We start from the raw sequence: 72089 nt of genomic DNA, 5'->3' as shown, positions 1-72089 counted from the left end.
CTGTTGCATCACAAATAGCCTGGATCCCGGTTTTTTTAAAAAGGTTTCCCCCTGTTAAAATTTCTTTGGAAATCTCATCGTCCTGCACTACGTATACTTTAATGTTAAATGATATATTGTCTATGCTGACTTTGGTCTTTGCGTACCCTATTGGTACTACAATTGTGTGATTAAAAGCTGACAAGAATTTTTTGTGTCTGTTATTTCAAGTTCTAATTCTTGTGCTAGGCTTTATCGTATAACGGAACACTTGCTACCAAAATCTATAGTGCATTGTTTCAATATCTCTCCAAAGAATCCTTCCTTTACGTGTTTATTTACTTTGGTTTGATTTACAACCACTTCTAACACCGAGATGCTCTGTTCTGGGAGTCGTATAGATTTTCCTTCTCGAGTAATTCACGCTTTCTTTTTCCCGTCTTCCTCCCTCTTTTTCTCACAACACTGGCTTTCCTAATGGCTAGCCAGATAACAATAGCTGCATTTATTTCTTGATTTATCATAATTTTGAAAAGTTTGTGCTAGTTGCGAGTTAGTTTTGTTACTGTTAGGTTCGTTATAATTTTCATTATTTTTTGGGCAATTATTTTTACGATGCCCCCTTTGGCCACAATTGAAACAAATAACTTTTTCAGTGCGTTTAACTCTATTTCTCGGTCCATTTTCACTGAAAGATCTTTTATCTGTCGTAATCATTGCTTCTTTCAAGCTTTGTGAATCCAAGTTTCCCAAACAACTACTCAATTCCGCAATTGTTGTTCTAGTTGACCCTAATAAACTGTTCCGGATGTTCTGATCATCGATACTGAATATGACAAATTGGACTAATTTCTCTTCGGGGATATCGAACCCCAGACGATTGATCCGACTCATTTTTTCGTAACAATACTCTTGTAATGAGGCGGCCATCGAACTTGTAAATCTATCAGCCGCTCTAAAATATTTACCGAAATTTTCATCCTGCGCAAAACTGAGGGGACACCGTACATTTAAATTCTACCCACGTAATCGGTGGAGTTCTCAATCCGTCATACCACTGTCTAGCTAGGCCGCTTAATTTTAACTGCGCAAAATCCATTTTTTGTATGTCGTCCCACCCGTATATCATTGCACACATTTCGACCTTTTTCAACCAGTCGCTTGCTGATAGTTGCTTATTTCGCGGATCAAATAGTGGCAGTACCTTTTCGTTAACAAAATTAGTCGACCTACTTTTACCCGTTGACAATAAATTTTCTATGGTTCTCAACTATCTAGCATAGTGGGACTCACCAGACACGGAAGTACCATCACTGTACATGGCATTGGAATGCCCACTTCGTCTACCAGGTGGATCACCTTCTGGAGTATACGATCTGCCTTGCTGGTCATCAGGTTGCGTTTGGCTCCCTTCGTTGTGTGAAACTTCATTGTAGTGTCATTTCCGTGAAGTTGAGGTGTTAGCCATCGTTTTTAAATCACTAACGAACCAGTTCGCTATCAATTTCACACTTAAATAGTCGTGATTTCACAATAAAAAGTTGTATCACTGATATTAGCCACTGATCTGTTCGTTCAGTTACTGATAATCTCACTGCAGTTATTCTCAGGATGATTTGAGAAGCACGTATTTTTGGATAGTATCCCATTTCTAATATACAGGGTGTCCCAAAACTCAACGTCCAAACTTTAAACTTAAGTTGGGGGTGAAATTCTGGATCGAAAAGTCCTGAGCGACTTTTTGATCAGACGCACCCTCTTCAACTTATTCAAGGTTGAAGTTGGACGAATCAGGGGCGTGGGATAACCGGTCGCACGACGGTGAGGAAAACGTGCGGGTGTGGGGGTGTCCCCCCCATACGGTACTACTCCCCTGCGGCGGCAGAAAGAGATGACTGGCGGCGGCGGGCAAGAGGAAGGGGAGGGAAATGAAAAAAATGAACACCCGCCTGCAACATAAGAATTATTTACTCCTCCCCTAGTTAATGCGAAGAGATGAAACCAAGGGCATTCGATGGAGGAATAAATTCCCCATCGATTGAGGCCCATTCCATCCCTTAATCTAATCGAAAAGGAGAAAAAAACAGCGTTGAAAATTACAGCGCTGGAAAAAAAACCCGGCAATTTAATTTTCTAAAGCCCCATTTTCTCTTTCAGGGGAGGAGAAAAAGAATGATCAATCTTAATCACTTAAGTTTAAATGATTAATCTTGATCACTTAAGTTTAAAGTTTGGACGTTGAGTTTTGGGATACTCTGTATAGGAAATTAATAGAGCTTCACTTTTATCAAATGTCACAATATTTATTTGGATTGGGTCACAAACAATTTTTAGATGTAAGTTGCGTTAAAAGATTACTGCGCCGGAAAACTCGGGTGCTTTCCTCGAGAGCTCGATCTTGAGTGCCTCCGCCCTCGACTCGTCCAGGGTGATAAGTCTGACCCAAAGACAAGGCCCTATTGTTTCTGGGGTTGGCCACGTGTTGGGCTGTTTCGGTCATAAACAGTTCAAGTGTGTCCGCACTTCCCGGAGACGTTTACAATAGGTTGACCAATTGGATTCCAATGTAAAAATATTTCCGACATTAACATAATTGGAATTACATTTATTCCACAAACTAAAAAAGAATGCGCCAACGGCACGTGGTGTTCCCAAGCGGTCACCCATCCAAGTACTAACCACGCTCAATGCTGCTTAGCTTTAGTGATCGGACGAGAACTAGCGGTTTCAGCATGATATGGCTGTTGGCTGTAAAAACTTGAGAGAATAAATGATGCCGTTCTAATGAAGCACTGTGTGCCCATCTACCGAATCAAGATAGCGAATCTTGGTCAGTGCAGAAAATGATCTCCCGTAGGGCGTGAAATGGCAGGTAAAACCGCCCTTGCACACGGGGTGTGACGACCCCGCGGACCCTGCGTCGAACTTGGTATAGGGATTGAGATCCCCCCTTGGGGGGTTTCAATAATAGGGGACTTGCATGATTTTTAAAATTTTTTTTTACATATAGTACATGGTCCTAATTATAAATTTTTCATGAAAAAACATTTGAAAAAACATTCAATAATTAATTGTCGATTTTTCAAAAAAAAATATAAGCCGTCATGGGACGCCTGGCAGATGTGAAACATCGTGTGTGTACAAGTAATATGCATAGAAGATGATATTATTACAGGAATTAAATATAGCCTAATGGAAAAATGAAGTATTACGAATTTCTTACAGAAAATGGTAACTTTATTTAATAAACATTTATTTACATGTGATATAAAAGTTCGATATCAATATCAAGTGGCCACCATTTAAATATTTTCATCCGTGATTTCAGTAATAGTTATATTTGATGTTTCCTCTGCCGGTATTACTGTGACGATTGGTCGATGATAACTAAAGGACGTTACAAAAGTATTGGATGAAACATCATCAAGATATCTCCCAAATACAGCATCTATTGTTGTTCCATATTAAAAAATATAACCACACACTTATATTAAAAAAAATATGTATATGTTAATAAAATCTAAGATAAAAATTAAAATAGTCTGGTACCCCTCGATTAATAAAGTCTTACACAACATTGATAGTATGCCTTGTGTTTGAATGATCAGGGTGGCGTCCACTTTCAATAAGAATATGTTGTGATCCCTGCGATGATTGTTGGGAACTGAAATATTTTAAAAAATATGATATTAAAATATATAAAAAAAAAAAAATTAAGTGTGGCTTCAATATACTCATGAACTCAAATCTTAGTTAATTATTGCAATATATGACTAAAGATTTGCAAATATAAATTTTATTAATAAATTTTTCCATATTAATTCCTTCATGAATAATAAAAGAATAATTAATTGAAGATAATATTAATATAATTTATGTGACGTTTGGAGTTTGGCTATCCACTGTGATGATCCTTTGGATAGCCAAATGATACTTAATATTCCCAGTCTTTACTCACTAAGGGGTTATATATATATATTTCTGGATGCTACTAGCGGTTGCTAGTAGCTGGTGTATATATATATCCCCTCTTGGGACTAATGGTGATGGGACACTCCTGTGTCTTGTCCCGTTCTGCTGGGCCGTCGTGCCCCGTCCGGCTAGATGTCGGTGAGCCCTTCGGGTTCACTCTCCTAGGAGGGGTGTCTTGGTGACGGATTGGGAACAACACAAAATCACCTCACTCGCGGAATGTATTAAATATATATATATATATATATTTGCTCTTAATTGTATACACTCCTTGCCCGACTGGGTCGGTATCGCGTTATTAGATGTTCATGAGTTGAACTTGGAGCGCGGTTACGAGCAGTGGAAGACCCTGTCTGGTCTGCTGCTGGAAGGTATCTGTGCTCTCTGCGAGTCTCTAAATCTCCTCCAAGTCCAAATCGCTGTTCTAAGCAGTTCCACGGCTTTTTGCACCAATATTGTCTTATGTCATCATTGACGCAAGACTCATAGAGTCACACAGTATACTGGACGTGCCAAAAGCCCTGAAACTTCTTTATTCGATCCCTGCTGTGACGTCACTTGGGTGCTGACAATGGTCTAAACATCCGTTGGATTGTTCAGTCCTTTGTCCAAATGGCGTTGCAGGGAGTAAACCGATCCTCCAAACACTGGGGCAGCTGACCACAGCGTCTCCAAGACACCGAGGGACTGCTGACCAATGTCTGGGCATCGATTTTCAAAAACGACGCATTGGCGGAGGCCAATACGTCACATTTATATAAATTATTAATATGATTAATATGAGTATAATTAATTAAATATAAAAATATAATAATTACATTTATGGAGACTTGAAAAATACGATCTACTTACTGATGACTTGGTAGTATGCCATAGTGTAGTTTCACTTTCTTTGCACAAGGTTGATCACTTTGATCTTCTGAGTTATCACTATCACACATATTTTATTGTCAAAAATTAAAATGAAAAATTAAATAAAACGCAGGTTATGTGTACCGTAGTAAACAACAACGTCGAACTGAGTGAGAAGCCACACCATACACTCTACTACACATAATATATATAGGCATACCTTAGTATAGCATGGCGATCCGTCGCCACGGCAAGTATCGCCACGCCAACGATTCGGTTTACAAGTGAGCCTACAGATGTTTCACATCAAAAGTGAAATTCTCAAATGCTCCAAAAGCTCTCATGACGTCATCAGGCGGGTTCTATACTTTCTCATCTGGCGCCATTCACCGGATCATAGACTGCTACCGTCAGTATATCACATTTAACCCTAACAGATTAAACCACTCAGAGATACTCCAAAATGTCAAATCGCAGTAAAAAAGGTAAAAAGCAACCATATAAATATTGTTTTGTACCATCGTGTACGAATTCAACTGTATCAACACCGAATAAAGTGTTTATAAGAGTTCCTGCGTGCCAAAATTGTGGTGTAAAGCCGCAGGTTATTCTCGCCCATTACTGGACAGAAGTGGCATTTGTGAAGATCATTTCAAAGTAAATAGTGGTTTTACATATGATTCATGTTGCATTCTTTGAAATTATACATAGTTTATTTTCGGAATAACCACTGGGAACAATCGATTGAACGGTTTCTTGAATTGTTGAGACAGACGAAACTTGGAGATCTATGTCATCCATCGTCCATAATTCTTTTTAATTAATATATAGCCTTTTTTTTTTCTACTGGTACAGTTAGAAGAACATTCGCAAAATTATATGCGGTGGAAGATGACAAATTGTCCAAAGAAATTAACCCTTTGCACTCGAGAGGTGACTCTCACGCACCATCGGGTGTGCTACCGCAACTCGAGAGGTGACCTTCGCTCACCACTTGGTTTGCTGTGGTAACTCGATACGCGGGACTAACTGTTTTCGTTTACTTTGTTCGACGCAGGTTCTTACGCTCTTTCTATACAATGTTAAGAAGTGTAAACGGAAATGGAGACAACATTTTCTTATCTGGGATTAGTCCGCAACCACGAACCGGACTGCATTTTCGGCATCAGTTCGAACCTGACAGTCGTAGCAGAGAGACTGCTGAATGTAAAGTTTTTGATCCCTAAAAACATGGAACGTAATGCTGAATTAAGTTCAAGTGAAGATGAGTTCGATTTCACGATGCTCAAGGAGGAAATTACGGGTCTACACAGAGAGCTTCAAGGTACAGAGAATAACAGCAGTAGTGAAGATAGTGACGAAGTGAGAGGTGTCATAAGGCGAAAGATCCGAGTAATAGACAGTGAATGTGACAGTGATACTTATACTACAGAAGACTCACAGTCGGACAGTTCCGAATGGATTACTTGCACTGAATCTGAAGAAACACCGGCAATAATACCATTCATAGCCGGCGACACTACTGCAGGACCGCACGCACCATCAGATAAGGAAGAACCATTGGATTTTTTAAAACTCTTTGTTACTAATGAACTGGTGAATGAAATTGTTATCGAAACCAATAATTATGCCGCAAAAAAATTAGATGGAAAAACATTATTTCCTTACTCGATATGGCGAAATTGGCGGAATGTAACCATCGAAGAAATGTGGGCGTTTATTGGTGTTATAATAAATATGGGGACAATGCCGTTGGCAAATTTGTAAGAATATTGGTCACGGAGTGATGTCAGCTACATTCCTTTTTATTCGAACAAGTTTACAAGAGACAGATTCAATCAGATTTTTTGGATGCTTCATCTAAAGACAATCCAAAGACAAGATGCAGGACCACGAACACGCTTACAGCTAGTTAGCTGTTTCCTGGATTACATAAATTCAAAATTTCTAAACTATTTTACACCGGGAAGAGAAATTTGTGTGGATGAATCTACGATCAAGTTCAAAGGTCGGGTCTCCTTCATTACTTACAATCCGAAGAAACCGACCAAATGGGGGATTCGAGTTTATACGATGGCAGACTCAACTACCGGTTACATCTGTGGCATTCTTCCTTATTATGGAAGTTTGACAACAGACAGCTTGATAAGGCGCGACCTTCCGGTGTCAACGAGAATACCATTGCATCTGTACTCAATGCTGCTGGAAAAACTACCTGGTGCTCAAGGACATCATATGTTCACCGATCGTTATTACACGAGCTATATCTTGGCCGAAGAATTATTGAAATTAAAATGCCACCTTACAGGAACTATCTTAACAAACAGGAAGCATCTACCAGAACAAATAAAAAGAATAAAATTCGGAAAAAAATCAATAGTAGCATATCGGAAAAAAAATACATTAATTTTAGCGTGGAAGGACAAAAGGGTTGTCACATGCTTGACCAACTGGAACAATGCAGGTATGACGCGTGTAAAACGAATTTTACGAGGTGGAGTAGAAGTGACCGTCAAAAAACCTAACGTAATAATAGATTACACCAAACATATGGGCGGTGTCGATCGTGCCGATCAGTATGCTTCAACGTACTGTTTCCTAAGAAAATCACTCAAATGGTGGCGTAAACTGTTTTTTTGGGGTTTGGAGATTTGTTTAATAAATTCATATATTTTATATAAAACCACTAAAGAACAGAGAAGCGAACGGCCGCTTAATCACTTACAATATTTGAAGACATTAGTCAAGCAATTGACTGGAGATTTCCACCAGCCGCGCGACCAAGCCCCGACTTCAACAGCCGAATCCGACAACATCCGCTTAAATGGAAAGCTGCATAGCATTCTAACAGGAGTTAGAAAAGATTGCAAAGTCTGCTCTCGAAGAAACAAGCCCGGCAAACGACACCAAACAACCTATTATTGTGACACTTGTCCCGACAAGCCGGGCATGCATCTAGGCAGTTGTTATCTCAAATATCATACAATGCAAAATTACAAAGAGTAACGTTTGAGAAATTATCATCTTAAATATGTAAAGATACATTTAATATTAAAATATAAAAGTTTTATGTGTTACTTTATGTGTGTAATCATTTCAAGCTAGAGGTAAGAAATTTACCAAATACGCTACAAAACGCTTCGAGTTGCTGGTGCGCCGCGCGAAAAAGGTTCCGACTGCAAAGGGTTAAAAGGAGGCGCCTATCCTAGATTCTTTCCATGCCAAACGGTTTCTGAGCGTCAATTAACATCCCAATCACACTCAACTACATCAACACAATGTTCATCAGAGCAGTCCATCGCCTCTGAAATAAAATGTGCTGAGAAAAGAAACGTCAAGTGTTCAGATTCAAAGCAGAAGAACTACCCTGATGATTTCATCAATTCTCCAGCAATACAAGAAATTTCTGCTGACAACACCCATGAAAAAGTCCATGAAACTACCATTGCAAACCCGAGTCACCATATACTCAACATAGATCGCAGCATACAAACATCAATAGTTACTTAGAATAAAAACATCCAGGTCAAGACAACTTGTAAATATAAAGGTAGAACTTGCCGATTGCTAGACATTCGAAAACTCACCATTGACGAAACTGAGAATTCAGAAGACGTTCTATGAAGCGTTCCTACTACTTCATTCGTTGAAAACCCACTGCCACCCAGTGTATCCGAAGCCTTACTGGATGGATTTCTTGCAAGTTGTAGTGGAAACAATTCGAGCCCCCAAAAGTCAATTTTAAATTCCTCGAAAAGTAAAATTGAGAGCAGCGATACTATAAATTCAACACTCGATGTAATTGGCAGGGATATTCTGAATACTAGTAGCGCATGCTCTACTAGTAATCGCAGCATAAAACTCCAGCATTTAAAAATGAATATTTACGAGATTATCACGCAATTGATTATTGAGGATGATCCCCTGTTAATGATCGGAATACCCGAAAGTTCCATGTATGTAATAGATGAATTGATGTTAGTAATGAATATTCCTCGTAAATATATATATGTATGTTTGTTTTATGAGGTTCCGTGGGATGATTGAGGCGGATGGGACGGTGGGTGTGGAAGTTCGGTACCACGTAAGGCGCGGGGAATCTCAGCCCCACACTTTGTGGAATACTCCCTCATAAGGTCACAGGCCCTATGATAACGTAAACGATCCTTATCTCTTGATGGCAAGCGAAACACGTAGTCATTCTTTGGTGGGACACCTGCCTGTTCTCGATGGGAAACGATGAGTTCCAAACATTCCAGTACCTCATTGTCCACTAATACCGGTACGCCTCGACCAACCTGTCCTCTGATTTCAAACCTGACATAACTGTGTGCTAGTCGTTTTCCCTCTTCACTCAAAGCATTATATGCTTCTTTGTTTGCTGAATGATTCAGACCTTTGCAGCTGCGGAAATCTTCTAGGAGCATTCGTTCAGTTTCCCCTGGTAGACGAGGATTGAATATCTGTAGAGATAGTAAGGACATTTTACCTAGCTGATGCCAAATTTCAAATGAAAATCCTTCTTGGAGCTCGGAAAGACATTTACATCGTTCAGTTGTGATCAAATTGAATAATTTTTTGATGTCCTCAGTTGTGGGTAGGATCACTTCTTTTCGACGATTGTTTCGTATCTGTGTCTCCGTAACCACTCGATTGATGCTGGTTCCGAAATCCTCCGACAATAACTTTAGAAAATCTTCGACTCGTCTCTGCTGTTCAACATGCTCCATCTTAATGCACTCAGATCTCAAGCAATCGCCTACATGCTTCAATAATGTACCCAAATTAGAGGCAACTGCTGGGGTTTTAAATGTTCTGCTCCCTTCATCAAATCCTGCGGCTACTCGAATAGCTTCTATGGAACTGTCGTAGAACCGAGGATTGAAAATATCAGAAAATACTGAAATTCGATTGTCTATTGGCCTTATTGTCAATAGAGATCGACCAAGAAGACATAGTCGGGCTCTAATCATTTGCTACAAATAATGACTAATGAATAATAAATAGTGCCATATTTTTGGCACTATTTATTGGCAAAAATTGTGATTAACAGATCATAGCGAATGCAACGAACCACCTCATCTTCACGCATGTAAGGAAAAATGTATGCTCTCACATCACGACTTGCCCTCTCGTTTACGCGAGCAGCGATTTTCCTCCCTGTAACCATGGCAACCCGTTCGCGTCTCCGCTTAGTGCACCGACGGAAATGATAACGTAAATCACTCCTAGCGTATTGCCCTTTACAATTACTACACGTGATATAATCTTAAGCAGTTTTTTTCATTCGGACATTAGGTCGCCGGGTAAGAAGCAATTTTCCAGTGTTATATCTCTTCTCTGTATTGTGCAAATAGTCTCCATTCTTCCGGATTGTAGCAATGATTTGCTGCCTCTCCTTGCTCTTTGGGGGAAGATGGATAAATTTTTTGACATCCTCCTCATCATGATGCTTGTGTTCTATGTGTCTAGCTAGTTTTGATTGCATTTTGTGACAATACAAAAAAAAATGTTTTTTCGTGACCGATGCAGCTGGATCCACCCTCAGTTCTCTGTCATCTGGCGCAGAAAGTGCTGGATTATCCCCCAAAGTGATATTCAGTGATCCACGAGATCCATTTCGTCTTGTCACCCCTTTATTTTGAACAACATCTTCCTCATCCGAAACTAGATCCATGTCCCCGTCTTCGTCCGATGATCGTTCTGTTCTTGGCACGTAATCATCATCACCATCATCCCTCGATTCGTCAGATTCGCTCGATTGAGTTTCCCTATCGCTCTGAAATACTTCCCTGTTGCTCCTAATATTGCCCTTGAAGCTTGGTGATATTTCAGGTTCATTCATGGTAGAATGGAGCACGGGGTCTCCTAATGCATCAGTGTGAGATTTCCTTTTCTCAGGAAATATCTTGACTTGGGGAAAGTTGATAATTTCAACTTTTTCTATCAAATTCTTGCGTGACTTTGGGTCCTTCTTCGCTGTGACTGGAGCATTCACCATCGACTCCATTGTGGAAGGTGCTCGCTGATCAGGATGCATTTCCCCAGGAGGAGGGGCAGGATACGAATCGATTTCTTGGAATACATTAAAATTGAAAGGATTGATTTCACGTTCTGCTTGCTCAGATATTCCGGTATTGAAATTATCCACCAGTTTCCAAGGTGCTTAGAGGAGTTTCAGTCAGGGAAAAATTCACGTTGGGCAACAATTGAATTCCGTCAAGAGCTGGACTAAAATATTGTAGTAGTCCATCGACGTTGTTAGAAAGTTGACGGTCTCCATCTTTCTGATACTTCGGTGTGGTTGAAGGAGTTAATATTATTGTTCTCTCCGTTTTCCCAAATTTTTCTGGTGGAACTGGAGAATTTGACAATCCACTTTTCTTCAAATCCAGCTCTTCAACCGACTGCTGTGTTGCCTTGACTCCTGAATATTCGTCCTGAGATGTTTCCATTTTCGATGTATTATCGCTTTGATCTTTATTCATTTGAAGGGTGGGCAATAACCCTTCGCAACTATTTCGACTAGAGTTGGCGGGATGGTTCTTCCAGAGCCATTTCGAACATTTTTCCGAATCATGGTACTGTCGGCTATATCACTAGTATGAGGTGGAGGTAAGGACATAGGCTTCATAATCTCAACGGCTGGCGCCTGAAGATCTGGTATCGAAGGCTGAAGAGCCTCGAAACCTGTGACGGCAGCTGGTGGGGGAGGCTTCGTCACCTGCTCCAATGGGTTACCAGTTTCGTTGTAGTCGACCTTTTTCATATCATTATGAATGTCTGACATAGGAAGGGTAGTTTCTTGAACCTTCAGATGTGAGTCATTTACCTTGGTGATGGCATCGGTATCTTTATGATTTACGTGGAATGAGGATACTTGCTTAGAAGCAGAAGTTTCAGAGGACGAAATATTGCGATGAACCTTCAAAGCTTCAAGGACGTCGCAATTCTGATTCTCAAGAGAGTGTTTTGGGCGAGTGATCACCTCGAATGTTGAAGTGACTTTGTGAGCTGATGATCGTTCTTTCTGCCTAGTTCGGCAGTCGACTTCAGATTGATTGTTGTTGAGATCATCACCATCAGCGTTCGTCTCGATTGATGTCCTCGGGATTATCTCCCCAGGTACCGGAAGAATTTTCTTTATGGTGTTTGTGGTCAATGCCTTGGATGGGATCTCAGGATTATGTTCATTCATGGTATCAGAACTCACTGCCTTTTTGAGATCATATACAGGGTGTCCCAGAATTGAACGTCCAGACTTTAAACTTAAGTTGGGGGTGGAATTCTGGATCGAAAAGTCCTGAGCGACTTTTTGATCAGACACACCCTCTTCAACTTATTCAGGGTTGAAGTTGGACGAGTCAGGGGCGTGGAATACCCGGTCGCACGACGGCGAGGAAAACGTTCGAGTGTGGTGGTGTCCCCACCATACGGTACTACTCCCCTGCGGCGGCAGAAAGAGATGACTCGTGGCGGGGGGTAAGAGGAAGGGGAGGGAAACAAGGTCCGGAAATTCTTTCGATCATCACCTTGTAAGTGAAGTAGGGCATTGTGTGATTTTTTGCAGATGTCACACTTATCTGCTTTACAAAAACGAGTTCTGTGATTCCCGCGGAAACAATTGAGATACAGTTTTGCTTCTAATGAGTGTTGTTCGTTGCATTTTTGGCAATTTTGTAGCTCTGTCCCGGTGAGCAGTGTTTGTGCTCTATTTCCGTTGTTTCTGCTTTTTTGTTTATTCTGTGGGCTACTGAGGCTGTTGCGTCGCAACATAATTAAAGAGAAATGATTTATTTGAGCATTTTTTTTTAATCTAAAAATATTTTACAACTACTTTAGACCTCTGGCTAGGCAAAACTCAAATCTTCAAAAATCCAGAAAAATCGCGTTTAGGGAAAATGTGAACAAAGACCTTTTTTTTTTATATATTGCAGGTAATCTTCTCAACCTGGGGAATTCCCATTTTTTCCACTACTTTCTCCGGACACAGCCTTGCAACCCGAGCGAGTAGTCAACACGTGTTGACCACTCCCATTTTTGGAAGGGAAAGGGCAAAATGAGTATTACAAAGAATTTGTCTAGTTGCTGGTCAGCTCCTCGGTCTACCACCGATTCGCACGGCGGTAATGTTTGCAGCGCGGCATCGAATCTTGGCAGGCTTTGGTGAGTACGTCACCCAGTACCTCTGCCATTCTCTCAACATCCGCTGAGGAAACCAGCGGATGGTCCGCGAGTTGCTCACGGGCCACCTCATCGAGGGTCGCCTCGAACTTTTCCCAGTCGGCCCGACGAACGTTGAGCCGCATGGTAGAGCCCTCGCCGACTCCCGAGTTATTAACGCGCTGTGAGGAACTCCGGATCGCTAAACGAAAGAAAACCGACGTGTGGTCACCGGTGGACCACTCGTCCTCCAACCTCCATGCACGTATGAATTTATACATGCCAGGGGTGGCCAGTGTGACGTCGATGAACGACGTCACCCCCTGAAGGTTGGGCCCTGCTTAGCATCATTCGCGACGCGGAGACCGAAAGACTCGATGAGCTCACCCGGGAGGACATCACGGTCAGTGGTCCTGGGGCTCCAAAGGGAGTGTTGGGCGATGGCATTTGCCGCCACCAGAACGCGGCGACCCCTGAGACAGCTGAGAACCTTTTCAAGCTGCCTCAGGTGGATTTCTATGTCGTCCGAGTACTGAAGATAACTGGAGACGACGAAGAAGGATCCACCGGGGACGCGGGCTTCAGCACAGATGCAATGTACTGTACTAAGTTGGGACACGTAAACAATCTCCACGATGGAGTTGCACGCAACGACGGCCACCCACGGTCGCTCCATTGAGCACGCGGCAAAACGCATTCCGAGTCCTAAGCCGCGGGTGACCCAGATGTCCGCCTCACGAATGGCATACGGCTCTTGGAGCAACAGTATGTCCAGACGTTCTTTGCGAACGGGCTGAAACACCTCCCCAGTTACTGCAATTGAGAGCGACATGTTCAATTGCACTATTCTAACGTCGAGTTGCGCGCCCGGTCCCTCGATCGCGGGGGTCCGGACAGGATGACCTATTGGAACGGGGGGTACCGGTGAGCCTCCGGTCGCGACGCGATGGCTATCGATCCTACTTAAGCTAACGTGGCACTCGCGAATCCTACCTAATAGATGAGTGGACTCACCGGTTGATGTTCTTGATGATCCGGGCGTTGGCTGGCTCGGCTGCGCAGTCAATCCCTCGTCCTCTGCGACGTCATCGTGGACAGCACGAAGGCTGGAACCTTTCCCTCGTCAGGAGGGCAGTACCCCGGCGCACGGCTGGCGACTACGAACCCTTGAGGGCACCACCCTCTTTGGGTCCCTCATTGTAGTCGCTGAAGATGTTGCTCTGGCACGCTGGGAGGCGATGCGCAGACTTCGCCGCACGACGGACGCATTATTGTGCCCCCCCGAAGATCCGATTGGGGGCAGCTTAGACTCCGGAATAGATTTGCAAAAATGCCCTGCCATAGTTGAAGTAGACGATACGGTCGCCGGCCGTGCCAAAAGGCAAGAGCTGAAAAGCTGAACAGTAAAAGCAAAAAGTTAACAAAATAAGAGGATTAAGAATTAGATGGGGCGGTTCCCCGCGGCACCGAGCTGGGTAGCTCGGGACGCTGGGCACCGTCCCTGCGAGAGGCGTTCCGGTTCTCGCCGAGCTGGGTAGCTCGGATCGGGGCCCGGCGGAGGCGCTGGGGGAGTGCTCCCCCTCGACTCCGCTTGAAAGAAGAGCAGAGAGGAAGCAGACCCACAGAAAGGGGGAACCCACCCATTTCATCCGACGACCCACCCCGCGAACCGTCCCTTTCCTGAGGGAAACCCACCCACTCTCCCTGAGACCCAGCCCCACGTGTGGCGTCGCGTTTTCGCCGGCCTCCACCGTTGCGGGAGGTTCCGACTACTAACGCGTGGCTGGAACTACCTGCGAGAACCGCAGCGTACATGCTCTTCGCACTGCGAAGCAGCCTGTCCCCCCCAACCCCCACCCCTGCCTGAAACCACCTCGCGTCTCCCGAATGACCGCGACCCCTATCCAACACTCCCCGAACCCCCCTGGAGGATTCGTGAACGACTCCGCGGGCAGCCCCTCCGAACGCTTCCCAAACGGCGCGACCCCTTTCCTAAAACTTCCCAAATATTTGGAAGTCCGGACCACCCCATCTCCACCTCCACCCAATCCGCGACCCTCCCCCTCCGAAGCCCCCCTTGGGCACAGGGGTTTACCCTGCACCCGTAACCCCCTTGGCATAATTATTGAGACCCCCCAAAATGGAGATCCCAATCCTTTTAATTACCGCATAACAACCCTAGAACGTTGCACTGGGGTACAACCGTACCCCACGCATTAGATCGCAATTTTCGCAGGTAAAAATTAAAATTGCAAAATGTTGTTATACATCATTTTGTTGGTTTTTTAATAACGAATACGGTTGTGTAAGTGAAGTTGCGGAATCTATTTTAAAAATCATACAGAATTTAACTTGAACGAAAAAAAAAGTGAAAAAAATTCGATTTTGACTTTTTTCACTAAAGTTACTGTAACTTTGCAAATTTTCAACCGATTTCGAAAAAAAATAATGTTTCTTAAAGTTAAATAAATTATCTAGAAACGGTATAAAATGGAATTTTGATTTGTTGAAAAAAATGCAATTATTTGCAAGAAAGAAAATTTAAAAAATCGGGTTTGGAGAAAATCAGAACAAGCGGCGGGAATGGCAATTCAAAATTTATTTATTGTCGGTTATATATCAGAATTGAGTAATTATTGGTATATAATGTAAATCTATGCAAAAGTTCGAAAAAAAGTGTATCAATCGTGCATCATACATTCATTACACTTACTTTGTCGGTGATCCTCACAAACTGGAACCTTGCACGAGACGCAACGAATACGCGTTTTCCTGTCCATCGATCTTGGACAGAAATTACAGCGAACAAGTTTCCCGGGAATTTTTTCCATCTTGACATTATCCGGCGCACCAAGAATTTGGTTGATGGACAGAACAATACTGCGACGCAGCGTGGGGATCTGCCTGCGTTTTTCGAGATGTGGGTGGACAAGTTCGAGAATGAGCGATTAGAGTACATCTCGCCTGGTCAAACTTTCGTAGATAGCGTTGGAATTGTACAGAATAGCAGCATTTATCCCGCATTGATCGAGCATGCCGAAGAATACCCGGGCTGGCCACCTTCGCGTTTTTCGCGTCGTCGTGTACTCGTAGCACATTTAATCAAATGTGTCAGTGCCACCTTTTGTGGAATTATAAAATGAAATGATTTTGGGCTTCTGGGTGTTGTTATCAAAAACCCTCGCTTTGGTGGAAAGTGGAGAGCATAAGTACCATCTTATTTTTTTTGGTGTGTACGTTAGCAACGTTTTCGTGGCACCGAACGCGTACTTACAAGTCAAAAGGCGCCCCCCCTCCTCTAAAGTCGGGTGGAATTTCGACTTTGTTTTTGCGAAGTGCCCCGACCATTGTGATACTATGGTCAGCAAACATCTTATCGAAAATTGGAATAGACGAAAACCCATTGTCGCATGTTATATTTCGAGCAGTTCCGTGAATTGGAGTAGACAACTTTCGAACATAATACGAGGGGACTTTTTCACCGTTTTCCGTTACAACTTTTCCGACATACGGAATGGCCGTCTACATATAAGTAGTGTGTGTTATATGTGGAGAGCACAATTCAATGACCTCACACTGTTTTCGTTTATATTATTTTAATTATTGGACGTTTGGAGCAATATCGTCCATTAACATTTAAAAATGCCCGTTACACTAATTCTGCGTTGGGCTGCAATATCGTCTGTATGGGTATGCCCAAGCAGTGAATCTGCTTGGATCAAGACTTATTTGAAGTGGGACGGTCACTTTGTCTTTTCAATTTAATTGATCCTTGTCTTAAGCGGAGCGGTCGCTTCGGGGTTGCAGTGCGCACTGACTTTCTTTCAATTTTTTTATCTTGGCTAGAATTTTGTAAAATGGAGGGGGTGTGTGTGTGTGTAACGTTTGGTGAAAACAGAAAAGGTCTGTGTCCTATATTTTAAATCTATCCTTCTCTCTAAACTGTAAGTTGATAGATGACCATGCAATCGAGTCTTGAGGGTAATAACATTTCTCAAAAGGGTTAGCTATGCTAGAGTCAAGTTACAGTTTTACGACTAGTCCCTTATTGTAGTGTTTATAAATTTCTACGGATACATTTTGCGGGTCTTTGCACCACGTGTGACTGAAAAGCTTGAATGCAATGGGTCCTTATTTTCTAGACGATACAGGAGAATAATATATTAACTCTTCTATTCAAATAATTCTATCGAACATATACTCCCCCCGTTGAGAGTATGCAGCGATCAACAAAAAGGTGTAACGTAAACAAAAGATAAATCTTATCTTAATATTATGAATATTTTCACTCTTAAATGTACTAATTGGAGTCTTTCTTATTTGGTAACACAGACAACAATCTAATGGATCTTTTATATTCTCCGGTGGCTGTTTTGACTGTGGCTGTGCGTACGATTCCGTCGTCACCAGGATGAATCTTAGTCACGCGTCCCATAGGCCACTGCATATAAGGCGCGTTGCGATCCTTCAAGAACACGAGGGTGCCTACTTCCAGGTTTGAGCCACCTTTGGTCCATTTCTGACGTTGTTGGAGCTCATTTAAATACTCCAACCGCCGGCGTTGCCAGAAATCTTGTCGTACCTTTGTTATATGTTGCCATACGGATAACCGATTGGAAGGTGTAGTGGTGAAATCGCTTTCAGGCAATTTTGTCATGGGTTGGCCGATCAAGCGATGTGCAGGAGAAAGCACGACTATATCGTTAGGGTCAGAGGATAGAGGGGTGAGGGGTCGGGAATTTAATATTGCTTGTATTTCTGTGACAAGTGTATTCAATTCTTCGAAATTTAATGTTAGATTTCCGCCGATACGTTTAAAATGATGTTTAAATTGTTTTACTGTTGATTCCCATAATCCACCGAAGTGTGGTGCAAGCGGAGGAATGAAATTCCACTTGATCTTGTGATCAGTGGAAAAATGTTCGATCTCATTTTTATGCTCGTCGGAATTCAGCAGATTATAAAGTTCTTCGAGGTCGTTTTTCGCACCAACGAAGTTCAGTCCATTGTCGGAGAAACAATCTTTGGGAACGTCCCGCCTAGAAATAAACCGTCTAAATGCTGCAAGAAAACCATCCGTTGTCATATCGCTCACGACCTATAAATGCACAGCCTTTACCGACACGCATATGAAAAAACATACATAGACCTGTATAAATGCGCGATTACGATATTTCTTTTCTTTACTGTGAAATGGTCCACAAAAATCCATTCCAACGTTTTCAAAAGGTCGAGACATATTAACACGAGACTTTGGAAGTTTGGCCATCACATATTGTATCTCGTTAGCTCTGAAACGATAGCAAAGGATACATGCACGCCGAATCTTACGCACTTGATTACGACCGTCTAATATCCAATATCTTTGTCTGATTGCATATAGACTAGTTTGTATTCCGGCGTGTTTTTGCTTTAGGTGAGTTCCTCTTATAATCATGTCGGTGAAAAAACGTTGACTTGGAAGAAAAATAGGATGTTTTTCATCATATGATATGTTAGCATTTTCGACGCGACGGCCAACACGAAGCAAGCCTGTTCCGTCCACAAATGGATTAAATGTGTTGATTCGAGTTTTTACTATTGAACTTTTATTCATAATCTGTTTTATTTCTTCTGAAAAATAGGTATGTTATAAAATTTTCAAAACTCTAGTTTCGGCTTCTTTAATTTCTTCCACGCGTAAGGACCCCTTGAAGGCGTCCTTTTTCAAGCAGAGAGAGATGAAACGCGTGCAATAAGCTATGATGCGATATAATTTAGTGGTGGTTGAGTATTTCTTAAGTATTTCCAGATCTATTGAAACTGTTGTCAGACAAATGTTTTTCTTTAATTCTGGTATTCCTACTTGTGCCTTCAAGTAGTCTTTTCTCGATGACCACATGCTCTGGTCCTTTCGGACCCACGAGGGTTCCGAACGCCATAAATCATTGTGCAGAAATTCACTAGGTGATTGACCTCGAGAGAGTGGGTCTGCAGGGTCATCTTCCGATCAAACACGCCGCCAGTTCTCAACATCCGTATTTTCTTGAATCTCGGTGACTCTATTAGCTACGTATGTGTGTAATAAATTTGGTGACGTTTTCAACCAATGTAAAACTATTGTCGAGTCGCTCCAAAAAAATACTTCGCTGGGGGCAAATTTCAGGGCATCACTTACTTCTCTATGCAGTCGCGATAGAATCAGCGCTCCACAAAATTCTAATCGCAGAATGGAAACCGTTCTGATCGGTGCGACTCGTGATTTTGCACATAACAAACGACAAATAATATTCCCGTCGGCGTCGAGCGATCGAACGTATATGCAGGCTCCGTATCCAATTTCACTTGCATCACAAAAACCCAAAATCTGTGTGTTACGTTGATTATTTATTACAAAACGCCGCTCAAATGATAAATTGTTCAAGGTATGCAACTGAGATACGAAATTTGACCAAGCTGTATGTAAATCTGCCGATACAGACTCATCCCATTCGACTTTGCATTGCCACAACGACTGCATTTTTTTCTTGGCTTGAAGTATAACTGGCTCTCAAAGACCCAATGGATCAACTATTTTTGCGATTTCGGATAGCATATTTCTATTAGTTAATTTGGCGCTTATATCGATGGGCTCGACGGAGTAGAAAATTTTATCTTCTTTAGCATGCCACGAGACTCCGAGTGTTTTTAATGCGCAGTTTTTATCTAGCAGGATTTTTTTTTATTTATATTCTCCTCATCTAAACCTTCAAGCACTTGTCCTGCGTTGGACGCCCATTGTCGTATGTTGAAACCACCAAGTTTCAGCAAATCTATCATTTCATCACGCATCATTCTAGCCTTCTCTATTTCTTCCGCACCGGTCATGAAATCATCGACATATAAATGTTCTTTCAACTCTTCCGCGGCTCTTGGATATCTCTCCTTCTCGTCATCTGCTAATTTATGTAGTGTCCGAATGGCTAAAAATGCAGAGGATGTTACGCCATCGGTGACTGTATTTAATTGAAATGTCTTGGTTTCACCGTTCTCACGCCAAATAACATATTGATATTTACGGTCATCTTTGTGTAACGAAACCTACAAATACATTGTTTCAATATCAGCTGTTAACGCGTATCTAGGAAACCGGAATCTGATTAACTGTGCAAATAATTTATCTTGTATGGTGGGCTCTGGCATGAGGAAATCGTTGAGTGCAACTCCACTACTGCTTTTTGCAGAAGCATCAAAAACAATTCGGACTTTAGTCGTGGTACTCGACGTCTTGATTACTCCATTATGAGGCAAATAAAATCCGTTATAATGTGGTTTATCGACTGGGGACATGTACCCTGCATTGATATAAGTATCTATAGCTTTAGAATATTCATCCTTTAATCCCGAGCTCATGTTAAATTTTCGTTCTGAGGCTAAGAAACGTTTTAAAGCGGAAACGTAAGAGTCTCCGAATCTATTTTCGCTTTCTCGGAAGGGCAAGCGTACAGTATAGCGTCCTGTCTCATCTCTCGTGACGTTCTCAACGAAATGCGCCTCACATTTTTTGTCTTCTTGTAACCTCGGTTTTTCCTTCGTAATTTCTTCTGTTAACCAAAATTTTGCTACCTGTGTCTCCAATTGCGTTAAATGACATGCTAGTTCCTTCGAGCTCTGTTTTATCGGCGCATTACCTGCTATCACCCATCCGAAGCGAGTTTTCTGTAAGTATAGATCGTTCCCGTGACTCGATAAATTTATTTGTCCGATCGCGAACAAAGAGAATGTCGTGCCGGCTCCTATACGCATATCGATTGGGCGAGGAATATGAAATTCTGGATCAGCCAGTGGTACGTTGGATGGTATTTTTATTGATTCACGAGGAAACATTTCGGATGGCAACAAATTCGATATTTTCGGAATAGTCAAAAATGTGAGTGTTTTTTGGTGTTCGTTTCTAGTCGATCGAAAACTCAATTGTACAGTATTTTTTGTCAAAGTATTTACAGAGTTTATGGCAGCCACTGGAATGGAGCAAGGCTGCTTTTTGATTCGTAGACGTTTTGCGAAACTTTCAGTTACGAAATTGGCTGTGGAACAGGTATCTAGTAATACTCTACATCGTATGAGTTTGCCATCGCGATCTTCAACTAGAACAATAGCACTCGCTTACAGTTGAGGGCTCGGATTGTCAGCCGTGGTCGAATGACAATTGAGCTCATCGGTGGCTGCCACGACTAGTCAATCGTGCGACTTTTCCTTTACGTTTACTTTTTGAAATGTATTAACCGCTGCGGGTGGTTTAAATTCTAAGTGCAACATCGTAGTGTGCCTTTTACCGCATAATAAACAACCAGTCATTTTGCATGGTTTTCTTCGATGTGTGCGCATACAATTAAAACATAAGTTTGCTCTTTTGACAACGTTTATTCTCTCTTTAATCGGTAATGCTTTGAACGCGCTACATCTGTATAACGGATGTTCTCCACTTCGACAGACCATGCAGTTCATCATGGTGGTTGTTGCAAATGTCGTTTGTTTGTGAGCTTCCCGATCGCTATCGAATCGTGGTTTTTTGAACGGAGGAAAACTCTTTTCGTGTTTATTATAGCCAGAAGAACTTGAAATCGGACGCTTAGAAAGACGCGCTCCTGTTTTATATAAAAAGACGTATAAATCATCGATGGTAGGCACGGTTTCCCGGTCAAACGTCTTCTCCCATTCTTCCATCGTATCTTTTGGCAACTTGCTTTCAAGAATCGCAACGAGCATACCGGAGCTCACATTTTCGCCGAGCGATTCCAACCCGATGACGTGCTGAGACGCATCAACTGCGAGTTTTTCAAGACCTTTCGCGGTTTTTCTTGCTTGAACGGGCAGTTGAAGTAATAAATTGTAATATCGTGAGATTAGCAGACATTTGACTCCATAAGCACGCGTTAAAATATCCCACGCATTTCCATAATTTTGATCACTAATTGCGAGACCTTTGATTTTATTCGCTGCGTCACTAGTTAACGACTTTTACAGATATTTTTACAGATAGAGGTCTTACGCAATTTCGTGTTTATATTTTTATGACTATTGTGCGCGTAATTATTGTTTTATTTGAACATGTGCACTTTTCGAGCTATTGAAATTAACGTCACTAGAAAGAATATTAAGACTAAGTTAGGAAATTCATTTTTTAACTGGTTATTCTCTTACAAGGAGAAATAACACACAACACAGAAGTTTAATATTCACAGATTTTATATATTTACGTTGTGGAACCAATAGAATTTTACAGAGATTTAATTATTTTTAAAAACTTCACACACTTATGATAATTTGAGGTTTTTTGGTGAATGGTAGTAAAACAATAAAAGTAAGGGTGTACAGGCAAGGCGTTCAGGTCGCGGAAAGCGTAATAGAAACCCCGGATATGTCTGCACGGAATCGGTGTTTATATTTTGATCGCGTATTTTAGACTGAACTCAAAAACTCTTTCAGTATGCCCTTCTTCTGGTGGTATTTCCTCTTTTTTTAGGATCATAATGGGAGTAGGAAAAGCTGAGTTTTGATTGGCGAAAATTTGCCTTCAGGGGAGGTATTTCTAAGGATCGAAGGAGACACCTTCCATTCGGATATGCTTTTTTGAGAGGAATTCTGACCGCTGAGGGACTGGCGGGAGGAGAGAGGTATTCGGAAACAGCTGCAAAGGATTAAGTTGTAAACTGCAATATTTGAGTGATTCGTGTGGGAATTTGATGCGAAGGATAGACTTTATGGAGAAGCAATTCTGTAGAGACGTTATACAAATAGAGACCCGGACATTAAACGTTTTTTTGCATTTTGGTTTTGGGAAGATCGTAGAGATAAAGAGAATGGGGAATTCCCATCCCCGGGGAGAAACCTTGTAGTTATGATTTTTCCGTAATTACGACATACCCGAGACTTCCTAAGATTGATAACTACCTTCCTTTTCTTTTCAAATTTGGAGATGAAACAACTATTGACATTATTAAGTGACGAAACACTCGCAACAACAGACTGATTCTCGGCGCTATTAGTAGTTGGGGGTTTGAGATGTTCTTTAATGTTACCAGCAAGGGAGTAAAAATTTGTCATGATCTCCGTGAATTCTGCGATGTTATCCTGATCAGGACACAAATGGTCTAATTCTTCATTTAAAGTTTCGTAACAATTGAATAATTCAGTTAATCTGTTCATACGCAACTCTAAGGCGTTATTGTCAAGTTTCTTTTGCTCAAATATATTTTTTAGAGTCGTTATTTGTTTTTTTATCGCGGTGCGTTTTTGCGCGATGAAGCGAATCCGAGTGGCCTCTGCCTTTTTGTTATTAGATAATTGCTTGGACGGAGATACGTGTGAAGCAAATTACTTGATCTTAACCAACAAACAACTGTACTTGCAATTTAAAAAGCGTGGTACCAAGAGCGGAATGATGGTCCAGGTAGATCCAGGAAGATTCTTAGCAATTGAATCGGTGGATACGACAGCAACAAGATTGACGTGTAAGACCTTGGCCTAAGATCCAGTATAGTGAGTAGTATGTCGAAGCAATCCAATCAAATTGTTCAACAGATTTCTATAAAAACAAGTTCCACACAAGCACAATTCAATGACCTCACACTGTTTTCGTTTATATTATTTTATTTATTGAACGTTTGGAGCAATGTCGTCCATTAACATTTTAAAATTCCCTTTACAGTAATTCTGCGTTGGGCTACAATAACGTTTTTATGAGTATGCCCAAGCAGTGAATCTGCTGCTATAGCTATGCTATAGTCAAGTTACAGTTTTACGACTAGTCCCTTATTGTAGTGTTTCTAAATTTCTACGGATACATTTTGCGGGTCTGTGCACCACGTGTGACTGAAAAGCTTGAATACAATGGGTCCTTATTTTCTAGACGATACTGGAGAATAATATATTAACTCATCTATTCAAATAATTCTACCGAACATAGTGCGCGAGTCATTCATCATTTCGATTTTGATTCCGTACTTGTCGGGCTTACTAGCGTTGTACACTTTGAAAGGGCATCGGTCTCTAAATGACAGCAGCTGCTTGTCGATTGTACAATATGATGCCGGATTGTAAAAAGCGGTGCATCACGAAAAAAACTTTTCCCAAATTTCCCTAATCGGGGGTAACTTGTAATTTTCCCGGCGAACCTGGCGCGTTTTTTTGTCATCAAATCGTAGGTTTTTGTACAGAAAATTAAAACCAATCAATGGCATTGTGGTTCTCTATAAAGCATTGCCGAAGTCCACACTCCACAAATCTTCAAGGTTAGCGGCGTTGTTTTTCTGCAGTGCCAACAAATACAGTAAACCGATAAATGCCTCCAATTCACAGATGTCCGTCTCTTTGTAGAAAGCTCGTTGGTCGACCTCCTCGTTTTCGCAGTAAGATACGATCGCTTCATTGGTATGGGCAACAATTATATTCAAAATTTCATCCGTGAAAAGTAGCGACCAAGCTTCGAAGGGCGAATGTGCTTTTTTGCTGCTCCAATAGGGCTGGGTGAAAAAGACGTAATTTGGTTATTTCTACGCATCGTCCTACACCGATTACAGCAGATTCGCCCTCCATTTAAAAATTGATTTTGCCCGCTCTAATTGACATCAAGGGATGAAACCAACCTCATTGGATTGCTCATTAGATTGCTCATTAATGACGGTGGTTTCATTTCTCAATCCGAATTAGGAGGGGGGGATTAATTTTGAAAAATACAGCTTGACGCACATCAGTTCTCGGCGGCGTCAAGTGGGAATATCCAATAACCCCCCACGATCCAAAAATTCATATCTCCCCCTCTAATTGTTTGGGGGGGAGTTACCGTGATGATCAACTCAAAGAAAAAATAGTCTTCCAGTTTGATCCTTTCCTACGGTTGTAAGTCGCAGGTATACACCTTAGTGCGGCAACACTGTCTCCTGCACTGCTACTCACGAAAAGTAATCCGCAAGCAGCGATGTTCTTGTTTATGTGAAGGGAATAAATAATCTCAATCACATAAATTGATGTTGACAAATAATTACAAAAACTTTAATTATTACATTAGATTCTGACCATCTGTTATCCTTCAAACACCGCAAGGTACTTCTAATTAGGGAAGTAGATGATGTAAAGCGATGCATGTGATGTGTGCTTTCTTATTCTTCACAACTACAATGAGAAGTTATCCCCTCTTAACTTCCGTATAGCTACAAAGAATCAATGAATTGTTATTGTAGTTGAAAAATGTTGTGTGGCCTTGATGCAGGGTACTATTGGGATCAATGTCTATTTACCAGTTGTAAAGGTACTTCCCCTACATGACGTATTCCTCATTGACACAATCCATGTTTTGTCAAGTATATTAGTATGATGTGAGAACCGAATTGCATGGAATATAGATCCACCACAACATAAAAATATATATTCATTGCTCATTTTGACGTTAAATACTCACAATAGTCTTAGACATGATTTTTTCTACTCTTTTTTGGACTCACGATGTTGAAGGTTTGGAATCAAGAAATGGTTGGATAAAATATTATCCCCACGTGCGTCACGAGGCACAGTGATTAGAATTATTGTTAATTATACCCCTCAGATTTCAAAGGTTATACTGACCGTAGAAAAAATTGCAAGTCGGTATCGAAAAAACTGGTAGAATAAAAGTGAAGTCTAGCTCTATGCAATAAAAAAAATGAGTGAAGACAAAGGAAATTTAAACACACGTTCCTGTATGGTCTAGGATGACTAGGTTTGCATTGTAAATTTAAAATTTCCATTCCATATCTGCAAGCAGGACACAGTCTATTTACGACTGAGGTGTCCACCATTACAACAAGTGCGTGGCTGACTTGTATTGTGAACCGATGATGAAGAAAATTGACCAGGCCCCATCGTATATATTTCCCTTTGACGGATTCTCAATTCGGAATTACTTTCACTTCTTGTCAACTGTAGAATGCATTAATATTCTTCGCCGTAAGCAAATATGTTTTTTAAAGGCATGAAGTAATACAGATTATTGCAAGCAATCGATATCGTAGGATAATGTAACTAATACGCTCATTCGAGTATGACCAAGCAAATAATGACGATAAATAACATTCATATCGTCAAGGTCTGCTGATTTTTTCAATTTCAGCGGTGATAGTTGATGAACGATTGAAGGAAACCAAAAATACATTTGTAGACTAAGACATGTGTTTTTTCAACGATAACGATGGATCGTCAATTTCAACAATGTGACACTAGCTAGTCTGATTATGAGGAAGTAATGATAAAAAGAAGCCTTCTGTATTATTAAACCATCAGTACTTTCCGTGCATCGTTACCGAACGTACGTTGTAAATCATAGTTGACTTTTTTCGTCGTTAAACGCTGATATCATCGCGTCAGTATACAACAGATATTGAAGAACACCACAAGATGCTCACGGTTACATTGGCTCTGTCTCTCCTTGGTATTGTTGGTGCCCAAGTTCCGAGCCTTGGTTTCTGTCCTAATGTGGAAACAATTCCCACTTTTGAGGTCGAAAAGGTCAGTAAATTTGAGTTGATGACATTATGAATGAATGCAACGTCGACGATAGTGCTGTATTCATTATCACATTCGCTGATTATCGAACAACAATTTATCTGGAGGGACATATAATGAAACTCAGGAAGAATTTAATCATGGATATGATCAGTGCAGCTCATAACAAATACAGTTGAATTCGAAATGCCGATTATTATCAATTAGTAGTGATTTTCCACAATAAATCGACTAACCGAGTCACCTATTTGCGTATAGGAAGAATGTTGCCAAATATGGCAAAAGAAATCCCCATTTTTTAGGATCAACGCCGTTTGAGGTCATTCCATTATGTACCAATTTTCTGTCAGATTTAATATTCCCTTTGTCATTTAGAGGGTTATAATTGTTGTCATAGCAAAGTAGGGGATTATGGCGTAAGGACGATAGGTGGAGGATTGTGAAGTTTGCAGCACGAGGTGTAGACTTCGCTGACAGAGCCCTCCCTCCTGGCGCCGCTAAAAAAAGATAATCAACCAAATTTGAAAATGCGGAATAGAGAGATCCATAAAAATTGCTTTATTTCATTCCAAAAAGGTAGACTGCACACACTATTTCCCCTGCATGGAAAATTAATAAAAGCACTAAATTGCTGGTAAAAATTAGTATCGTTCTTTTAGAGTATTTTTATCTTTAATTTTATTAATTAGAACACCGAGATATATAAATTTATGATAATTGTAACCATCGATATTACAACTATTTTAGTAATTATCAAATAATGTCAAATTAAATGTTAAGAAACGAACGATGCCTTAGCTAAAATTATAAAATATGTTTTGCCAAAAATAGTTTTTTTATCATAGCATTTTTTTTTTTTGGAATGAAGTATAACCGTAAACAATAGGTTAGTTACGTTGTCATCATCCATCTGTCGATTTACGCGAACGGTACGAGAGTCGTCCTCAGAGACGCGGTTACTCTCGTTTTACGGAGGGTAGTTACCTACCCACCTACCCTCCTAAAAGCGACAATGTATTTCGCTGGGGTCCAGTCTCATTATGTTTAAGCCATCATCCGCAAAACAGTCATGTAACCGGCGCTTAGCAGACCACAGGGAACAAAAAAAACTCGTTGCACTCCGGAAGTGCAGGCAGAAGTGAAAACTTGAACTTATGGCGCGTTGGGCACTTTTTTGGGTGAGCATTTTTAGGTGCGCTCGCGACATGAGAAATTGTACATAAAAAATCAAGTTTATTAAAGCAATGTGGGCACTTTTTGAATGGACATGAAGTATAATAATATAGAAACTATATTCGAAGGAAGTGGTTTTATTTAAATGAGTAAATATTAGTAAATAGTAAATACAAAATTTATCAATTCTCATCCATAATTTCAACAACTCTTACATCATCATTATCAGCATTTTCATCAAATTCTAAAACTGAAACAATAGGTCTATGGCAACTAAAGTGTGAAATGAACAATTTTGATTTAAATCTATTTATATTTCTTGTGAATACTGCCTCACTAATAGTTTTGTATTTTGTTGTGCTAAGATTGCGATCATTGGACATCGTTAAATCAAATTCTTCATATAAAACCGCATCCATTTTCAAGACAAATCTATAATCAAAAATAAAAATGTAGATTTTTTTAAAGCTATAATCGTAGCATATATATTTTTTCCGACCATCCGAATTTCCGATCGTCGATTCACATCCCTAGTGAAATTCTCTACTAAATTGAGTATATTTTCGATTTTTCAGGTTTTCCTACTTTTCCGGCTTTCCGATAATTTTTAATTTTTAGCTGAAATGAGCATACTGATAATTTTCCTAATTCCCCAAAATTTCGAGATTTTCTGTAATTTTGTAGAAATTTATCAACTTCAAACTTTAAATGCAGCGCCTTTTTAAACGCTAGCGCCAAACTTGTATTCTTTTAATGTAACTGTTGTTGTAAAACAGGAAGTTTTTTTCCTAGCGGAAGAAAGAAACAGCTCACATATACCTATGCGTATACTAATAGCAGTGATGCCAGACGGGGGCAAAAATCCCACGCGTGGGGGTTGCATGCGCAACTCCCTCGCGCAACTACTGCTGCGGAGTGGGGCAGTGGGAGACGTGTGGGTCCCGCATCTGGCATCACTGTAAAATCTCATCTGTCGCGAGTTCACGAGAAAATGCTCGCCCACAAAAGTGCCCAACGCGCCATAAGAAGTTTTCACTTCAAAAATACTATGCTGCCTAGTAAGATTTCTGCTATCGGCTAAGGAAAACTTCTATATTGGCCTCGTAAAACTCCAAGTTGGGGAGGCTCCGTTTGTACTTGTTCAACTGTACAAATGATCAACTGTACAGAGAATTTTCAAACGGTGAGAGCACCACAGTGCAGGGATTCACCTGTCGAGACAAAAAGGTAAGCTATACATGTGGACCCAGCGCCACATGTACCGCCCGAAATTTTGGGGAAGTAGGAAAATTATCAGTATGCTCATTTCAGCCAAGAATTAAAAATTATCGGAAAGCCGGAATAGTAGGAAAACCTGAAAAATCGAAAATATACTCAATTTAGTAGGGAATTTCACTAGGGACGTGAATCGACGATCGGAAAGTCGCTAAAAATTATGGGAAAGCCGGAAAAGTAGGAAAACTCAAAAAATCGAAAATATACTCAATTTAGGAGATTATCTTTCCCATCCAAATCTTGGCCAATAGGATTGCACCATTCGACGTTACTTTGTATAGCCAACACGGTATTTCAGCGGAAATTCTTGGAAATTTCACTGGAAATTTTGCATGTTGCTATATATAAAAAAAAACAAATGTTGAAGTAACCCTCAATTGTATCGGACAGATTAAATGGCAATTCGTTGAAAATTATGTCTCATGGTGCAATTCTATCGGCCAAGATTTGGATGGAAAAAATAATCTTGTCAAGTTTTCCAGTTTAAAAATCACGAGCGCGAAGCGCGAGTCAAGTTGTCAAGTTTTTCAGTAGTAATACCCCAAGACCTTCAAAATTATCGGATATTTCCCGAGAGTTTCGTTGCGTAGCAACGAGAGGCAATGCAGGTTAAAAAACCCGAGCGCGAAGCGCGAGGGTTTTTCTGCGAATCTTATCCCGATCAGTGCTACGCAGGGAAACTGGAGGGAAATATCCGATTAATTTTGAAGGTCGAGGGGTATTTGGCTGGATTATTTTTTTCATTCCAATTTCAAACAATTAAATGTGTGGCATTTCACGTCATATAGTATGGTTTTTCACTCGTAGTTGTGGCTTCTCCAGCGTATATTCTCTGCACAAAATGCAGAGAATTGTTACCAAATTGGGGCTTTTGCCTTCACTGTATTATTAGGAACATTATTCTTAATTTTCTAATCAATAATCTCCAAGGATTCTCCTCCAAATCTGCTCATGTCGAGGTAAAGTCTTTGAACTTGATTTTTTGTAATGACAGTTTTGGGGTTTGAAACGCGTACAAATTGTTTATCGGATATTTTCATTGCTTAGCAACAAACAGGGAAATATCCGAAAAATATCCGAAGTAAAACTCTCTTACTTGTACCACGTGACGGGAAATGCCACCATTTGATTGGTTGAAATTGGGATGAAAAAAATAATCAGGAAAAATCACTCGTGCTTCGAAACTCGTGATTTTTTAACCTGAAAAACTTGACTCCTTTATTTGTTTGCAACGAATCTATCGGGAAACATCCGATAATTTTGAAGGTCTGGGGGTATTACTACTGATTATTTTTCCCATCCAAATTTCAGCCAATAGAATTGCACCATTTGTTGATATTTTGTATAGCCTACCTCGAATATCAGCGATTATTTTTCCCATCCAAATCTTGGCCAATAGGATTGCACCATTCGACGTTATTTTGTATAGTCAACACGGTATTTCAGCGGATATTCTTGGAAATTTCACTGGAAATTTTGCATGTTGATATATATAAAAAAAAACAAATGTTGAAGTAACCCTCAATTGTATCTGACAGATTAAATGGCAATTCGTTGAAAATTATGTCTCATGGTGCAATTCTATCGGCCAAGATTTGGATGCAAAAAATAATCCCCCGAATACCACTCGAACTTCGAAATTATCTGATATTTCCCTCAAGGTTCCCTGCAAACAAATAAGCTCGTCAAGTTTTCCAGAAAAATCACTCGCGCTTCGCGCTCGTGATTTTTAAACTGGAAAACTTGACACGTTCATTTGTTTGCAACGAACCTATCGGGAAATATCCGATAATTTCGGAGCTCTTGTGGTATTACATGCGATAATTTTTTGATAATTTTGCGGGTAGGCTATATATAACGAAACAAACGACAACTTAACCAAATAAACCTCTTTTCATGTCATGGCACAATTCTCTTGGCCAAAATTTATATAGGAAAAATAATCTCCTGAATACCACTCGAGCTTCAAAATTATACATATAGTAGATTTCAAAATATTCATTCTTTGAAACTACCTAATAGACACCCGAAATTCTTAACATGTCGAATATATAAGGTTTTCTAGATAATATTCAATATCGGATTATTTACTGGAATACAATTTCAATCACATCTCTGTAATTACAGTACACCGGGAAATGGTACGAGCAATTTCGATATTTCGCAATTTTTGAACTTGGCGGCAAATGTGTTACCGCCAACTATTCTTTGAACGACGATGGAACGGTCAAAGTTGTCAATGCCCAAGTTAACTCCTTGTAAGTATCTTAATTAGTCATCATTATATTTTGCATCCAGCTGTACATTAAAATTATTACTGCATTGTATACAATTATTCAGAACTGGAAGTCCGAGTAGTATCGAGGGTTCAGCTAGAATAGTGGACGCCAACGATCCCGGAAAATTAGAAGTCCGTTTCTCATTATCACCAGTGAAAGGCTCCTATTGGATATTGGATACTGATTATGAGTCGTACTCAGCTGTTTGGAGTTGTCAAGGTTTTCTCATTGCAAAGTAAGTTATTGCTGACAGGGCTCCTCATCGTATGTGACAAATGCACTTTGACATCGAATTGAATGAGCTTGAACACGGATATTGTTTGTTTTCGTATTGCACATGGAAGATTTGGCATATTGTAATATAATGCACCTGTACGCCATCCTTTATACTATATATTCAATCTCAAGTACGGAGATGGTATGGATGCATTTTTTTTTCAATAGTTAGGATAGAGACAATGGTTAATACCACTTTTGAGATATGAAAGTTATTCGTATAGGAGAGTGAACATCAACAATCCCATCCAGTTTTCGTCACAACAACGAAACCGTACGTGTTTCATTTCATCATCTGAACAAATGATCATGTTATTCTCGAAGATAGTCCTGTCCTTTGTTGAAAGCGAAAAAATCATCTTTTTCCGTTCAGTTCGCCTTTCTTAAATCTGTCACGATCATGCCACCATCTATGTCCAGCTGCATTTATCAAACTAATATAATCTTGGGTTGAGGTCTGAAAATCTCTGACCTTTCATAAACGCAATTCCGCTCCCATCAACGATCACACTGACGCGGTAGGAGAATGCATTGGGCCTCTTTTCGGAGGATGAGATTAAACAAACAAATCTATGTTGCTATTACTCCAATCAGATTTCCTTATTAAATCTTCTCAGCAGAAATCTTTTGCTTATCGTTTACTATTCGGAGCAGGATTTGGTTCAGGAAATGGGCAAGATAATCATGGATTTCGTGAGGTTTGAGAGAAGGGCAAAAAAATCAAATGTCATAATAGTTATCATGATACTGGAGGCGAGCGATGATCCTTAGTGCCGTACATTTAACTCTAAGCAACTTTATTTACTGGGAACAGACAAAGGAGCGAACTCGTCGAGATTATTTTCTACCAGTTAAATCACACTTGCCCAGCGTTTGCCGGTAATTCGAATAAATTGGGAGTAATATCGATCACATTCGTGCACATCTTCGTGGTGATCGATCCCTTATTTTCTTTGAACCCAACTCTCCACGAATCTGGCAGACGAGTTGCAAGGTAGCTCGGTCCCTTCTTTCCAAGTAAAGTTCTGTGCATATATATAGAGTTATGAGTAATCGAATATATCTAACGTAATATTGTGAAAGGTCAATTTGCAGTTGCAGTCATTGTATTGAATTACAATAAGATCAAACTTGTAAATGTGTGGAAGGGTAGTATGTGTGTGTAGACGAATTACTCTGTAATTAACTATCATTATTTTGGCCATTTTCTTGTCTTCTGAAATGAACAAATCATCAAAATCACTGTTGTACAGCTAAACCTATTTCCATTTATCTTGATCAATACCCTGATGTGCGTAGCCCTTTAAAGCATCAATATCCACTTACTAAAAATATTACTTGATGGCTACTAGGTCGTTTGGTTTTATTTGTAATAATAAATTAAATCAAATTGCCCCAACTCTACACGGGGAAAAACGAAGAAGATATGAACGTGGCGAAAGGAAATGGTAGCGCGACGTAGAAACTGTCGTAGTCGCAGCAAACTTTCGGAAATCAACGAAAGCGAGTCACAATTAGCAATATGACTGGTGTCAAACATCGTGGCAATCCGATCAGCCTGTGTTAGAGATGAGAGGCTGCTGATCATTTGCAGCGAGTGATAGTGCTACGGAGCGGTAGAAGTAAATATGTGTCTGTGTGGGGGGGAGGCAATCGGTGGAAAATCAAACCTTCGCGCTCATTATCAATTCATAAAATGATATTATTTCATCACGTGGGGATATTAGAGAGAGTATTTATCCCCAGGATCACATAACATAGAGTAAAGTTTACCTGGAAATTTATTTTATAGCACCAAGTTTGCCTGGATCTTGACGAGAGATCGGAATCCTTCAGAGGCCGTCATCGATAAAGCGAAGGACGCTTTCCGAAAATATGGCATAAACGTCGATCTGTTTCAAAAGACCAATCAAGTGGATTGTTAGTTACCACTGGCATTTGTTGAGGAATCTGTGGATAAAAATAAAAATGTAACTGTTATCATTGCATCTAACAAAGATCAAAATTTTTCGACACCTGTAATTCCTATAAGTCCTTCGTAAAGGAGGGAAAGAGTCTAGGGGTTACTGCAATTGTCTCATTTGGAGAATTTCCTGCCTTGACATTGTTCGTCCCCGTGCGCGTTGACCTAAAACGGAAAAACAAACAGTAATATTATTATGAAAAAAGATGATTCGGTGAGGAAGTGGCCCAGTAAAATGATAATTACCCGTGAGACAACTAAAACTTTACCTCGCCAATTGATTCTGGATGTGGATAGAAATTATTAGTAAGGAAAAGGCCATTGTATTACTTCACCAATCCATTCTAGGGTGGCCCTTGAAGAAAAATGGAAGGACTTTGCAGTGAAAAGGACCCCAACGAGTTTGTCTTATTAAACTCGTTGTTAATTCCATTATTGGCGAAGACTGACCAAAGAGTTGAGGATTTTCAACACTTGATATTCATGATAAACTTATTGGATTGCATGCCTCGTGCTAAAAATAACCACCTTCATCAATTTATCTGATTCGGAAAGGCCTTTATTAGAACGAGATAAATTCACTTTGTACATCCCTTAATAACGACAAAACACATCGCCTTGAAAATCACATTTTGGCAATTTTCCTCGGCTTCTATAGTACTGAATATCGTAAATATTCTAATGTTATTCCTGAGATGACAAATTGATTTTTCGTTTTAACTCTTATACTCAATAATATGGCATAGAAAAATGTGCATTTTTCATTACTGTTATGTCCGAATTTCCCATTTAAAATCGAATGTAAATAATTCTTCAATAACGTTTTCCGGCACAACGCCACATCGAGATAGCAGACCCACAATTTCAAAATTGCACTAAATTTCTTAAGGCAAAGAAGTTAAAAAAACTAAGAAGGTTTAGCAACGAAAACTCGATCTCGCGGCCGATTTCCCCACGTCGAATTTTCGTCACAAACCCCCACGTCATAAAGCTCACGCCTAATGCAAGACACACACAACTGCATTGGCACCGATTAAAAGTGTAGTCATGGAAAATCCGGAGAAAGAATACATCACTGTGGACCATAATGTCTAATAAGAAAGCGGGAGAGAGTAGACGTCTAACTTTAAACCCTTATGCGACAGTCACGAATCGCCACCGGGTGCTACAACGTAACGATGAAAAACTTGATTTAAATGATTAGTTACGTTTCTATTGTTTGGGATCGTGATGTTCGGGATAAGGTATTGAAATACGCCGATAATGAGTCAGGTAGAAAGAAAAACAGAAAAATTAAGATTAATGAAACAATTTAAGGTCCAATTGGAAATATTTGAAAATCGATACATAACCTGAAACTGCCATTACAGATTGCAGCCAAAATAATTATTTGATTGTTACCAAACCCAATTACCGCGCTACGTGTATTGCTCCCGTAGGCCGGTAATTTTGTTTGATTCTAATCAAATCATCATGTAAACAATTTATTTAAGATGGCGATTTGTGATCACTTGACCCTCTCCAACAGGACCTAATCTCAATAAAAATAACTCGATTTCGCGTAGACCCAGAAGAGAAACCGTCGGAGGGAAAGCAGGAAGGTAAGAGAGACAGAAGTAGAGGGATAGACTTAATTAAAATTTTACAGCTATTGACTGATTTGAAGGAATCAAGAGGAATGCCCGAAGCGCAAATCTGATGCTCGTGTCGGGGTCTCTCGGTGTTGTCTCACTAGTGTGGGGGTTGTTCCACTAGGCCGGTGCTTACAGGTGCACGGATGGAATCAGTGCCATTTCGCGATGTCTCAGGACCCTTAACCATCGGAAAATGGCGCTGAGGATGCTGGTGATCCTGAAGATCAGTTGAAGATCTTGGTAAAGATCTTGGAAATTCCTCGACGGTTTCGATGACTTTAAAACGCCAAAAAAAGGACGACCACGTCGACTAGAAGGGCTAATTGTCCAGGCAATTAGGATTATGCGGTTTCAACCGTAATTATTGAGTCAATAGCATGTAGAAGAATGTAGCGATGGAGTGTCTTTGATAACCGCCGGTCAAGTAGGACCGATCTCTACTATGATAACTGGTGTTTAGTTTGGTAAAAAATAATCGTTTCTACGCAAACTGTTGGAAAGTCTAGAGGTAAAAAGGTCAATACAAAATACCACCAAGTCACTTCACCTTAGAAAATGCATATATTCTCACTCTTCATTTACACTCGATGAGAATTCTTTAACACTTTTTAAAATATAAATTATGGAATAGACTGTGAACGGATTTGAATTAAAGGAGTTAGGTATAACGACGAGATGTAACAGTTCGACTATGCGAAAAATATACGAATGAAAAAGTCGATACTCTACGATGTTGGTATCGTCAAGAAAAATTGGATACTGCTGTTGTGGAGAAAAATGCCGGGTTATATGTTCAAAGTCCACGTGGGCTGTGCAGAAAAATTTGGTGAATTTTAATTAATCAAGAAAAATACAGGAACGTTTTCATTCGTTTGTCTATTGTGAGGGTATAGGTGATGATCGGAGAGTGGCGGTGGAAAGGGCGTCACAAGTTTTGGAACGTGTCTGGGTCTGAACTATCCAAGTGACCGTCATAAAGTAATAAACTTTTGGTCTGAAATGAAGGGAATATTTGGAAATAGCGGATTAATTGAAAATGTGGTCTGTATGACCGTAGTATTGAAATAAAAGAAGATTAAAATTTGAAGATTTGTATATGACAAAATTTGGCAGTAAAATAAATTCTAGGTAGAATTTCAGAGAGAATTGCTGGATTTTTCTATATTTTTGAATTTGAAATTACCCCAACACGATCAACGATTCCGTGACGGAACAACTGGCGAACTGACTTTTCCGTGACACGTATTCCTTTTTATAATAAGAACAGCGCCCCAATTGCCGATGACGTTTCTAGAATATTCCCGTTCTTTCCTTTTAGTGAGAGATGCATAGGCCCACCCCTGCTCCTTAGCGCCAGCCATAGATGGCGGATTTCGGATTCTCGAGTATTCCAAAAGGACAGGATACGTAGTTTTGTTCTAGAATTACGCAGATAAACCCATAAGGCTTTCATTACTGCAACCGGCTTATGGTATAAGTATGTGCATTTGAACGATTCTGAATATTCATTAATAAAAACTGAAAAACATTGTCAACTAGAAAGTAGTGTGAAGAAAGGAATTACTAAACATCTAGAGATCGTTTTCAGCATTATTTGAAGGGAAAAATGGTACGTGTTGTTCGGTCGCATGCGGAGAACAATCATTCAGACGACCGTTGAAGAATTTTTTTTTGTTTCTTTCAAACTCCTCAACCTTATTCCCGTTTCTAGAAATATAGTTTTTAAATCTTGGAAATTTGGTTTGCGCACGCTCTAGTCATAAATCCTTCCAATTTAATATGAGAAAACCCTTGGTAACCACTTCACATAAAAATTTTTTTTTCATGAAAATTTAGTCACAGGACACATCTGTAAACAACATGATCATCATAAATTCCATAAGTTGATGGTCATAAGTTGATGGTCAGGTAATACCATAACCTGACCATCAACTACTTTAGTTTGGGTTGGTTCATACAATCATATTGTTATGTCGAGCGAAGAATAAAGACGACACAGGTTGGTAAATGTTTGGGGCGGTTTATTAATTACAAGAAGTATTATGATGTGTCATGTAAGAGCTCCAAAGAGAGGCACACCAAGACTAATGTTATCCAAAAGACAGTCGATCTTCTTACCAAGTTCAGATCATAGACAAATGAATGATATTCGAAGGGGGACACGTAACAATATATATAAGAAAATTTAAACCTTAATATAGGTCCCTCTTTCCAGAAGAAGTAAGCGTGATCCTGAATGAATTTGTAAAATTAGTTGTACATCAGTTACACTCGAACATTCGAAGGAAGAAGTAGTCGCTTCTAACCCATTGTTATATCACAAACTTGGTACAATAAACTTGAGATTTTATTTAAGTGCAGCATTCCCTGTATTATTTTAAGGCGCATCCAATTAGTTTTGCGTGCCCAACATATAGACGATCTCAACGAGTGAGTGAAACCTTCGTGCCATATACTTATACGCTTCTAAACAAAGGCAATAAGGTAAGAGTGTACAATGAATGAATTGCTCATTAACATCCGGGAAAGCGCGATAAGAAACCTTTTCTTCCGTCTTAATTCAACTCCGAATCTCAGAATTTTTCCTCCTGAAAAATCCTGTGGAAATAACATTATTCGTTCATGATATCCTATTTCTATAATTCTCATAAAATTGTTGCACCCTGTTGGTAAAGAATCATAAGTACTCGGAAAGAATTCTTCTCCCTGATGGTATATCCCCAGATACACCGATAAGTGTCATGCGATTCTTCTTACCGACAGATGTGATGTTCCCGCTAGATGGACGTCATCGGCGTAAAGTAGCCCAGCACAGAAGTACTCTACCCCTGTAATATCTGGTTGGTGTTGAACTGAAAAACTGTAACGATAAATTTTTTATATTTACGTATATGCGCTCATCCCATCAAATGCTGAAATGGACCTGCCGTGGATGTGGAACGTGTTCCTTATTTTATTTCATATTAAGTGAAGTTAACACCATAAATACGTTCGCCGGAAAATTCATTTTCAAGAAATTGTGATGTAATTCATCCATCACGGAAGGAAGAACAAGTATACGCAGCCCTGGGCAATCAAGCCAAAACGACCAAATAGTCAGGCGCCATGAAGTTTTATGTAAAAGGGCCACCAATCCAAACGATGTACCTAGTAACAGTAACACGATTTTTTTTCCGACCAATAATCGAAACAGGATGAATTGAATCATTGGATAGGGTGAAACTGCCAACGATAATAGCGTCGGATTCCAATAAAAATGAGGAAGTTATATTCTACGGAAGCTTTATTCTTGGAGTAAAATACAAGTTCTTCGGATATAGTCCTGACAGATAGTTACTTACTGTATGACGATTGGAAATCTACTACTAAGGAAAAATGCAGAGATCCTCTATTTAAGAGTTTGTCCTTTTGGTGCGTTGGAGGGGATATTTTCTAGTAGGGGAGTAGGAACTCTGTCTTTGAAGGCTTGTATGACAAAAGAGAGTATATAGTTAATTGGAGAAGAGTCCTGAGAATTATCTTGGAAAGGCCTAGGAGTTTTATTGGGGAAGGACCCAGGGGATTATCGAAGTTTATTTGAGGTTCGCTATTAATTCTTAATATGTAGATGGGTAGGTATACAACAATAGGCTAAAAGCACTGAAGTAGGGTAAAAAGAGATTGGCCAAGATTTGGATGGGGAAAATAATCGCTCAAATTCGGAGTAGGCTATACAAAATATCAACAAATGGTGCAATTCTATTGGCTGAAATTTGGATAGGAAAAATAACAAGGATATTTTGACAGGGATATTTTGACAATTTTCAACATTTATCTGGATTCACTGAATGGCTTCGAAAAGTAACCAAATAATTCTTCTGTGTCACTAAGCAATAGATTAGTTTCTGCCAAGTTGAGAATTTCATATGCCTCAAAAAGTGTATCCCCTCCTAATGAGGGCAGCTCAGACGAAATCTTCTCAGTGCTGATCAGCCGATAGTACTGACACGTTGCTGACGCAGCAGTTGAACTTTTTTTGTGTGTGATATTGCCTCATGCATTTTACTGGAGTACTTGAAGTAAGTAAAATCACAAAATTCTATCATTTTTCGTCATCCACCCCTTCCCACCTATCCCACGAATGAGCCCCTCAGAGGGGTTCTCAAACAACGTGACCCCCCTAGCAAAACTTCTCCAATATTTGGGAGTCCTACCCACTGCGTCCGCGACCCGGCTCTTCTGAGGGCTTCTCAAAGAATGTGACCCCCTACCGAACATTCCTAAATGTTTAGGGGTCCTGCACACCCCATCGCGACTCTCCCCCTCCAAACTCCCCTTTGGGCACAGGGACTCGCCCGGAGCCCAGGAATTCGCAGCGGAGCCAGGCGAATGGCTAACTTTTGCCACAGACACCTGGTGGTGGTTGTCATGAGGCTTCGGGGGGAGGAAGTGACGAACGACATTGTGTTCTGTTCGGCCTACTTCCCGCATGACTCACCAACACCGCCACTCACTAAGGAGCTGCGGGATCTCTTGAACAACTGCAGATCTAAAAAGCTGCCACTCATCATAGGATGTGATGCGAACGCGCAGAATGTGGTGTGGGGCAGTGAGAGATGCAATGACAGGGGCACTGCCCTCTTGGAATTTATGGCAGATGAGGAGTTAGAGATCCTAAACAGGGGCTTTAGATCCACATTGGTCACATCCCGCTAACCATGTGCGCTCGCTGACTGGCGGAACGGTGCATGGACTGGAGAGGAGACCGGGAGAACACACTCTCAGACTATCGACGCATTAGCTTTAGCATTAAGGGCTGTGTCAGGCTGCAACAGGATCGCCTGCGCAGAAAAACTAGGGCCACCGACTGGGACTCCTTTGAGGGAAACCTGTAGGAAGGGCTCAGGGTAGGACGCGTAAGGCCCTGTAGGGAGGACAGGTTGGAGGAGGAGGTGGAGTGAATCCACGTCGCCTTGACCAAGTCTTTCCAGATGGCATGCCTGGCTAAACCGTGTAGGCAAGGGAACAAGGGGCCTTGGTCGAGTCGGGAACTGGACATGCTGAGAAGCCAGTCCAGGAGACTATGGAACCGAGCGTATGGTTCCAAGAGAGCCGATGACTGGACTGGGTACAGAAATGCACTGAGGAAGTACCAGAGGCTCATCAAGAAATCAACGGAGCTCACCTGGAGAACGTACTGTGAGGGACTGGAGACACTATCAAGGATCTCCAGACTTCGCAGGGTTTTCTCAGGGGGCCCTACACCAAGGCTGGCTGGAATCACGCTGACAAGGGGGGAGACCATTACAGAACTGCGTGAAGTTGTGGAGCATTTGGTTTACGCGCACTTCCCGGACTCTATCATAGAGCACCCAGGGGAGTGCCCTGAGGCATGCAGGACCCAAACAGGAAGCACCGATCCCGACTGGGAGCTAGCCGCAAGAATAGTAACGCTGGACAGGCTGCGGTGGGCGGTGGACTCCTTCGAAATGTACAAGAGCCCGGGTCCGAGTGGAATATATCCGGCCCTCTTGCGAAGAGGGGGTCCACCGCTTCTGCGCAAACTGTTACCGGCGCTGAGGGCCTGCCTAGCACTGGGCTATGTGCCCAACAAGTGGCGGGAACTCAGAGTTGGTTTTATCCCGCTGCTGGATAAATGCAGCTATGACAATGCTAAAGCCTACAGACCGATCATTAAGGAGGGAGCACTGAGAGTTGATCATATCTGCCCTACAGAGCATGCATACCAAGCTGGCAGATCGAGACTGCATGGCTCCACTTGGTCGACATAATAGAGGACGCAAAGGAAAGGAAGGACACCCTTGGTGTCTTTATAGACATAGAGGGGGCTTTCGATAATACATCCTTTGACATGACGGAGAAAGTGGCAGCATCGTTTTGGATCGAGGCACCGATGCACGGGACGTGAAAGGGAGCAAAGACGGGGCATGCTGGTGTCCTCACTGCAGACAGAGAGCTGGAAGGGCTACTGTCACGAGGGGGTGACGCCTGTCGATCCATATGGCACTTTCACAGGAAGTTCTCTGTCAACCTCAGATGGGTGGCAACTCTATCGGGGAAGGACGCGGATTGTACGCCGCCCCGGGGGCTAGTCTGGTATACAGATGGATCTGGGGTGAGCGATCGAGCGGGAACGGGAGTCTGGTCTGAGAGACCAGACAGAGCTGGACGCCCTGAGGACCCGTGCCAAGATGATCCTGCAAACAGGGGACAAGGGCAAAAAGATCTTCATCTACTCAGACAGCAAACGCGCGCTGAGGGCCATACTCAAATACCAGTGTTGCTCAAAATTAATGGGTGAATGCATAGAGCTGATGGAGGAAATCACCACTCACAATCGGCTAGAGGTGGCTTGGATTCCGGGCTACGCTGGCCCCCCGAGGGAATGAGAAAGCCGATGAGCCAGCTAAAGAAGGGTGCAGGAGGGCCTCTTACGAGGAAGTGGAGCACGGAGGCGTGCAAACTGACTTTGTGAAAGACCTAGTCAAGTAACGTGGGAACAGGAGGATTGTGGTTAGGTGAGCCTTGGAAACGGGCGCCAGACATGCAAAATGAATCTTGACAAGACCCACAAGGAAGATGGCAGAAGCTCTGTTGGACCTAAGCAGGGCAAAGCTCCGAGCTATAGTGGGGCTTATCGCTGGGCACTGGCCCCTCGCTCTGTACCTCTCGAGAATAGGCAAAGGGACTGACACTCTCTGCAATAAATGCGGTTTGACAGAGGATGACCGTCTTCACCTACGCACATGAAGCAGCGGACTCGATGAAGTCAGATGTGGAGATTTTCGGATCCGCAGGCACAGATATACATGTCACCAAGGGCGGCATTAAGGGACTCTACAAATTTGCGCGTAGGGCACAGACACTCGTAACCATCGACTAGACGGCTGCCTAGGGCAGAGTCTAGAATGGCCGAAAGACTGATTACACTTCTGGAGTAATGAGGACCGTCTAGCAGCAATAAAAGTCAGTCAAAATACTACTGTGCGTATGTTTGCATAATTTTCTCTACTGACCAAGATTCACTATCCAAGATGTGGTAGATAAGCGCACACTGCTTCGTTAGAACGGCAACATTTATGTTCGCTATTTTTTACGACCGACGACCATATCATGCTGAAAGCGCATCAGTTTAGGTTTCAATGTAGAGGCACCAATATCTCCTCTACGGAGACACACAATAATATCCATTAATCGTGAAGCAATTATCATCTCATTAACCACGCAATACTGTTAAATTCTCCCACTAATATACGCACCATCTATTCATGGGTATATTTCTTATCAAAACATCAAATCGTGACTTAAAATAATAAATACAATCTTTCTAACCTAAAAAGTATCACGCTAGCGCGCCCTGCGCTCAGCGGGCGCGTATCTCACCCGATGGTCCAGGCACTCGGACCGGCCTTTTCCTTAATTTATCACCGATTTCACCCGAAAATGGACTTATCTCCACCAAAGCATGCACCTGAGGGTGTATCTACAGAAAAAAATAGGAAGAACATAAACAACATCCCTGGCCACAAAACCACTGATCTGGACGAAATCTTCATCAGAGGCTCATCTGCTCTGACAAAGTCTCAGCGCAGTTGATTAATGAACAAATCCAATATCAACATTCAAAAAACAACACAATCAAACATTCTCAGATCCAACATGGTAATGGATGAATCCAACATCCCTCTCCTTGAACATCCATCGGCGAGTTATCACCCACCATGCAACTCGACATCAGTGACACCGATAAAACAAACCAACAAAATGATGCTGTCTATTCTCGAAGAAAATAATAGCCTCAAATCGCTCATCGTGAACCAACAAGAGACTATTAAAACGCTCAACACCACAATTCTCAAACTTCAAGACTCGTTAGATAAAATCACACCGAGCAGATCATCCGAACCTCAGGGCGTACTCCCACCTGAGACCAACCACCAAAAACCTGACGCCTTGAAATCCATGGAAACAAGCTGCTTAACAGATGCCTCAGAGTTTCCGCCTCTCCCAAAACCCAAAGGGGACATCAACATGCTCCTGAAGCCTTCAAGTCAACGTAACCCGAATGCTCACCTCAACTTCACCAGTCAACAATCTATCGGGGACTTCAACTCAGTCACCCAATCATCAAAATTCTCGTCTTCCACCAGAGGTAAACCTCGCCTTATTAACATCCACAATCAAAACCTTAGTGTACTAATTAAACTCATCCAAAACTCAGTATCCAAAAAAATTAGAAGGGAAATTTGTTAAAAAAAAAAATGTGATACGAAAACATCGCTATTCTTAGAAACCATTAATGACTACAACTTAATCAAAAAGTTTATGCTTGTCAACAATATTAACTTCTTTTCCTATACTCCTAAAGAAATCAAAGTCCAAACCATTCTACTAAAAAACCTGGAAGGTAATTTCTCCACACAAGAAATTTTTGACGAATTAAAGAGGGAAGAATGAAAAATGTCGAATTCCTGAAAGTTGCACCTTTTAATACGGAAAAATTCAAAGGGGACAAAAGACCACTCCCTTTCTACATCGTTTAGGTGTCCTGTAACAGTTCAATTGTTAACGTGAAAAAAATAACCGGACTTCTTCACCAAATAGTCCATTAGAAGAAAATTAAGACTGATAAAAACTCAACTAAATAGTGTAAGAACTGCCAAAGATTCGGTCATACAGCCTCCAACTGTAAACTAATCCACAGATGTGTCAAATGCACCTCCCCACACAACCCTGGAGAATGCCCACGCGACTCCTTTCAGGAAGACCCTATCTCTGACTCCCAACCTACAAAACCCCTAGTAGCACGTCTTATTTGTGGTAACGAAGGCCATCCAGCTACATATAGAGGTTGCCCAGTTAAAAAAAAATTAAGAGACAAGGCCAAAGCTAAAAAAGCGAAACTCGCAAGCAAAAGAATGGCAATTCGTGATCTAATCATAACGAAATCAATCCCAGAAGCTTCGCAACTTCACGCAATTTATCACAGTCTCTCACAGCCAGTAGGATCAAAGCCACTAGCTCCCCCATCGAGCAATTCCGCTTACTTCACCCAACAAACACCTTCAAACACCTCTTCCTATAATAACATGAAACAGCTTCCTCAAATCAGCGCACGACCCTTAAATTCTAACAATGAAGATTTAACGCATCTCCTCAATTAATTCAACAATGAAATTATATCATGTGTGAATATTAAATTCCACAAATTGGATAACACTCTGGAGATCCACTCCAAGCAGATTAATTTAATTCTTAATTCGAAAGTCAAAATGAATAACACACCCAATCTCACGCAAAAAAGTCTCATGTCAATCAATGATTTGAAATGCGCATATATCAACGTCAATTCAATCATAACTAATTAAGGCAGGACGGTCCTCCTGAACTTTATTGAAAACAACAACCCAGACGGTCTATTCTTGTGTGTAACAAAATTATCTGAACGACACAAACCTGTCTTTAAAAACTACGAACTATGCAGAGACGATCGCTAATATGACCGGTGGCACTGTTATTTGAATTAAAAAACAATTTAAAGCCACGAAAATTCGGACCCCTTCAACGCCCAATTTTAAAAACCTAACTCTATCTAGCTAAAACTCTCAACACAGGTTTCCTACCTCCTGAAGCCTTTATCTATCTAGACAGAAATAGCTACATCCCGGACATAAATAATATTCCTGTCATATATCACGTCAAATGGGGAAGATACTTATTGAAAAGAACGAAAACAATACGATCACATTACAGACCTATATGAGTTTATATTAATACTATGAGGTCATTGTTTCCTGGAGAGGCCGTCTCCGTGGTCTTACGACAAAAACTCCAGTTTATGTTTATTAAATAATATGAATAAATCTTTGTTCATGGAAAGAAAGAAACCATGATGACGATGCTTTGGTTTTTGAGATTTTAAGATCGTTTGTCAGTTCGTCGACTGCTTTCGAAATGTGAACACATAATCATAGAAATAAAACTGCTCTTACTTATATAGTCTATTTTTTCATTAACCTGGCTTCGTTACTGGCGGTTACCTGAGCTGCCTTTTCTTTTTTATGTAAATATTCTATATAAGCTTAGTTCTAGTCTCAGTAATAGCATTTTTTTAAGTTATTTTCCCAAATATCTCTGATCAGTTTGCTTCGCCCTTTTTCTGGTCTCTAAAACGACAAACAAAAATTTTCATCAAATATTTCACTAAATCTCACATCCTCAATGCCAAGGAATCACCACACAAATATAACATTACACTCCAGTGATGCGGATGTAGTTACCAATTACAAATTGTTTTTTTCCTTTATAATGAATCTACGTTTTTCTCATGTTTTTCTGATAGTCAATAAATTTAACATTGTACCCTCGCTCCGCATAGATTGAATAGATCAATAAACATGTTTTGGAAAAAAAAATGCTGAAACCACTAGTTTTCATCCGATCACTAAAGCTAAGCAGCATTGAGCGTGGTTAGTACTTGGATGGGTGACCGCGTGGGAACACCACGTGCCGTTGGCTCCTTTCTTTTGAGTTTGGCAAATAAATATACTTGCAATTATGCAAAATGATTTTTTGTTTTTATGATAAAACTTTTGTCATAAGATTCCAACATTTGTTGTTGGTCAGATTCGAAAATTGTCAATTACATAAGTGGATAATGCTGTGCGAAATTATTAATCCGACAATATTTCCATGATAATATTATTATTGTGACCAAGATTTATTATTTGGATTCGGTAGATGAGCGCACACTGCCTCGTTAGAATAACATCATTTATTCTCTCCAATTTTTGCAGCCAACGACCATATCATGCTGAAACCGCTAGTTCTCGTCCGATCACTAAAGCTAAGCAGCATTGAGCGTGGTTAGTACTTGGATGGGTGACCGCTTGGGAACACCACGTGCCGTTGGCTCCTTTCTTTTGAGTTTGCCAAATAAATATACTCGTAATTATGCAAAATGATTTTTTTCATTCTATGATACTACTTTTGTAATAAGATTTTAATACTTGTTATTGTTCAGATTCAAAAATTGTGAATTGCATAAATGGATAATGCTTTGCTAAATTATTAATCAGACAATATTTTCATGATAATATTACTACTTTGCTTATTTTTGGGTAATTTTCTCTACTGACCAAGATTCACTATCCGGATTTGGTAGAGGAGCGCACGGTGCGTCGTTCGCACGGCATCATTTATTTTCTCCAGTTTCTACAGCCAACGACCATATCATGCTGAAACCGCTAGTTCTCGTCCGATCACTAAAGCTAAGCAGCATTGAGCGTGGTTAGTACTTGGATGGGTGACCGCTTGGGAACACCACGTGCCGTTGGCTCCTTTCTTTTGAGTTTGGCAAATAAATATACTTGCAATTATGCAAAATGATTTTTTGTTTTTATGATAAATGTTGGAAAATTAGAACACAGCTCTTCGGTTCTGCTTCAAAAATCACTCGACAAGGTTTATCATATGTTTAAAATAGTTTCCAGAAAAGGGACTGATTTATGATCTGTTGTGCTCTGGACTTGAGAGCATTGTGATCCTCACCACAAGTGGTATTCAAAGGAGGCTCTGTCCTCTGGAAATATAAAGGTTGTATTGTTTTTCTCCTAGTAAAGATTTTTATATTATAAGAAGTTAGTTAGTCTCTGGACAACGGTTCACTAGTAAAGACGTGTCTTCCTCGTGTGAATAAAGAATATTACAAAACTATTTCCACTGTGTTTCAAATAATTTAATCATTTGCACCCATAATCTAATAATAAAACTTTTGTAATAAGATTCCAACATTTGTTGTTGTTCTGATTCGGAAATCGTCAATTACATAAGTGGATAATGTTTTGCGAAATTATTAATCCGACAATATTTTCGCATATAATACCACAAGAGCTCCGAAATTATCGGATATTTCCCGATAGGTTCGTTGCAAACAAATGAACGTGTCAAGTTTTCCAGTTTAAAAATCACGAGCGCGAAGCGCGAGTGATTTTTCTGGAAAACTTGACGAGCTTATTTGTTTGTAGGGAACCTTGAGGGAAATATCAGATAATTTCGAAGTTCGAGTGGTATTCGGGGGATTATTTTTTGCATCCAAATCTTGGCCGATAGAATTGCACCATGAGACATAATTTTCAACGAATTGCCATTTAATCTGTCAGATACAATTGAGGGTTACTTCAACATTTGTTTTTTTTTATATATATCAACATGCAAAATTTCCAGTGAAATTTCCAAGAATATCCGCTGAAATACCGTGTTGACTATACAAAATAACGTCGAATGGTGCAATCCTATTGGCCAAGATTTGGATGGGAAAAATAATCATGATTATTTTTCCCACCCAAATTTCAGCCAATAGAATTGCACCATTTGTTGATATTTTGTATAGCCTACCTCGAATATCAGCGATAATTTTTTGAATATTTTGGTAAACAAACGACACTTAACCAAATAAACCTCTTTTCATGTCATGGCACAATTCTCTTGGCCGAAATTTGGATAGGAAAAATAATCCCCTGAATACCACTCGAGCTTCAAAATTATAGAATATTTCCCTCTAGGTTCCCTGCATACAAATGAAGTCGTCAAGTTTTTCAGGAAAAATCACTCGTGCTTCGCACTCGTGATTTTTTAGCCTGAAAAACTTGACTCCTTCATTTGTTTGCAACGAATCTATCGGGAAATATTCGATAATTTTGAACCACTTGTGGTATTATATGTGATAATATTATTATTGTGACCAAGATTTATTATCTGGATTCGGTAGATGAGCGCACACTGCCTCGTTAGAATAGCATCATTTATTTTCTCCAGTTTCTACGGCCAACGACCATATCATGCTGAAACCGCTAGTTCTCGTCCGATCACTAAAGCTAAGCAGCATTGAGCGTGGTTAGTACTTGGATGGGTGACCGCTTGGGAACACCACGTGCCGTTGGCTCTCCTTTCTTTTGAGTTTGGCAAATAAATATACTTGCAATTATGCAAAATGATTTTTTTCATTCCATGATAATACTTTTGTAATAAGATTTTAATACTTGTTATTGATCAGATTCGAAGATTGTGAATTACATAAATGGATAAGGCTTTGCTAAATTATTAAGCAGACGACATTTTCATGACAATATTACTACTTTGCTTATTTTTGGATAATTTTCTCAACTGACCAAGATTCACTATCTGGATTGGGTAGATGAGCGCACACAACTTGGTTAAAACGGCATCATTCATTATCTCTGGTATTCACAGCAGGCGATCATATCATTTTTTAACCGTGTTTTTTTTTTCTTGACCTTTCATATACATTTGTTTACAAAATATTCACATTTAACAAAACTTGTTAACGAAAACAATGAGAAAGTATATTTTTTTTCAATTAAATTGTGGCTACGTAGGGACTCTCGAGTTTAACGTTTTTATGCAGCCGCGACGTGTGCAGCTCAAGAGTAGGTGGACCCGTGCACATCGTACGACTGGAAAAAGCTCCGTACCATACAGAGGAGCGCACTATTGACAGCTACTGGTGCGTATGGTACGACTTCACCCGAAGGACTCTGCGGAGTGGCGGCAGCTTTTCTTGTGGATCTGTTATTGCAGGAAAGAGCAGCGCGTTATCAAGCCAAGGAAGTCATTCCGGTTTCAATAGGTACGGTAGAGATAGACTCTGCGAATCCGCGCGTGAATGACGACCGTCGTTCGATCGACGCCGTCGGTGATATAAAGACAGAAATCTGAAGTCTCTGGAAGCGAAAGTTTGAGCGGGCTTAAATCGGGAGAAACACCTTAGCGTTCTTTCCCACTACTGCCGCGTCCCTGGACACCAAGCGGGTCGTGTGGGACCAGTGGATCTCGCAGGTCTTCACGGGGCACGGACAGTTCCGGTCCTACTTTCGAGACCGGTGCCTTGTCGAATCAAGCGACTGCGACTACAATCAAGCTGACGACAGAGCCCAGCATTTCGTGATGGAATCGGGAATCTCCCATGGCCCCTGGCGGCACAAGTTCTTGTGTCATCGAGGGAGTCATTCACCGCGTTCGGGAACTTGCAGGGAGTTTATGTGGCTGAAATGCATAAATGCGCTTACAGCTCTAGGAAACTCAAAATTAAATGTGGTATTCGATCGAATATAAAACAGAGGTATTGATGAGTTCTCCGTATTTCCTTGCGAGAATAATATGACGTATTTCAGAGAAACTTGCCGAAAACCACGTCAACATTTGCAGGAAATTTACATTTACAAAATGTAAAAACCGAAACCATGAATGTCTGAGAAGAGGCCCTCTTGAAGAATCCATGGTTTCCAGCAGACCTGCTGAATAACGTTGGTATGGATCTCTTCTACCAACAACTGCGGCAAAAATCTTTGACCGATTCTTCGATGAATATCGTTCAAATTATGCTACCCCTTAACAATAAATACTTCATTATTTCCAAAAAGTTTCCTTAACGTCATTTGGTGTTTCCCGTTGTTCAGGACTTCTCAGTGAAGCTCATACTGTTTCTATCAATCAGGCTAATGGGCAATCCTTCCGAGTTCTGTATTAGCATAGGGGTTGTCCGATTGCGACTTGCGATGCTTCATTGCAGTTTTGCTCACATCGTAATTCCCCGCCCGATAATCTCGCTCAAGGATTTCGACTGACGACTTTGGAGGATTGACTGGCATTCCACAACGTCGATGCTGCCGATATGAATTTGTCAATTTCGCCCCCCCCCCCGCACCCGCCTTCCGTGTTGTGAATGTCATCATTGCACAGCAATATCGTTATTCTCAAATCTGTTTGAAAAATTAGTGAATTTGGTGAAATAGTTCATATGAGTTGGCTGCCATATGTAAAGTGAGTTAACAAACAGTCGACCACCAAAAAAGACTACATATCTGCTAAATTCTTGAAATGACGGCGCATGCAGGCAGTACTAAAAATCCTCCATGACAAACCGTAGTGATATGTTATTAGTAATTTTTCCGTCATCTATAAGAGATTGGGTGAAAATGGTAATAATAGATACTTCTGTGTTGCATGGTCTATTGAAAGTAGATAATAAAATACTGTGAAAATCAAATGGTTATCAATTTTAGCATTGAAAATCCAACCTACTTGAAATAAGTATAACATATACTTAAAATAAGTACATTCACAACGTCGGAAATAAGTACATGTGCACTTTAAGGTATGATTCAGGGAGGTATTCTCAAGTGAAAAACAGGGGACAAGGTCCCGCAAGCGCCACGAGGGCGCGTGGCGGTCACTTTCACCTTCCCCTCAACTCCTGGTCATCCCCACTCTTCTAAGCTGTTCGGCGCAGAGATTATTTCTTAAAATGCAAAATGATTTTAAAAAGTACCGAAAAGTGTAAAAAAATTCTTTACACAGAAGAAAATAAAGGAAAAACACAAAAATAATAAGAATCATTGTTATTTTTTGTTTAATTTCCTATCTCTTTCCCCATGATTTTCCCACTCATTCCCGCGAATTAGTGAACTATTTCATAACGAAGTATAGAATAATCTATTTTTTTATTGATTGTGAATAATGGGATACTAGTAATATTCAAAATAATGTAAGTAAATTCATTGATTCATCTATAAACCAAAATGTTTTTTCACGAAGGGGCGTTGGAGTGTGGGGAGATTTGTTTACAATTAGTGATTACCCATTGTTTTATCTTATCGAGACATGCAGGAATCGATTTACACATCGTGTGCGATGCGAATCTGTGAAAATGGTGAAATCTTGTTCAATTGTGAATTGTAAAAACTCATCGTGGGACAGTTATCGGTTTATGTTTTTCACGTTATTTATTTCTTTATGCTTCTAGGTTTGCAAATCATGATGATTGTCATCCCTCGACTTAGTGAATTAGGCCTATGGGGGATACCATTATAAATAAAACGCGTCGACGATTCTATCTCTTGGGTGACATGGAAAGAGTCTCCCTGTAAATACTTTATTCGTGCGAAAATGAAAAATCGTTAGCGAGAATGTATGAAGTGATGAATAGATTCTTTAAAAAATTACCATTTATCCTTTCCTTATCCATGTTTTTCTTTATAATTTGCCGATTTGCATGTCAACCATTTTTTGGGAGAAACTGCAAAAAAAATTGAGCGCCTTCGCCGAGATTTGAACGCTCCACCGCAGAAATTGCCGAGTGGTGGGGACGAAACGCGCATGAGGAGAAGACGGTGTACAGCGCCGTGCACGGCTTCCGGAGGTACTTGTTCCCTGTTTTCTTGTCGGCGACATCAAAGTTGGAGAATACCTCCCTGAATCATACCTTAGTGCACTTATCTGAATGATGCTGCCATCTGGAGGGTAAAGGGAGAAAGAGTTGGAGAGGAATCGTGGGCTTTTTATTCGAGATCTGGTATCTCGAAAGAGCACATGGCGTGTAGCATACGGTAGAATAAAACATTAGGTTATCTACTTTTCGAAATATTTAGGAGAAGAGATTTTTGAAAAATCATTGCATCTCGAAATCTATTATGACGATTCAGTTGAAACGGAATGTCAGAATGCATCGCAGTAATACCAATAGATTGATTGGTTCCAGATGTTTACCTTCAATTCTAACTCCATAAAATCATATTTTTAAAAAATGTCAGGTTTCGGTGTCGTATCCCGATCTGTACCATCCATTTTTTTCAGCAACGTTTTCTTATAAAAACTATATCGAGGATAATCCTGGTTTTCTTCCCTAGGTAGAAATCGAACTAGGGTGAACGAGATTACAGCGCAACGCGAGCTCGATTTTTCGAGACTGAAAAAAGGGGACGGAAGTGTACACGCTAATTTCTTGAAGCACAATATGTCGTGGAAAGCATTCTAGTTTTGTTGAGTTTTAGAAAGATACACCCGGGCTCACTCAATGGTACTGACGCGACTGTCAATTTCATTTTACGTCAGGATATAATTTTATTCCAACCCTGGACAGTTTTTAAAGCCTCACCCAAGAATAGATTTTACGCGTTGGATGGGTCCAGTTACTGCATCATTTCAAGAGGTAAAAATTATTTTAGCAATGCCGAGTCATAACTAGACAAGGCTTTGATCATACAAGCTCCATCAGATGATAAATATACAATCTTCTTTTAACTATTAAAAGATTTGGGATTCATTATTTGGCGAAATTCAATCCAATATATTTAATTAATTTATTTTATTGGTTGAGACAAGAGAGGGCGGAGGTAAAATTTTATTTGGATCTGGCGAGAAATATTCAGCCAACGCCCTTCTCTCCGTTTTTCCCTTCTACCTTTTTGGCAGTTTTCCCCGACTCCAACACGTGTGGACCTCGATACGCTATCCTCCTTCCATGCAATAAAAATTTGATGAAAGTTTTCATTTCTCGGTTAACCGTTCAGCGGGTGATATCGTTTTCAAATACATTTCGTTTTTCGGAAATTATTGGATTATGGATAGGGATTTACTGAATAATATCACACGATTTGGCTATAAACTTTAATTCTTTATTATCGCATACAGAAGGCATATCTTTCTCCTATGATGTCTCCCGAAGAACGGACCCTTAGTGACCAAAGTTTTCACACTCTGCACCCATTCCACACAAGGCCCTTGTGCTCTCATTCCTTTGCTTTCCTTCTCTGCTTCTATTTATTAAAACTATTCGAAACATTCCGGCACTGTTCTGAGAAAAATTATAATAAACTGACATGGACTAAAAGAAATACTTCATAAAACATTTTTTATTCTTCCACTTACTTAATTTTGCTATGAATTAGTGTCGGCTTATTCCTCTCGAGGAGTGAATTTCACTGCTATTCCAGTCTTCGACAATCAAACAGAAAGAAATGCATGTTAAGGAGAAACGCTCACTTTATAATCCCAAATGGTCTTTCTTTAACTAGAAAGTTCGTGCTCATTGATAAAGTTTCATCTGAGAAATATTTTAGTCAAAACAAATAATATAGGATTTCGCCGATAGTAATGGTTGGGCGAATAAAGCCTGGATGGTCGCTTAGAAACAGCGCTCACTCAAAAAAAAATTAATGAACGGAAGGCACGGGTGTAACAGATCCAGTTGGTATTTGTAGTAAAGATGAAAGGATTTAATAAAAATTAGTATGAAAATTTAATTTTCCTATCGCCCTCTTCTATTAAGACTGATACGACCTCAGAACACATGTTCAAGCCAAAATTTTGTTCCTACCTAGAAACTAGCACCTCCGGGCGCAATGTAACGATCCCGTACCCGTTCCGTTTAGTTACCGGGTGCCTACACACAAATCTGCGAAAACTAGCTAACTTCTTCTCTAAAAGTCTACTTACACCTAGGTTCTACCTAATGCCAAATCCTATCTAACGATTATCTGTTGAATTACGAGAGGTGGAATCCTATTTTAACAACTTGTCAGAAAAATATTTTAAAAAGTTATGGCTGCAATGAACAGAAGCATATCACATAAAAGTAACATACTCCATGTGTCATTCAAGACTTTTAATGATGTTTAGAAAGAAATTTTACCGCAACAGCAGTAAGTTTTTTTTATGGACCATTAATTTTGCCTCTGCTCATTCTACGATTTCTCTCCAATGTTTTTTCGCAGGCTGAACATTCCTCAGTACTTGAAAACATCACTTGTGAAATTTTCTTAAAATCACATTTTGTTATGAAATTCTCAACATTTCTAACCCTGATTTCAATTAAGAGTATCACAAGTAACTAGTATACATGGAAATTGGTATAGTCCATTATTGAATCTTATCCTTTATTATCCTCAGAGGACATTCTAGTAATACCTCAAAATAATTTTCATCGTTGGAATTGAATTTAAATTTAAAATATCTTCGTCTACTAACACAATCAAAAAGACGTTAGGAATGTCATACTTTATTGGAGAATTAGCTTTTCTGGGCTGCGTGTGACTAGAGAACCTGGAGTCGAAAGCCGGTTGGCCAGAGCGGGTTCTCTGTAAATTATAATTTTCGGACAATTTGGATAGGCAGATCAAAGCTGAAAACTTTGGACTCTCGTAATCCACCATCTATCCACACCGTCCACTCCAAGCGAACAATTTCCATTCAATTAAATGAAAATGAGACAAACTACAGGCAAACTATTCTAAACTGCATGGGACCAATCAATCCCCATCGTCGGTGACGGAGGTCTAAGCTCAGAGGCTTGGTCATCTTCTCCGAGTAACCCTGTTCTGGTCAGTGATATCAATGAGAATTGGATTTAAAAGATTGCCTGCTGTGGAGGTGCCGGGGCGAGGCAGAGGTTGGGATCGACCTTAGAGAGTTCTCGGAGAGTGAATCCCGAAAACAATAACCTGAAATGGTTGGGTTCATAATTATGAACTAGTATTCTTAACTTCATGATATAAACGGGCCATTTCCGTTGCGTGAGTGTTTACCTGTTGAATTGAATATTAAAGTTGTGCGCATAGCAATGAGCTCCTATCTCTATTGTCGCTATTCACATCATCTAAGCGGAAAACTATTCCGTCACGTGCCGCCAGTGCGAACCGACTTTACGGGTGCCGAACAAACAGAGAAAGAGAATATTATTCTTCTGTTCTGTTAGCGACGCTAGGAATATTTCATTATCACATCTATTTACTTAATGTAAACGCGGAACATCCATGAATGAATGTTTTGGATAATGCGTTTCTTTATCTGGATATGCGCCGCACGTTTCGATTTATAGTTATGTTTTCGATGTTGAAATTTTTTTTCTGAATTTTTTATGTTGGCCACCCAAATTCATCATTTGATGGAAAAATCAAATCTAAGTGCAAAGTTTCTTTTTATTTTTCCCTGGAAATGTACATCAAACCCGAAAATACTGATAAACAGATTCTTCAAGTGAAAGAAAAGTGGCTCTCAATGTGATTCAGGAAGAACACGAGTCATAAAATTTCCGATTTCATTGAGTAATTGTTTCATGAAAATTTCAACCAATAAGATGGCACCATTCAAACTAGCTGTTTGCCCTTTAGCTGATAGTGTTTTAATGTTATTTCTTACCTATATATGTGGTATCCTACCACATCGACACCAACGACACGAAATTAAGACGAAGTTATTATTCGGCCCCTTTCGCCTAAGGTCTAAGGGTAAAGAGGGTTGTTCCACCGTAAGAGAGGGGGGGGGGGTGAATAAAACTCGTGACCGGCAGGAAGATATTTGTTAATTTAGAGGAGTTGAAAACCGCGGAGGGGCCACTTTTGGGACCGGGGAAAAAAAGGCAAGGGTCGGGACGGACACCGGGATGAGTTTCTACTGTTCTCATATGGTTCATGAAAATGTTCTGAGACAAAAGGTGGGGCAAAACTCATTTTTTGCTAGGGAAAATAAACAAGCGGTTTCCGAGAAGGAATTTTGGTAAATTATGGCTTTTCTGCGTTTCAAATAAACTTACAGGGATTTGAAAGTATGAGTTTTTTTTCAGTGGGGAAACAAAATGGTTCTTTAGGGAAGACCAATAATATAAAAAGTCGTTTTAAATTATAATTAATGCTTTTTACATGCAGAGGTGGAAAGAGAATCGAACAAGCGTCTTGCCTTTTCTAGGTTTTTTTCTTATAAGGATTTTCCAGTTCTCGAATAAAGAGATAATGTAGCTACAGGAATATGTATTGTAGGGCTATGAATATGAAATTCTGTGAATTCGGTATTTTTATGAACTCTTGAAAAATACAAAATTTAATGTGCAGGCAGTCCCCTGACATTCGCCCAAACTTGTGTCCGCAAATGAAGCAGCCCAAACAGCCGTCACGCGGCGCTCCGGACAATGTTCTCGCAAAGAGGATTGACTGAAGTAGAGGCTCAGTTCTGGAGGTTGTAGTGACGCCAGCGGTATCGTAGTACCTCACCCCAGAAGAGACAGGGCGCCACACGCAATACTGGGTTGTCTGTCCGTCAGCCGACTCAACAATTCTTCAATAACGTTTCCACTGTCAAAGGGATTAGTTAAAAATGGAGGTGTAGTCCTCTGCGTCCCACGACGAAGGATATGAGGATGCTACATTTAAAATTAAGGAGATTGGGAAGGCGGCATTCCAATCCCTACTACCGGTTTCAGTTCTACCAATTTTTTTTCAACTTTTTAACACAACAATCGACAGGTTTCTTGATTCGCAGTTTCGAGGAAATTCTTAAATGAGAATTTTGTGTAGTAAGATAGGGATTAAGAATGATTTGCAATTAAAAACGGGCAGACACTCCAGTATTGCGTGTGGCGCCCTGCGTTGTCTGGGGTGAGGTACTACGATGCCGCTTGTATCACTCAATCCCCCAGAACTGAGTCTCTACTTCAGTCAATCCTCTTTGATGTACTGCTATGTTAGAGCTATAAGAAAAGAATCTGTCGGTGCTAGCACCGACTGAACCGAAGCCTACGGGACAACACCGCTCAGGAAGACGAGTTGAGCGTAAGCAGAAGATGGTACATCCAGAGCTGCCTGATGAATTACACCTGTAGCGCATAATTATTTATATTTAAAACTTTGAAAACTGATACCAAATATTAATTCGGTCGTGAAGTGGTAAACTAGGATAAGTGCAGAAATCCGAATTTTTCAGGAGAGCTGAAAAACGATTTGCAGCATTGTAAGGAGGATTTTCACGCATCTAATGATGGATATTTATTTATTGCTCCAGTATTTGTTAATAACGATGGCACCAAGACTTTGTACTAGATTTGATGCCTAATTCACGCACTTATCCTCACTGTCATGATTGGCAACAAAAGATAAGTCAACTTATCTTCCTCGGCAATAAAAATGGAAAGAGATATGTTGACTTATCCTCTAGTTGTTGTCGGGATCATAATGAATTACTAAATTCCGTCGCATTGTGTACGAAACATTTTATTTATGTATTTATTAGACTGCATTTTCAATTGTATTACACTGATCATATCTACCCCTTTTTAATCATTGTCTTCACTTGATGAGATAATGTCTGGATCCGTTAGTCTTCATTTTCTTGTACATTTTCACCGTAACGACGTTTGCACTCGGACAATTCACATACAACTGACCTCCCCCCGTAAGGAGGGATATTGTATAGCAATGAAATCATTCGTAACACATAATTTTATTGGTCCTTGGCTGTGGGTGGTCGTGTACGCAATGGACAGGGGTAGTAGAATTTTGTTATAGTTATAGGGGATTTGCAATTTTTCACGTAAATTATTGAGTGTCGGTTGTTTTATACCCAAGTAATATTGGTAGTAGAGAAGAGAAAAAACTCGATAGAGCTGATATTCTCTCTCCTGCTTTTTTGGCGCTGACTCTATTTATTTTGTAAACATTGCCCGTTTTTTATGGCGGGTTATAATTCGTGGTTGATGATAATATTTTATTACCCTCAACCAGATTGGTAGATCTCATTGAGTGGGAGATGAACCGATTGAACTACTGTCCCGGAATCCCCAACGAATTATTGTTGATTTGTTTGAATAAATAATTTATTCAAACAATCAACTTCAAGGCGCTCGAAACAGACGTGGTTCAAACAATGCAGCAAGTCGTGTAGAAATAGTAAGATAAGTCAACTTATCCTTTCCCAGCAACTCAGCCTCGGAGGATATGTCAACTTATCTTCATTTGCGCTGTCATAATGTCACTTATCCTCCTCATTTTTGTTCGATACTGGCACCAAAAATTGATTTTCAGCTAAATCCTTTTGCGAGGACCTCCGGAACAATGTTATGCTTCAATTTAAACAAAAAACCCATTTTCAAAAAAAATGCACTTATCCTAGTTTACCACTTCACGACCGAATTAATAAATAAGTTGGTGTTGCTGTTCTATGATCTACGAGTTAGGCTCTTAACGAGTAGAGTATTGAAATACCTACAGTGCTCTCACTCACGAACAAATGCGCAATTCATCTTTCCCATCCAACAGCTTTTCTCCATCGTTCACTCAATTTTTTTGGCATCAGAAATAAAAGCAATCATTATGCATAACTTTGGTATGCGCGTTTGCATCGCGGAAAAGGGACGGAATCAGATGACTACTAGCACTGCCCTTAGACGGCTTCAATAGCTGGGACAGAAAATACAGCAAAGAGACATAGGGCTAGTGTCAGGAGGTTAGTTCCAGGACAGTGGCGCTGAATGCGATTTAGGAGTTAGAAAGTTATGAAAAGTCAGAAACTTATTACATGACGATGAGAATTTCTCACTTTAGTTAAATTTACAAAGTAATATGAATACTCGCTGGCAAAATCTATTGCACTTGATTGCATTTCACTTATTACACCAGGGGAACATCAAAAGTATCGGATTTTTCGCAATAGCTGCGTTACAAACAAATAATCCATCAAGTTTTCCAGGTTTAAACAATCTTTTTGGAAAACTTGACACGTTCTTTTGTTTACCGAAAACATAAGGAAAAGATTGGATTAATTTTGAACCTCAAGCGGTGTTCAAAGGATATTTTTTAAACAAATTTTCTATTCATTCTTTTATCTCTATTTTCTAAATCCCAGAAGTAATTTCAATCTGTCAATTACAATTGGTGATAAATCTGGTTTCACAGTTCTCTATTATAGATATATATGAAGGGAGTTGGGGTTTTAACTGACTCAACTATCAATTATTAAATATTCATCAAAAATAAATTTATTGCGTGAAAGATGTATACAAATCAGAGGTTGAATTTAGACTGCCCAATCTGTTGCTGGTTAGTCGCGATAATATTCGGGTCGAGTGTTTGAGTCTATCGGTGTACCACAATACTTGTGCATAACAGTAAAGATTTAAGAGAATCTGAGTATCTACGGAAATCCCAAAGAGGAAACATCGAGATCCAAGAATCAGTTTTGAGCTTGCCCTTGAAAACCAAATATCCTTGCCCCTTAATCCAAAAAATTAATTATAAAGTGCAAACCGTTGGTGTGAAAATGATGAAAATTATCCCTAATATTTTTGTTTAATAAAATTAGAAGTTTGAGCGAATTGTGGTAAATTCATTTAATCCCATTTCTTAAACATTGAATGAAGTTACCCTCGGGTAACTTGTCGTTGGCAATCGTTACCGTAGTGGAAATTGACGTATCAGCAGAATAAACATGGGCCTCACAACCCCAGAGAAGGGTCATCGATTATTTCTTAGAGACTATCGGGTCAATTACCCGGTACAATGATCAATACAGAAATATCTGCCTTCACTTTTTGAATCTAATTGAATAATAACAGAAAGCAGAAATAACCAGAAAAATCATTTCAAGTAATTCTAATGGATTGTTAGGATCAGCCCAAAAAGAATTTGGTTTGGCAACAGACAAGTTGTTGCGTATCAAATCAGGCAAAGTCATGATTTTCTTTTGGAAATGAAATTATTTAACTTATGTATGAGAATTTTCCTTAATATTCATCCAAATAGTTTTTCTCCCCAACCAGATTTAGTAAAACTTTATGAGGACCGATTTTACTATTTTAGACAAACAATAAAATCTAAAATTCTTTCTATCATCCTTCCTCAACTGTGGACCGTTTAAATCATTTAATGGAGATAATCTTCACTACTTTCTCAATTGCTACATTATTTTTTAATTCGTTCTCCCATGGGCCTATGGTTAGTCGGTGCCATTATTGCCCTTTATTCCTACATTTATTGCATTTGACTCTCCTTGATTCTTCCAGACAGATGTTTTTTGGAGGAATCCTCTCCAAAGGACACTAACCTTTCTCTCTCTCTCTCTCTACTTGCACCTCGCCAATCAAATGGCATTTCTAGAGATTTTCCTTTTCCATTTTTTCCATCCCTTCTACTTTTCTTCCCAAGTTGTCTCCATAATTTATCCTACTCCTCAGTATCATCCCAACCGCCCAGATAGTCACCTCATCGAAGGCCTCCAGTCTGATTATCACTGTATACAGTAAATTCAATAGTTGAAAGAAATCGTGAGTGCGATTCATCCCCTCTTCACAAAGTCAGCTGCCCAAAGAACACTTCGGCGTGTAGCAGAATACTGCTCTGTGTAGGTCAGAACTCTGGATCGGACTGGTACAACTCCAGAGCGTTCAATCGAACACAGTATTAACCAGAAGTTAACTGCGAAGAAATAGACGAGTATATCTCCATAGAGACATCATAGAACTTCTACTCACCAGTTATTAAAAAGTCGTTTGTTTTTCATTTTTGATGAAATTATCGAGGAGTATATTTTTGGTGTGCTCAGCTTCGTGTAACATTCTACTTCATTATCCCGTCTCTTTTCATTTATTCTGTTTCCATAAAGATGAAATTCGTGGCCCGAAAATAACTCACTGATCACCTTCACTTTTCGTTACTTGAATACAATCATCTTTCTCCTCTCATCAAGTGTCTCGTTCTATTCACCATCGTTTCACCACTCTTCTTCAACCGAGAAATCTGTTTCGCGCATCGGTTTCACGAAGGGAGGGCTGAGTTGCGCGGACACGATCCCTAATAACAGGGTAAAGACGAAGCTAAACAAACATACACGCCCATTGGCATGTCTCGCTGGAGGTTTATGGAATAAAAAAAAAAAAAAAAAAAAGAAGGGGAGAAACTGGAATAAGCAGATAAAAATAGAAAGGGAAAAATGAAATATCTCGCAAAGAGAAATTGGAAAATAAGAGAACGAAGACGAGTCTGGTGTAATCTCACGCAGTTATTTTTGGATGCATGTCTAGTTATATACTAAAAATTTTGTAATGCTCCAGTCTACCACACCGAGTTGTTGAGCATGTGGTAATATCCTGGGGATTCGGGATATGGAGATGCCTCTTGAGTTTTTTCCTCTGAGATGGTCGTTTTACATTGAGAATATAAATCTCCGAGGTCCCTCAAATGTGATTATGGGATATTTACGCTGGATTACATCGAGGCATGCATTTTATGTGGATTACAATCGTTAGAGGGTATCTGAACCAACTTCATGATTTCATATAAATGGAATTCCCCACTGGGTTGACGATGAACTGAATTCCTTGAGACATTCTGGGGGAAGACCCAGGCACGACTAGTCTATAGGTGAACTGATGACCCCTGAAAACCTTGCGAAACCGACGCCTGAGCTTGCAGCATAGACTATTGATAAGGTTATTACAAGAATACAGTGATGAGAAATTGTAATCCAATCGAAAGTCCTTGTCACTAATGGCATTTACACATAACCTCAACGTGACACTCAGTTGTCCTGAATCTTTTTAGTTCTATGTATAAGGATGAGACAATCTTACTTCTAATTATTGTCTCAGAGGTTTCGACAAATAAAATGAAGGTGTAGATGTATATATTAAGCACTTTAACACCAGATAACCCACAGACAGGTCGGCTTCACTTAATATTCCAACTTCCGATGATCATTTAATGATTTCTCGTATTCAATAATATGGAATTTTATTAATCAGAATGAAAAGATATATATAAGATCGGTCACTCAATATTTAACCAATTTCTTTTACATTGTAATTGTTTATTAGTTTCTCTAAAACGAATGCCAGGCGGTTAAAATAAGATTAAACTTGCAAATATTCGCTCAAACTAAAGTTGATTTATAAAACTAGTGTTCATCCAACTTATTCAGGTGAAATGTGGTCGCTATGGACATGAAATACACGTTTTCGTCGTTCAGATTTGTATTTAGCTAATGATACATCCGAATAGTTACATTGCATACGTTATGAAGAATCCGATTTGCAAAAAGCTGTCATTTACTATTGCTGACAAGATCTACTTAGCCGGAATGTTCAACCTTGCAAACCTAACTCTTATTTCTACCTGAGAACAACTCAATGTTTCCGCACGCGAACAACTAGTCAACGCCAGTGTAATGTACGATTAGTGGTGCGTATCAAAAGAATAATATAAAAGTTTTGTAAATGACAAATCCCTCAACAGAATTCTCCATTATCTGGATTGCTTCGCGTCGTAGCATTGGGGCTAGCGAGGAGGTCGATAAATTGGCGCAGGAGGCGATAGAGAATGTGAGGGCCGAATTCGGCATGCCTAAACTGATCTTCGAGTACAATTTACAAGTAAGGAACGCACAAAAAAAAAGTAGAATTGTAGAAGCGGAAGCAAAAAAATAATTGAATACTTCAAACTCTATTCCAAGGACCGTGCAAGACCCTGGTATGGAAAATGCAAGCTCTAGAGAGAGCGTTACCACCCAAGCTAACCATTACCACGTTGCAGCCACCGTGGCTAGGGTGGGGATCACCAATACTCCCAGTTGACCGTGTGGAGCAGAAAGCCAAACTTTTGACCACATCTTGTGGCTCTGCCCCAAGACGAACAACAAAGGCACAAACTTTTAGAGAGACTGAATAAACAACATGTGCCAGGTCCTACAACACAAGGTAAATTTGTAAATCTGACAGATTTTAAAGGGACACATCAAAAGTATCCACTATCAAAATATCATTGAGTGAGATTTTTTTGAAATTTTCTTTTTAAGTCGCCTTTAAAATTTTGGCCATTATTGAAATTCCGATGCATAATCCGAAGGCACCGAGTTTGAATCCGTATTTGGATTATACATTTTTTCAGTAAAATTTTCGTGGACAAACGAAAAAAGTTTCTGGCTCTATTTTGAAGAACAATTTCACTAGGCTGTTGCAGATATTTCTAATGTGAATATTTTTCTTGCAGATATTGTTTCTATGGTTTTTTGACGCAGATATTATAACATGGAGTCGACTTTAAACACATAAAATTAATATGCAGACACCTAAAAGACTGAAATTCAGGTCTGATCCAAGTATTGTGTAACAAGACGATGTAATCGAAATAATATTAAATATTATATGAATGTGTAAATAACCTAATGAACCGTTCGCTGCACTCTGAAACCATATAAACAAAAAACGTCTCATTTGTGGCGAAGAGTTCAATTTAAGTTGAAAATTCCAAAAACAAAGTAATTTCTCAGAGCGCAACTTAATAAATCCCATTTTGCAATTTTTCATGTCTTCTTGGTGGAAAAATTCTCATTACTTTTGACGAGGAAGTACAAAATTTTTAGCTCATCGGTTTATGGAGATAATGCACTGAGAGTAAATTGATCTAACGTGCAATGATTGGAAAATGGCAAAATTCACCACTCCGAGGTATATATTTTTCACCTTATTGTGTTTTGAGATAGGAAAGAAATGAAAAAATCGGATGAGTGAAGATATTTGATTAACATGTCATTCCTAGAACTGTTATTCTGAAATTATTATTTCGACGGCCTCCAATCCAATAAACTGGCAATTTATCAGAGGATGACGTAAACGAATTTTCATATACCATCGAGAGTTGAGAAGTGGCTGTTCTCCGCAACCTACTGCACGGACTGGAATTGGTCGTATTGAAAAGCAGCAAGGTGAGGTCAAGCATGGTCATGCAACAATATGACTTTTCGGTTTTCTAAATAATTTTCTCCCATCAGGTATGCGCCGATAAATGACACCTTCCACACCAAGCAAATCAACCCTCATGCTCTGGAAATTACATACCAATTAGTTCAACCATTTGAGTGGTGGGAGTGAAATACTTTTTTACCATTTTTGAGAATATTTTGTGTTGAATTTTTTCGTTCTTGCAAAGAGAAGAATTTTCCGGAAAACATCGAAACGGTTGAATTTTGCCAAAAGTGGGTTCCTTCTATAAAAATATTCAATTTCATGAATAATTTTGATTACATTTACTTGAAGATGGTCAGTTAGGCATCGGCGAAAAAATTGACATGGATTGGAAAATGGAGAATAAAATTGACGCAACGGAGTTTGACGGGGACAGTGAGATGAAGAAATACGCGACAAGAACTTTGCTTTTCCTCCAACTTTTTTTTTCATCATATAGAACTTTTGTTTGGCCCTCTTTTTTATTTCTATTCATTTTTCAAAAATCCTCAGAGCATACCACTATACAATACTTATTCTCAGCCCTTTTTTTAGAAAAATTTATGTACGGTTATGCAGAACCTCATCAACACTGAATGTACTGGGATTGGAATAATGAATTTCATTGATTTCTATTTTATTTTCACGTTTTATTTTAAATCCGTGCAAAAGTAAAATAATCACCGGATTTGTTTTCTCATAGTATTCCCCACCATTGGTGATTTCAACGAAAAGATATTTTCAACATAGGGAATACTTGTCTACGGACTTTAATCTTTTTCCCGCCTATTGAAAATAGTGAAAAAATTGCAGGAACATAAAAAAGCTTTCGATTTCTCCGTCAGGAACATTAAAGAAAGCGGAAAAAAGGACTCTTCTCTCATTTCACGTCAGTCAAAATATACGTGACTTTTCTCACCCAAGTTTTACGATACCCCAGGGAGTGGTCATGCTTCAAATAGAATAAAAATTCAGGAGAGGGGTTTGCAATTTCATTGAGAGTGCAGGAGCACCGTAAGTGGGCACTGTCAATTACACCCAACATACCACTAAAAGAAAAATATCTGAAGCATTAAAAGCAGAAAGTTCTTGAGTAAAAGCGTGAAAAATACTGGAAGATGAAAGTCTCTGAACACCAGTAATCTACCTCAGACATAGAAGGCGAAGCGGTGACAGATTGCAATTTATCGTGGGAATGAGATTGCCTAGTAGGCTTGTACAGACTACAAACCCCTTCACGTTTACGAAATTAACTAGAGTTGGAGACCGATGAGAATAAAAATAAAAGGCGTGAGAAAGAAGGGCGAAGGGGCGATATGGCGGGCGTCGAACGTGGTTTCACCCAGGGTGGTCTAATCTCGGAATAAGAGATGCAACCCAACTACGTTTCGATTGAATCAGCGACCTTAAAGGGAGAATTGTTGGAGGGTATACCGGAGAGACTCGGATGCTTCAAATTTCGAGAGTTATGCACAGCCTGCAAATTTCTTTGGATTCTTCATTTTAAATTTACCTTAAATGTGCACCATAAATCGAGGCTTATTATTCGTTGTGTCTGGAGTTGTTTAAATCGATCGAAGAAATAATAGTTTTGCACTGTTGAGATGTTTTTGTCATTTTATAAATACTGGATTTACCGGTAACATAAAGCTTCGAGGAGATTGATCACGAGAAGAACGTCTGGTTTGTATTGCGATCTGCTGATAATAATATCACAACGTAGAGAGTGTGAAAAAGTCCTCATTGTACACGGAGTGAGAAATCTTCGTAAAAATTTAAAGTCTAATGGGAGGCGAGGAGATGGACGCTCAACAGCTCATGTAATAAGTCCCATGATGGAGTTCAACGTTGGCAAGAATCGGATATATTCGCCGCTTATCGTTAACCAATAACAATGAGTTACCGAAAAATGGCTGCACGGAACAATGAAAAATGAAGGAAGGCGCAATTAAATAAACTGATTTAGATAGAAACTTTTAAAGGATTTCCATCAATTTTTCATTTAAAGTCAAATAAAAAATGACAGGCCATCAAATTTTATAGTGCTGTTTCGTAAATGTTACGAAGGTATATATCATTAATTACAAAATGTATGGTATTGATAGGAAGTTCTATGGGCGAATAAAACAAATTTTAATGTTCTAGTATTTTGCATTTCGATTCTAGTGCCCAGAACAGTAATTTTTCTGTGAGCTTTCTCTCCGTCTATGGCTAAGACTAAAACATTAATGAAAATTACAGAAGTGGAATTCTTCCTCAATACTCGATATGATAACCATTGGGGAGAAAATCCAGATGTATTCCCCATCTACAACTAAGAGAGAGAAAGAGACGGCGGTGGAGACATTACTTATGTGAATTGAGAATAAAAATGAGAATTGGCATGAACGGAGAAAAAAGTCCGAGAAATTTTGTGAGAAGTTTAAGTTGCGTTGTAAAATGAATTCCCTTATACTTGACTTTCATTAAGTAAAGATAATGTTGTCATTATATAAAAATTTATCAAATATTCGAATACAACCAGTAAAATGCAACATGATCTCAAATGCCGACAAAAATCCATTTTCATGGCCATATCTGTACCGTGTTATTTATCAGATACTAAATAGCAACTTACTTATACGTAGTTACGACTGATGCTACACCAGTCATGAATTTTATGTTATAAGAAATTTAATAATACGAATGAGTTTGCAATTGACAGCATATTTTTGATGACTTTTGTGGTCGGATTCCGAGCTATTTACGATAAGTCGAACATTTTCCAAGCCTTTAAAACATACTGGCATATTTTTCGAAAAATATTAGCTTTACTTGGAAAAAAAATACTCGGCTTTAAACAAATGTCTAGTAAATCTATCATTTCAAAAATATTCTATTTACAAGTGTCATCGCAACAGTGGAACAGAATTGCCAATGGAACATAAGATGAGCTTTACTTCAATTTCATAAAGGCCATGATTATTGTTTCTCTTAAATTGAGTCTAGTCGTCGCGGTAGATGGTGGTTTCACAGTTTTTACCTATTCTTCAAGAGTTGTCAACAAATTAAAATTAATAATTCCACTGGAAATACTCAACGATTCAGTATCATCTGTGATGAAACTCATGAATTTTGCCAGGATGAGATCACTTTGAACGTGTATTCCTACATCCCTTACCATCTTCCGCCCTGCCTCTCCCACGTCTCCAGAGATTTCTCTAACTTTTTTTTCCACATCCTGAAATTCTTTGGTAGCTGTTGTGAGAGTTTGCTCTGCAACAGGGTGGATGATCGGTTCCTCGGTGCCTCGGCGCCAGTAGCTCCGAATCCTCCTCTGGCTTCTTCATTGTTGAATTTTTAAAATCGTTTTCCATCGTGCTTTCGGCCTCTAATCGCGGCTCAAATAGAGTGAAGAAAGCGTAAAAGGTAGTGAGTTAAGTAAAAGTCGGTGTAAAAAAAAAGAAGACATTTGTAACGTCAAAGGAATAATGAATACAAAAATATATTAAAAAAATGAATAGCTAATTAAAGGCTAAAGCTGGACTTGAAGCAGTTTCAATGTGTTATATTAGCTTTCTAATTTAGAAAAACCATCGTGACGAGTGACAAGTACAGGTAATCCGGATAACAGCCCTGAACTCCAAGCTTCTCTTCTAAGCATAAGAAAAAGAAAAGAAAGAAAAGATGAAGATGACTAATGCAAATCACTAATATCACTACCACTAAGTAATCAAACGGTTGATTTCAAAATTTTATATGTTTACGACTGATCACGAGTTGATACACCACCTCTACTTGTGCTACATAAAGCATTGGCAAGATCAATACTCGAATACGGACTATTCATCGACATTCTTTATGGGAAAATTCATTTAGACAAATTGGAAAAGTTTCAATCCATGGTTATCCGTTTGGCGATGGACTATAGCAACTCGACCCCAATCAGTGTCATAGTGGCGGAAAGTAAACTTCCAACTGTACATTCACACTCTACAGTGAAAAAAAATTATTTCAGCCGAAGATTAACACTCTTGACAGAAAAAAATATAATTTTGGAATGTATTTCAGCACGCTGTTCTTTACTAGTAGTCCAAGGTCGTTTCAAACATTAGAGTTACGTTGGACAATCTCATGATTATAGTGTACATGACATTCTCAGAAATCCTTCATTATTTCTCTAAGTTTCCCAATTTAAGATTCTCCTAGGTCAATTAATTCAGAATAATTACAAATATCAATAATCATTATGGAATCTTTATCTAAGGTCATTTCTAAAATCGTAATTATTTATCTCATTATAAGTCCCATGCCTGGAACGGCCTATCATTGTAGTTGGAAACAGCTGGCCTGAAGGTAGACGTTTTCAAAGAAATTCTTTCTTCCGTTAATAAGACAAACTCTATTAATAAGAGAAATGGTGTCTTCTGTTGATAGTTACCCCGGTAGGAATTGCCGAGCATTGACAACAGGACCAAGCGTGATCGACTCTCAACTGCCTGCCATTTCCAAAGATGGGCCTGACCTCAACTGATGGTAATGCAATGTAGGGCCAACGTTATTTCGATAGGTCAACCTTGAAGCCCGGTGGTTCGCCAAGTTCATAGCCAAGTTCATAGAACTTTCTAGAGTGATTCTGACTTCAACCAGTGGTCATGCCAATGGAGTCATAAAGGTGGGAAAAGTGATTGGACTCGACTATTTTTTATTTTTATTTGAAAAATCAATTGTTTTATGTTGATGGTTGATTAATTTCAAGTTGATTACGCAATACGGACTTGTTTATACATTATCTTCAAGGCTTGTTAAAAATCTGCCGATTTTTATAACAATGTTGTAAATGGAGAATGAAATAAAAATGTAGTAATTTTGATTTCCCGTCAATCCAATTTTAAGATTTAGTTAACGGCAGGGTTTGGTTTAGGTTAGCTTAAATCACGCTCACTTTATCCTATAGGTTTTGTGCTGGGCCTCACCCTTGGGACAAACCGAACGTTTCAAGCTTGGTGCGATATTTCACCACCAGCATATCCTACACTAGGGCCAAGCTATGACGCCAGTATAGAAATAGCCTTGGCTTGCTTTGGTCCAAGCCTTGTCCAGGGTTGGTCCAATTGTTATTTTCTACCTAGGTACAAACCATATCAGCGATACGATATTTTTGCCCAGAATACTAGTGGCAAGTATTTCTACACGGAGAGGACAGTCTGTGACAGCTCCTGTGCTGGGCCCTAGAATCGAGGTGCAACATGTTAGAATACTGCAATGTCTTTAAGTCACACATTAAGGGGTTATTCTCATGTGAGCACTTCAAAAAATCGATTTTTTTTTTTTTTATATTTTGACAGTAAAACCTATTGAAAACATGCTGTGAAAAATTCAGACCGAAATTCATAGTATTTGATAAGTTACAGCTCATAGTCGCCGACGTGTCGTAAGCGATTGTCTACCAGGCTTTCGACTTTAAACGCGTTTTTCTCGAATCATCATTTTCTGAAACGGTCAAGGTCCTACAAGAAAAAGTATTCAACCGATTGCTTTAAAATTTACATATGTTCTTCTACTCATTTATAGTTATCGTCCCTACCACAATTGTTTATTTTCGACAATATCTTCATATTTTTTTTAAACGATTTCTAACGAAAAAGAAGGAGATTTTCGTGATTTTTTTTTTTGAAGTTCGATATTTTTTTTTGTTTTTAATGAAATTGATTATATTTGGTAGGGACGATAGCCACAGATCTACTGAATAATAATCCATTTGATTTTTTTATGTCAGACAACATGAACAGCCGCTATCACCTTGACCAGTGAACTACCTTTTTTTGTTGGGGACTACTTTGACTTAAAAAAAATATATGTTAAAAAAGTAAAAAACGAAAAAAAAAAATTTTTTCGTATATTTCAAAATACAAATAAAAATATATTGAAAAATCAACATGATTGAAGTTTGTTGTCGCATAAAAAAAAAATTCCGAAAAAGTGGTAAAATATAGGCGTTCACATGAGAATAACCCCTTAAAAGTTCTATCAATGCCATAAATTTTTGTAATTAAGGATATGTGACTTTGTGAAAATTACTAAACAGCACTACAAAATTTCAAAGTCCATCATTTTTTATTTGACAAATGAAAAATTAATAGAAATCTTTTAAAAACTCATATGTAGATCAGTTTATTTTATTGGGGTTTGCTTGATTTTTTACTGCAACACACAGCAATTTTTCGGTCACTCATTGTGATTGGTGAGCGATGAGCGCCGAACGTAGTCGATCATTACCGACGTTGGACTTGGTTATGGGAAATGTTGCATGCGACTTTCAAATTTTCGTAAACTTCAGGTCTGCAGTTTGCGCGGAGATTGTAAAGCAGCACTATACAAATTTCATATTATTGTCTCCGTTTAAGCACCCAAAATATTAGGAAACATTAAGGAAGGCTTATGTAGGGACTAAGAATTTCTGTCTTTTTATTTATGTTTTCGTATTTTTTATACGAGAGTGTTTGTACCCATTGTGTTTTGGTTCTGGGTAGAATAGCGATAAGTTTTAAGAGAGTCTAGTTTAGTTTTCGCAAGAGTGTGTATTTAGAAATTTAAGTGTCAAATATCGACGAATGTTTGGGTCACCCAATGTGGAACGCATTAAAGCGTGAACAGGGTCAGGAGTGCAGGAGTGTGGTCCTGAGTGTGAATGCACTCATTGTTTAGGACAAAGATTGCCTTAATTTTATAAATGAGACCTTTGTGTAATTAGTTTTAAGAGAGGGACATAAAGGACAGAAACAACTGGATTTTTTGGAAGAGAGATCGGTGAGGAGTTTAGTTTGTCGCGAGATTTCGAAGGAATGACACCGAACACATCACAACCTCATTTTTACGTTTCTTTTATATTTTTTCTGTATAAGTTTTTTAATAAAGATAATTGTTACTTTATAATTCATAAAATACTCTAACCTATGATCCTACACTTATATTTAGGAAAATCGGTCTAGGATAATAACAGAAAATGTGTTATGTATATCTATTGAAAAGAAAGGATTAATATGAAGAATGATTTCTGCGGAGTAGAGTAAACGAGATGGTTTAAATACTTCATATTAATAAAAAAATGATATATTCATTGAAAATTCTTGTGCCAAATTGTCCATCATGACTTTAAAAAATCCATATTAGGGGTTTGAAAAGTAATTGTTCGCTTTGCATTCGGCTTTCTTTCTGCAGTTTTTAACATTTTTTTATTATTTTAAAATGATGTAGCTTATATAATGACTAATTTACATTATTATTAACATTACAATATCTCTTTGACATTTTTTCTTATAGCCTAATTTGATGTAGATTTGTCAGCTATAGTCTTTCACATATTTACAAATAAGTTTGGTATATGTTCGCGTGCAGTTCGGTCCTTCTGCAGTTGTGACTACTGTAGTTTTTTGATATTGAAATAATGTTGAAAATTCATTTTAGCTAATTTCCGAGCAAATTCCCATAATGTTACATTGTAAACTGTTCTTACTCCACTATTAAAGCATCCAAATCGTCCGAAAACCTCAAACCTCGAGGAGAATAAATAAAAAAAAAGCAATCTCTCTTCTCCTGCTTGTTCATCTCAAAAAATGATGTGGTGTCGACGTGGTCCGTTACAAAATGTATACCACCCATCATCGCAGTAACTGGATGTGCATTGTTCACGAGTACACATTGGATGAAGAGAAAACGAGCGTGTGCATTTGGCCCTCCATCTCCCTCGTACCATTATGAAATTCCAATGGAAGTAAAAAAAACCTAACCAGTAGAAGGGTGGGAGAAGCCTTGCAAAGTATGACGAGAACAAGGACAAAGAAAAGACAGTGAAAAAAATCGAAATAAGAGGGTGAGTATTTTTTAACGGGCGTAAAAAAGACGTAAGGGATGAAGGAAGGCAACAACGGCCAATGCACATAAGCGAAGGAGCGGTAGATTATGAGGTGAGGTATTCTGGTTTGTGGGCACAGTCACTGCCTGCAGCCCACAATTATGATAATAGCCCTTGAGTCCCTGACTCTTGTTAGGCCAAAGTACAGCCAACCTCTTTTATCTATCCCCACCAGTTTTTACCTTTTTACCTTTACTTTCAGCTCCTCTTCTTTCTTACTTGCACTCACTACGATTTGAATCTGAAAAAAATTTCCAATGTCATCACGGCATCCTGTCCTTTTTTCAACACCAAAGAAACTCACTCGAGAATTCCTCAGCCTCTTTGCATTCCCTTAATTCTTTGAAATTCTGGCAAAAGTTAAAAGATATGAAAATACCCACGAGTGTTAAACCGTACGCTGAGGACACAAATTTTTCACGTCAATGACTTCCCCTGCCTTTATCTTTTTACGAGAGAAACTGCCTCCTCAATTTATCATTTCTGTTTTACTTGTTCACCTCTTTCTCACAACGTCTCACCTGTGAATGTACGCTCTAGTGATTTACGAAACAGGAATTTCAATAAAGTTTTTTCCTCTGAAATTTTTTGCCAAGTTTTTTTCCACAGTATAAACGGAGTTGGATGGAAGGAAGTATTTCTTCAGGAGACTTATCCCTTTTTTTCGTTTGACTCAATGTTTTTTTTAATCCGTTCGATATCATTTGGCACTCTATGCAATCAATATTCTGTTTATATTTACTTTCACGTATCTATATAAATTAAGAAAAGTTTAATTAGTCAATTAGGCAAT

The 72089-nt window shown here is 39.5% G+C and overlaps 1 protein-coding gene, 1 long non-coding RNA gene, 4 other non-coding genes and 1 pseudogene across 6 annotated transcripts; 6 read left to right on the top strand and 1 right to left on the bottom strand.

The window, feature by feature from the left end:
• Nucleotides 1–2609: 2609 nt before the first annotated feature.
• On the bottom strand, nucleotides 2610–2728 carry LOC135159872 (5S ribosomal RNA). Its single transcript, XR_010298467.1, has one exon. It is a non-coding gene; the product is annotated as a 5S ribosomal RNA (ribosomal RNA).
• Nucleotides 2729–26227: 23499 nt separating this feature from the next.
• Nucleotides 26228–33471, top strand: LOC135170581 (apolipoprotein D-like). Its single transcript, XM_064136550.1, has 4 exons — nucleotides 26228–26466; nucleotides 31039–31169; nucleotides 31252–31425; nucleotides 33259–33471. Exons 1-4 carry the CDS (start codon nucleotides 26356–26358, stop codon nucleotides 33389–33391), a joined length of 549 nt encoding a protein of 182 aa, XP_063992620.1. The 5' UTR covers nucleotides 26228–26355; the 3' UTR covers nucleotides 33392–33471.
• An 11991-nt stretch (nucleotides 33472–45462) lies between these two features.
• Nucleotides 45463–45581, top strand: LOC135159873 (5S ribosomal RNA; annotated as a pseudogene).
• A 277-nt stretch (nucleotides 45582–45858) lies between these two features.
• Nucleotides 45859–45977, top strand: LOC135159881 (5S ribosomal RNA). Its single transcript, XR_010298474.1, has one exon. It is a non-coding gene; the product is annotated as a 5S ribosomal RNA (ribosomal RNA).
• Nucleotides 45978–46282: 305 nt separating this feature from the next.
• On the top strand, nucleotides 46283–46401 carry LOC135159879 (5S ribosomal RNA). Its single transcript, XR_010298473.1, has one exon. It is a non-coding gene; the product is annotated as a 5S ribosomal RNA (ribosomal RNA).
• Nucleotides 46402–47887: 1486 nt separating this feature from the next.
• Nucleotides 47888–48006, top strand: LOC135159878 (5S ribosomal RNA). Its single transcript, XR_010298472.1, has one exon. It is a non-coding gene; the product is annotated as a 5S ribosomal RNA (ribosomal RNA).
• A 13521-nt stretch (nucleotides 48007–61527) lies between these two features.
• Nucleotides 61528–65886, top strand: LOC135171194 (uncharacterized). Its single transcript, XR_010300508.1, has 5 exons — nucleotides 61528–62052; nucleotides 62133–62376; nucleotides 63028–63126; nucleotides 63218–63383; nucleotides 63450–65886. It is a non-coding gene; the product is annotated as an uncharacterized LOC135171194 (long non-coding RNA).
• The last annotated feature ends 6203 nt before the right edge of the window (nucleotides 65887–72089 follow it).

The sequence above is a fragment of the Diachasmimorpha longicaudata genome, chromosome 2, assembly GCF_034640455.1.
Source record: "Diachasmimorpha longicaudata isolate KC_UGA_2023 chromosome 2, iyDiaLong2, whole genome shotgun sequence".
Lineage (NCBI taxonomy): Eukaryota > Metazoa > Arthropoda > Insecta > Hymenoptera > Braconidae > Diachasmimorpha > Diachasmimorpha longicaudata.
This window is presented reverse-complemented; position numbering and strand designations above follow the sequence as displayed.

Coding starts and splice junctions, on each gene's coding strand:
- LOC135170581 (XM_064136550.1), top strand. CDS start 26,356: ATGCTCACGGTTACATTGGCTCTGTCTCTCCTTGGTATTGTTGGTGCC. Junction 26,467..31,038: donor CCACTTTTGAGGTCGAAAAG/GTCAGTAAATTT, acceptor CTGTAATTACAG/TACACCGGGAAATGGTACGA. Junction 31,170..31,251: donor AATGCCCAAGTTAACTCCTT/GTAAGTATCTTA, acceptor ACAATTATTCAG/AACTGGAAGTCCGAGTAGTA.